Source organism: Photinus pyralis, unplaced genomic scaffold, assembly GCF_008802855.1.
Source record: "Photinus pyralis isolate 1611_PpyrPB1 unplaced genomic scaffold, Ppyr1.3 Ppyr1.4_LG3b, whole genome shotgun sequence".
Classification (NCBI taxonomy): Eukaryota; Metazoa; Arthropoda; class Insecta; order Coleoptera; family Lampyridae; genus Photinus; species Photinus pyralis.
Window position 1 is genome coordinate 22,505,529 of NW_022170510.1, and position 72,089 is coordinate 22,577,617.

Sequence of the window (72,089 nt, forward strand, 5' to 3'; positions counted from 1 at the left end):
TAGAAAAAATCTTGTGTGTAATTCGAGCGCAAATTGATTGTTGATTTCAAGAGATTAGCGCTATTTTTTATGAATTTTTAAGTATTTTGAATAAACAGGTCGAGGTAAACTAAATGCAAAGGTGAAACTTGTTCATCGAATTCGATTTTTAACTAAAAATTGTTGATTATTGAAACATATTTACCTACAAGTAAAAAGTCATAACCATAAGTCATCAAAGGGGAATGCCTCATCGCTCAGATCTCCTGTTGCAGTCGAGATATAAAAAAATATTTAGTTAAGATCATTAAAAATAAAATCTGACAGTCATGTTTATAAAATAAGCATGTACATTTTTGCAGTGTTCTTGACAGTTAGACTGTAGGGTGCACGGAAGGCTGTTTCGCAAGCATGAAGATCTTATTGTCTCACAAGTTCACTAGCAGCCGCATTTCCTTAGGATTGTGAGCTCCTTTCATATTTACACCTATTTGGTATAGTTTGGTTCCCAGCCCACTTTGCCTCGTGTCCATCCCCAAGTTGACGGATGTGGAGGGCATTCAGAAGGATAGAAGCAGTGCCCCCACAACACATGACCTGCTTGATTGGGGACATGAACTGCAGTAATTTATTTTTGGTACAAAATAAATATTTTCCCACATTAGTAGTGGATTTCTCCTGTGCTTCGGGGTCATAGAGAACGGTAGTAAATTCTTCCAAAGTTTTAATTGTTTTTTTTGTTATTCCTCTTTGTGAATTGGAGAGTTCAAGTAAAGCTGGTGTCACGTCCGGGCGTTTCATCCAAGTCATAAACGGCTTCTTGTTTCCAATAGAATTGAAGCAGGGCATTGTGGCACAACCTGTGTACCAATGAAAGTCTCGTAGGGCTTGTGAATTTTATTCTTCAAGTGCTAATACAATCAAATGGGTCGCTATACAGGGTGATTCCTATAGTACCTGCCACCGTTTGGGAGCGTGTAGGTGGTGCGTAGGGGAGTATTTTGATATAGGACACTTGGGGTCGGAAATCTAAAATAAGGGTGCCAGAGCCAAATTTACCTTCTGGAATTTCGCGCCTGTAGGTAGGCAACCCAACCGGCCGGCGGTGCACACGGAGCGATCTCAGGCGGCGATGTGTGGCTGACACTTGATCAGAATTTTGTTTAAACCCACGAAATCCCGTCTGCAACGACGCGTATCAAGTGAATAAGCACTATGGCAATAGTATAATAATAGTTGGCTAGATGTAGGAAGTGCATTGAGAGCAACGGTGGCCACGTTGAACACTTGTAAACGTTATTGCTTTTGACTGTCGTTTTCCCTCCTTCCCTCCCATGTCGCTTCCTCGCGCTAACTCGCTCTGCATCGCTCCGCGCGAAACGTCGGTCGGTTGGGTTGCCTACATACAGGCGTGAAATTCCAGAAGATAATTTGGTTCTGGCGCCCTTATTTTAGATTTCCGACCCCAAGTGTCCTATATCAAAATACTCCCCTAGGCACCCCCTATACGCTCCCAAACGGTGGCAGGTACTATAGGAATCACCCTGTATCAAAAGAGGAGAAGCGAAAAAGAGGCAGAGACGTAAACTGTCTCTGCAACGAAACAATACCTCCCTGTCCCAGACTCAATATAGATGGTTACACGATTTAAGTCACTGTACAGTGATGTAGTAAGGATACTCTCACTGTTCAATCTCGCTACGGTGGAGAGAGATTGAGCCGTAGTGGTTGTAATGTAAGCGATAGACCGTCACTTCTATCTACTATTGTAGATTGGGACAAACAGAACAACCCTTGAGCAATTCGAACGATGTGGTATCATTCAAAATACTAATTTATTCTCTAATATTTACAGTTTATATACAGCCTTAATGTTACGTATGTTAGCCTAGTTTCAATTACTATTATGCTACGGTAACTAAACGATTACTACATCTTACGTTGCGTTTTCGGCGTTAGTAGTAGTACATTCCGACATACATATTGTTTACACTAAGCTTGCAAATTTCTCCTGATTACAATATGTCGCTAACTATAATTACGACAATTCAATATATTTTCGTTGTGAAATTGAGCTCTGTTCAATCCAAGATTGAACACTCACCAAATTACTTTTCTCATAAATCATTATGTCGGTGTAGTGAATGTGCATGTGGCAACATTGCACTAATCGTATGTCTTGATTGTACACACTCTTTCTAATGTATAATGTTTTAATAAAATATATTTCAATGAACAAGTTAAAAGTACAAATTTATGTACAGAAATATTACAGTCGGAGGTAACTTAATAAAACAGTAAATTTAGTAGAAAAAGAATTAGAAAAACAGAAATATGTAGGTACTTATACTAACTGCTTATCGGAGATCAGCGTATACCTTCAGAAAAACTAAAACGCAACACTTATACCAAAGAGTGACCTCTTTGCTTATACTACTTAACCCACATTAATGGCACCTTAATGCACGAAACGGCCGCAAAACCTTAGAACGCAGACAATAGGAGGCCGTCATTGGACCGCAAGACAATAGACCGCAAAGGAAATAAGCCGCAGACATTAGGATGCGGACATTAGGGCGCGGATATTAGGACGCGGATATTAGGACGCAATCATCATGTCATCATCACTTTACAAAGCAGAGATTAGGTTGCAGGTGTCTGCGTCTTAATGTCCGCGTCAAAATGTCTGCGTCCTAATGTCCGCGTCCTAATGTATGCGGCTTATTTCCTTTGCGGTCTATTGTCTTGCGGCCCAATGACGGCATCCTATTGTCTGCGTCCTAATGTGTGGCGGCTTAATGCCCGCTCACCACGAAACGAGCCAAGCGTGTACTACAACCTGCCCCTCTATAGCTTCGGACACGACCCGAAATACACGCGTAAACAAACGAACACTGGATGCGACGACAGACGACGTACTAATCAGGACATTCTTCGTTTAAAGATGTGGGCGTGAAGGTGTGAGAATTGTAGCCATTATATGACACGAACTGTGTTCTATCCAACAAATACGATGCAATGAGATGAACTATTGAATGGCTAAAACCGTACGCAATTAACTTCTGGACAACTATGTGATGGTCTATTAATTTGATCAAAAGCTTTGCGGAAGTCCGTATAGATGATGTCTATTTGTCCACGCTTGTCTATTATTTCCGAACAGTACTGTACAAAATAGGTCAAATTAGTTATTGTTGATCTCTGAGGCACAAAACCATGTTGATGTTCCGTAATGAGTGCTTTACATTGATCAACCATACCTACAGTATAATTTCATATAATTTTGAAAAGTTACACAAAATCGATATTGGACGATAATTATCAATGTTGGACGACGATCCACATTTGAGAACAGGACAAACTCTCGCAACTTTCCATACGTTCGGGAAAACACATTGTTTCATAAAAGTGATAGGGGATACGCAAATATTCGAGCGCAATCTTTAATTAGAAAGGCAGGAATTTGATCCGTTTCGGCAGTTTTTTTTTTGTCTTTAAGTTTTTTGATGGCTTCTATTATGTCCTTTTCGGTAATCTGTCGCAGATGTATAAGCGATGTGTAATTGTACAACATTTGTTGGTGTAAAGTAATAATTAAGCTCTTAATGGTGCCCTTCAAGTTCTCCTTCAACCAAAAGTTGAAGTATTGGAAGATTTTTACAGGTTCCATTACAACTAAAACTTATGGCCAATGTATATCGCATATATTTTCCTAAATTTATCCGAAAGTTGAAGCTCTCCTCGTTGAAGTAATTCCTATATCGTTAGTAAAAATCCAGTAACAGCTAACTTTGGAAAATTGTGGAAACATGTTCTTCTTCTTAAAACATCAAGATAATCTTTCACAAATCAAATAGAACGTATGTTCATCATTGCATCTATCAATGGTTAACGATTGAAGCAAGCGGTCCTCGAACTGGTGCACAACCACACAATTGCCCGCTGACTTCTGTCCTTGTAGCACTTGCTGCGCGTTGGCAACATTCTTACTAATAGACTGGTTCACTTTTCGAAGATTCTCTGTCCTAGGGGCATTTCAAACAACATTTGGCCAAATAGGCTTTTTTTACTAATTGGTACCTGCTGAACACGAATATCGATGTTGGCACCTCGAAACCTGAACAGGAAGTCCAGAATTCAAGATGGCCGCCAATTTCCGAAAATGTTGATATTTTCACTCATGCGACTGATTTTTTCGATCTAAAAACGGATTATAATGTTATTCCTGACGGAGGTACGGCACGATAATAATCGTGACCAAATGTTTAAACAATGATTTCATAGTTTTTTTAACCTGAAAGTGCGTAAAAGTGGAAACCTTTTTTTCATAGTACCTACTGTATGGCTACTGTTTAAATTTCTTCACATCGTGTAAGTATTAAATTATTTCTGTTTTGGCAAGCATTTTAGTTACTGTGCGTCGTGTGATTGCTGGAGGCTTCAATGATTAAAGAAACGTTTTCTGTAACCGTCAGACGACACAGGTTTCCTGCTTAGAAACGACCCATTTTTTCGATCTAAAAACAGATTATAATGATATTCCTGAGGTACTTTACGATAATAATAGTTAACTATTGTTTTAACAATAATGTACCTAATAGGAGGATGCAGGATGCGTAAAATTAAGAATTACGAAATTCCCAGTTCCCCTTGCTAAAAGGAGGACTTGCAAAACGATTGTTTCCAGTAATCCTGACACATATAAGTATTCCCGACATGCGTTTATATTGCATAATTCGCCTTATAAAGTTTTGATAACTACAATCTTTCAAATTTTATGTTACCTAATTTTTCAATGAAAAAAATGAAGGGAGTTCAACTATACTGCGGTGTTTCGGAAGATTCTTATTTTGCTAGGTATTAATTACCGTTCCTCAGGATATATTATTATTATTAAAGGATGAAAGCATATAGAAAAGTGAATACAACTTTATTAGCACCTTCATTATTCTCATGGTGTTAGGTCAATCATCTTCTTGACAATTAGGTAGTACAAATCATTGAAGCCTCTCGCAATCACCAGTACGCCGCGCCGTCAAATGAGGCCTCTTCAAGGTGATGCGACAAGATTTCTTTTGTTTTCCTCTAATAAAAGGAAATTCTTTCATATGCGAGGTAATGGACCATCGCGGATATCTTTCACACGACGCACAGGAACCAAAATGCTTGCCAAAACAGAAATAATTTAATAATTACACGATGTGAAGAAATTTAAACAGTAGCCGTACCTACTATGAAAAAAAGGAATCCACTTTTACGCACTTTGACGTTAAGCCTAATTTACATTTGGCAAGTTTACTGGCGGAAAGTACTGTCGGTCAGTAAACTTGCCACGTGTAAATGCGCGGAAAGTTCCAGTTAAATAGAAATAGGGTAGCAAGTTTACTGGCAGAAAGTACTTTCCGCCAGTAAATTTGCCAAATGTAAATTAGACTTTAGAAAAACTATGAAATCATTGTTTAAACATTTTGTTCACTATTATTATCGTGCCATACCTCCGTCAGGAATAACATTATAATCCGTTTTTAGATCGAAAAAATCGGTCGCATGAGTGAAAATATCAACATTTTCGAAAATTGGCCGCCATCTTGAATTCTGGACTTCCTGTTCAGATTTCGAGGTGCCAACATCGATATTCGTGTTCAGCAGGTACCAATTAGTAAAAAAAGCCTATTTGGCCAAATGTTGTCTGAAATTGGCGTAGGTTGACCCTTAACTTTTCGCCTTAAATAGCTACTCATTTGTGGTTTATTGCAGAGTGTCAGCCCAGGATTCGTCGAAACTAACATTGTTGCAGCTGCGGCTGTTGGTAGTGGATATCCCAAAGGTACTACTGAAATAGAAAACGTCATTAGATGCAATGCTGCTTTGCAAACTTCGGATGTTGCAGATTCAGTGATTTATGTCTTGTCTACTCCGGCGCATGTACAGGTAACCGATTCCGATTAATGCACAAGCGATATGTTTGAGAAGCAAATATGGTTACATCATGGTAAAATATACTTCATATTCTGCTGATTTGTCGAATATGTGGCAGTAGGATACACACAGAAATTCTGAGACACGGGAAGAAAATAGCATTCTCACCATTGATTTACCAATTGGAGTACAATAAAAAAATGGTTGGTAAATCAACCATTATCAAGTCAAAGTAACCTCGCAGATCTGGTCTGATTTCCCATTACATACTGGTAGTACGGTACCTACTGATTTTTCTTAAATTATCAAACAAAAACCTAGATAAACCAATGTTGCAATATTGGTTACTTAAACGTGTAGTTTCATTCCAAATAATTATTTGATCTCTGCAACTGCAAATCACGTTAAACCAATGGTATTTTTAGGTGTGGAAATTTATAGAAACGTTACCAGTGTCTTTCATTATCTCAAGAAAGGGTGTAGCATGCATGGTATATGTTTTTTATACACCATGACAGCATGTTACTAGATTTTTTTGGTTTCAGGTTCATGAATTGATGCTAAAACCCCTACACGAAACACTTTGACGCCTTAGAAGAAGCATATTTACGTCTGGAGGTTTGACATTATTTACTGAAGTGTTCTTCATTGTATGGAAATAAATAAACAAATTAAATCGTAATGATTCATCTTGTACCTATCATTTTTTAGACAAGAGGTTATGATGCACTCAAATATTCAAGATGGCGCCGACGCGAGAGTACACTGAATTTTATAACGATTTAAAAACCGTAAAAAAGGATAATTTAATTCAAATGTTATTCTATAAAAAGTTACCCGAGGGAGTAGTTTTGAGTGAAAGTGTTTGTGATATCATATTTGGTGACAATGGTGGCAAAAACCTGAAAATCGCTAATAACGAAATGGGCAATATCGACCACAAATTAGAAATTGTTGAACTAGAGTTAAAATCGACGAAGCTTTTAATGGCTGAAAAGGAAAGGACAATTCACTACCAATGTGAGTTAATAAATGAATTAAAACTGCATAAAAGTGAGGTTACCGTATCTGGAAAGGAAACTCGTAATCCTGTCAAAATCCTTGAGAAAGGCCGCAAGAAAGCGGACACACAAAATTCCCATACAAATAAAGATAACGATACATGCATGTCTAATGATAAGAAGATCCCCACGTCCATCTACAACAACGGGTCAACCAACCGTGCTGTAAACAAACAAGGGAACGTATCTATTATTGGCAATAGTACAGAGGATAACGGAGTTTCACTTGAGTTTAGTGCCGCTGTAAAACATGCATGGTTACATCTAGGAAGGTTACATAAAGATACAAAACCTGAACAAGTAAAAAATTACCTTCGTCGAAAATTCAGTAGGGATTTCATCGTGGAAGAGCTGCCTGTACGTGATGACGCTAACAGTATATCGTTTAAGGTTGGTGGAGACTTGGAGTTACTACCGCAACTGCTTGACCCAAGCAATTGGCCTAAAAACGTACTAGTACGACGTTTCCGTTTTTTTCGGAAGCCAAATGCAACGTTTAATAACTAGAAAAGATACTGTTAGATTACAAACAGTTCAAATGGTTTCAGAAAACAAAGATTTAAAGATTTTGCATTTAAACATTCAATCACTTCGCAATAAAATAAATGAAATAAATCATTATTTAATGAAGGTTGGACAAATTCATATATTGTGCTTCAGCGAACATTGGCTATTTCCAAATGAAGTAGAAGCAACTAATATTCTGAATTTTGAAGTTGGGTCCCACTTCACCCGACGCGTATACAAAAACGGAGGCGTGATTTTATATGTACAACAAGGGATAGATTTCCGCAAAAGATGTGACATTGACGAATTATCAGTTGAAAAAGACTGCGAAATAGCTTCTGTGTTTTTGCAAGAATACAACTGTGTTGTTATCGCAATATACAGATCGCCAGCTGGTGACTTAAATTCATTTCTAAACATTTTTAGTATGGTCCTCGATAAGTTGAGCAGTAACAATTTTGACGTTATCATAACAGGTGATTTTAATATCAAATTTAATTCAAAAGATGCCAAATATTTAATCTTTTATAACCTGCTAGTGTCGTTTAACCTTATATCTTTAATAACAATACCAACAAGACTTGAAAACTGTTTAGACAATTTCCTAATTTACAAAAACGCATTTAGTGACCATGAAGTCGTTATTGAACATCCTTTTCTTTCGGATCACAAAGCCATAATACTCTCAGTGAAACTTCAATTGAAACATAGCCGCTCCACACGCAACGCTGTCTATGTGCAACCTATTACGCAAAAAGGGCTGTATGATTTTTATCATAAGATTGAGGCAATTGACTTTGCGTTCGTCAAAAATAAAGCATCAGATATCAATGCCAGATTCGAACAATTCACTTCCTTAATATCAAATTATGCGCAGGAAAGCTTCCCAAGAAAACGCTTAGTGACCCGGAATGATGACATAAAATGGTTCAATAATACACTTCAATTACTTCGTAATAATTTAAACTTTCTCGTCGATGTCTGCAACAACCGCCCAACAGTACAAAATTTGGATCTCTTGAAGCACTACCACAAGGTATATAAAACTGAAATACGAAAAGCCAAGTTGGAGGCTCACAATAAATTCATTCAACGGCACAGTAACAATGCTAAAGCAATATGGAAAGTTATAAACAATAATAGGGACACTAAATCTAGCCAGCTACAACACATACATCATAGTCCAAATGAAATCAACAACTACTTTACCAATATTGCCCAGACAACAGTTGAACTACCAAAAACACAGCGACAGTCAACTATGGCACCTGCTGCATTTAAATATAAAACTACGAGTGTCAATAAACTAAAAATGAATGAGGTTACTTTCAACGATGTTCGAAGTATCATTAAAGGGTTAAAGAATACTACGTCTAAAGACATTTACGGTATTAATTCCGTGTTAGTGAAATCCATCAAAAATATCATTATTATACCTTTAACTCTGCTGGTAAACGAATGTTTGCTACTTGGAGTATTTCCTGACCATTTGAAAATATCCAAAGTTACTCCATTATATAAAAATCAAGGCGATCATCAGGATTTAACTAATTATAGACCAATTTCTATTGTTCCGATCTTTGGAAAAATTCTGGAATTGGTTCTGCAACGTCAAATAAACGCCCACATCGAAAATGAAAAAATACTTACCAATTCCCAGTATGGTTTTAGAAGATATCGGTCCACTACAAAAGCCATCTTGAAGCTCCAGGAATTCGTATGCGACGCGTTTGAAGATCATGAACTTGTAGCGGCACAATTTTGCGACCTAACAAAGGCGTTTGACTGTGTAGCCCATGATATACTCATCGAGAAATGTCAAATGTATGGCTTCGATAGTACTGGTGTGGCCATTGTACAGTCATACTTATATAATCGTAAGCAAGTGGTAGTCATTAATGATGTACGTTCTGACTCACTTAAAGTTACACGGGGAGTCCCACAAGGTTCCGTATTAGGGCCGACGTTATTTCTACTCTACATAAACGATTTGGTTTGTAAACTGACTGTCTCTAACACAATCTTGTATGCGGACGACACAACTCTGATATCCAAGGAAATTCATCATGAACGTCTGGTCCAAGTAATGGCTTCAACTTTAAAAGACATGGAAGATTGGCTCAATCTAAATAAAATAAAGCTAAATAATTCAAAAACCAAGACCCTCCATTTTCATGTTCGTAACAAAACATGTTTGTCGGATAAATCAGCAACCAATGCTCCGGTCAAATTCCTCGGAGTGTACATAGATGAAAATTTAAACTGGGATAAACAAATGCAATATGTGTCACATAAAATATCGAAGAACATTTATTTAATAAGAAACTTAAAACAATACGTCTCTAACAAAGTGGTCTGGACCTGCTACCATAGTCTGATTGCAACGCACATGTCATATGCGATTACAGCTTGGGGTTTTTCTAGTAATGCCAAATTACTCTTCAAACTTCAACGAAGGATTATTAGAATTATCACTGGCTTCGGGTATACAGAAAACGTACGGCAGAAGTTTATTGAACATAACTTATTGACACTTCCGTGTATTTACATCTACCATGCACTAATACAAGTTAAAACCGACATCGATGCCTATATAACTCAAGAAGAGACACAACCACAATACCCGTAATAAATATTTATTAAATTTAAAACGTTTACGTCTAAACAAGAGTCGAAACACCATGAACTACTACGGACCTAAAATGTATAATCACCTCCCTCTGTGTCTCAGAATTGCACCTTTGAATGAATTCAAGAAAAAACTCAAACCAGTATTGATTAGCAAAGCGTTTTACTCAATTGAAGAATTCATGTCTTTCAATCATTTTAATATGTAATTGTAAGTGTGTTTTTAAATGTTTTTGTTTTGACAAGTGTAAAATACTACCTGTATTACAAACACGAAATACATATTATTATTATTATTATTATTATAAATCTAATTTGAAATAAAATAGGTGATACACAAATAAGACGTTCAATCTGCAATAGAGTCGAGATGAGGGTATACTCAAATGGCAAAGGAGATGAAAGAATCCAGCACGTCACTAAAGTTTTTGGGCATCAACCTCCCCAAGTAGTACGTGAGAAACAAATATAACGTTATTTTAATAAGCTAGTAGAATATCCGGTAATTCGTTACCAACTGTAATGATTGAAAATATACTGTAGGTAATAAGACATGCAAGCAGACGATACCAGAAGAGGATTCAAGGGCGCTCGCTACAATCCCTCCTAAGAATGTTATATGTAGCAATAACAATAACAGTGGGCAAACGCATCAATAGCTATTTATATAAAAGTTAGGAAAATGACCCATTTCTGGCGAGGAAATATTGAAGTACGAGGCCACCTTGGGGCCGAATACTTTAATTTTCGAGTCAAGTAGTAGTGTCTTATTACTGACGAGTTTTGTATTAAATTTTACCAGAAATCGTATTTTAATATAGCTCTAACTTTGACTACAAGGGTCCTGGGTTCAAATCCCAGGTGAGGCATGGCTGTTTGTGACTGTATAGTGGGTTGAGTGTGAAGAGAAGCAAATTGCTAACACTCCGCCCACTATAAAATAAAGACAATAAAAAAAATATAGGCATATAACGTTTCAATTTTCATACAGGACTTTTGATTAATATCAATCTGCCAGTGATGACAGGAGTCGATTATAAACATGTAGCACAGCCGTCTATAATTGCAAGACATACTGAGAAGTTTGGCAACGTTGTCCGAAAGTCAATCGTAAGGCCGATCAAAGTTTTAATGGCGTCTTGTTGCTCTTGAAAAATGGCATTTTTCCTCTTTTCTGTGTTTCGCCTTGGTGGTTTTAATACCGAAGAAAGATACTTAGGCAGCTTACAATTGTACATACAGGGTGTTTTTTTAAGATGGGCCATACGACAATTTAAAGGCTCCGTTGATGCAGTTTGAAGGATTGAGGTCGAGAACTGTCAGTGCGCAAGGAATTGAGAACAATTTGCGCAATGTAAATTTCCCTGTGGCCCATTTTAAATAACCCAACGCCTTTACATTGCGTTATGTTAGGTGTGTACTTTCTATGCCCCATCTTTAAAAAAACACCCTAGATATTTTCATTTCATTTACAAAAATTAATAATATTTTTATTTTACTTTAAAATGCCGAACGCTGTAAATTGGTAACTGCATCCTAATGTGTTTTCCGAGATCTCAGAAACTGGTGAACTTCTGTCGAAAGAGTTCGAGGTGAAGCACACGCTTGGGCAGTAGTTGTTTGGGGCTATACCTATGCCTTAAATTATAGTAATAATTGTAGGCCGTTACTAACTACACATTACTTGGCTGTGCAACAGAAACATTAACATAAATAAAAACTTATGTAGAGTGTTCCCAATCGCTTAATGAGCTCGAAAGGTATGGATATTCTTTGAACTTGTAAAGAAAGCGTTGGGGTAGGTAGTCAAGTAAACCCTTGAAAATGTGCAACTTACACGAGCAACTTACTTAGTAAAAGAGTGCAATTTGGTGGTTCAACAAGAGTTACTAAACATGTATTCAATGGATGAAATTGAATCGTAGAAGTGAAATGTGAAATGTAATCAGACATCGGTAATTATATTCACTTTGAACCCATTATAGGAATACTGCAAAGGTAATACTTATCTTCTCATGGATAATGAATAATTTTATACGAAAGTTAATATCGCTTTTGTTTATAAATCGCGAAACTTAGTGGTTTAATTGCCTCGAAATGGTAAAAATTGCCGCCAATGGGAGCATGGTTCGACAACTGACTTAATTAAATTTAACGTCGAAATTATGAATTGTACTTAATTATGACCCATATTTCTAACTGTAATGAAGTATGGGCAAAATGAGGCAAACACCAGTATATCGCTTATTTAATACCTGGTGCAATAAAAAGTAGTAATGAATGCAGAAAAAATAAAAACGCTCGTTTGGCTTAAAACGATATGATACTGGATAGGACATGTATTAAGAAGCATCTATTTGGAGAAGGAAGTAGTCGAGGGAACTGTTACTGTTCAGAGAGAAAGGAAGAGGAGACGAAGAAGGGAATTGCTTGACGACCTGAAGAGGAGAGAAGAATGATATGAAGGAGTAAAGAAAAGAGCAGAGGATAGAGAGTCGTGAAGAAGAGTCACTAGGGATCTGCATCAGCAGAGAACTACTGTACCTACACTAATACTTTTCCTTCCTTTCACCATCTGTTATGAGGAAATTCTGTTTTTGCTTAATAAACAGCCCTTTGTTTTGTACTGTTCTCGCGAGCCTAACAATCTACATATTACGCAAATGTACAGTCAAATTGTGCCAAAGCGCCACAACTCTTCGTATGCTTTTTCTGTTTCTTTCAAAAAAAATCCTTTGTATATTTGATGGGCTTGAATTTCATATTTTAAAATTGGTCTTCTTTATCTTTTTCCTAATTTCTATAAAGGTTTCAATACACCACCTTACACTTTGCAGCACGCCGCCCTATTTTGTTTGGAGATCGTTAGTGTTTCATAATGGACTTAAAGCCGCGTAGGTATTTCTACGTTAAATCACACTCAACGATAATGTATGCATTTGTTTATTTTGACCAACATTGCAATATTCACTTTACTCAATTACAATATGGCTTCATTGTTACCAGTAATCTCTTTTTGTTTCTTAATTATTTTCGTTTAACCGTGGATAATCTCACAACCATTCCGTCCGATGCCTTCCAAAGGAAGGGCTGGACAGTACACCCGTTTCGTTGCCCGAAAATGCTTGATTTCGTTCCACGATATATGAATTCTGAGTGAAGATACAGAAGGGGTCGAATATTCCTATGAAAGGTAAATGCTTTAGTTAGACAATAACGCCGGGATTTCTTAAAATGTTTTCAAATAATCTTTTTTTTAGGGGTAACGTCGAGGGCTGTTAGGGTCGAGGTTAGGGTGCCATATTTTGTAAAAGAAAAAAGGAAACAAATTTTCCTGACGTTGTTGCCTAGATATTAACCTTACGAGCTTATAGCAATTTTGGAAATTGTTCTAACTTCATTTATAGATAAGTTATCTTGGAAAAATGACTAAAAGTTTACCTCGAGAGAGCGAAAATATAGATTCCGCCGCGCGACTTGTTTTATACAGATAGGAAATTTGCATCAGGTATAATTGGACTAAGTTTTATGTTTCTACTATCGAACACAAATTAATATTATACCAAATTTGGGGATTGACAATAGGCAGCTTTACATACTCCGTTCTGTATGTACTGTCCAGCCTTAATGGCACCTAATCCAGTTCGTATCGTCCCTCTGCACTAACCAACCCCTTATAAGGACGACGACTGCCGATGTACGAAATCTGTTTCTGTAAATAAACTGTAACCATTGCTAATTGTACGAGTACGTCCGAAATTATAGCTACAATCGCGACCCAAAGGGCAAAGTCCTTTCCTAGGAATACTTATCTTATCACTACAATAAAGATTATTATTTTTTTTTTTTAGGTTTTCTATTAACCGAGCGGAGGCGGCGTCTACAACGCAGGTAATTGGCTCACCACCACTAAGTTTGTAAGTATTATTTTATAATGTTTACTAATATTTAGTACATTTCACACTATATTTCTTTGTATAGGTTTGTATCTCTCAGGAATTTTATAATATTTTATATTATTTAATTTATTATTATGGTCGGTGTTTCTTGTGAGAACTCAGGTCTAGCCTGGTTAACTAATCGCACGGATTAAAATCAAGTAACGATTAGTGTCCGTGTCTGTGTCTGGTGAATTTATGTAGGGTTCTAAAGAAAAATAAAAATAAAAATAAAATAAATATTCACACACTCACATTGGAAATCTAGGGATAGTATGTAATTCATACTTACCAACATAGCTATTAATGGCCACAATAGTCAACGCTATCAGGAAAGAAGAAAAAAAACAAAAATATCATTATAATAATTCCTGTAATTTTATTAAATAGAGTTTATTGTGTAAGTGTTTCTTTGGCTTTGCGTTTGGGTTGTATACGAGTGGGTTGTGATAACGTGGTGTGTTTATGTGAAGAAGGAGTTTTGTGTTTTTTTAACTGTGCTAGGACGTGTAACTTTATTGGGTGGACCTGTCTTTGTAGTGCAAGTTGCGTTACTTGTATTTATGGTGTTTCTTTGTTCTTGAGGTTGTATTTGTGTGGTTGCTTGGGTTTTTGGTGGAGATATTGCAGTATTTTGTGAGCCTGTGGTGCTGTTAAGGTTTTTGCGCTTCGGTTGTATACGAGTGGGTTGTTTCTGAGAAGGAGTATTGCGTTTTTTAACCGTGCTAGGACGTGTAACTTTATTGGGTGGACCTGTCTTTGTAGTGCATGTTGCGTTACTTTATTTATTATTATTATTATTATGCGAGATTTCTTTTATTTTTTTCCGTGTTGGGACAAAGTTCGGGTTTGGGCCCCTCCCTTTACCAAATCCTGGGACCGCCACTGTAGGCGACCCACATAGATTTCATTTATGGAGCGTTGGGAAAGCGTTTACCTATGAACCAAACAAATTTTAAGTTTATTTTTAATTTGTGTAAGTCGAATGGTTGACTGTATGACTGTAATAATAAATTAAATTTTAATTTAAAATGTAGTCTCTGTGGGCTTTTGAAGTCATTTTCCGTGACGAATTATGGGCTGGCTCATTTATTTTGGTAATCAGTAACCCTGAAATTCTACGTGACATTTTAATATTTTGTACTTTTGTGTTGGTCATACTGGCAGCCAGGTGAATTACACAGCAATTATATCTCTATTTCTTATAAATACAACATTTGTTGGTGTAAAGCTACAAGTAAAAAATAAAATGAGAGAACCTTGCATTAAAAGGGGACTTGACGGAAATGAACAAAAAGGAAGTTATAAAATTGCGAGAAGAGTGAGGAGAAACGCGCCATTATTGGCTGACATCGTCCCTTCTGTTTTATGATAAGTCAAGTCGACATAACTGACCAGCGCAAAGGAAGTGATATTTTAACGACTTCCGTCGCGTGTTATGCTATTTCCCACCACCGTTATATTCTCTCCTCTTATTTTTTACTCGTAGGTGTAAAGTAATAATTAAGCTCTTAATGGTGCCCTTCAAGTTCTCCTTCAACCTATAGTTGAAGTATTGAAAGATTTTTACATGTTCCATTACCACTAAAACCTACGAGTCAATGTATATCGCATACATTTTCCTAAATTTATCCGAAAGTTCAAGCTCTCCTCGTTGAAGTAATTCCTATGTCGTTAGTACAAATCGAGTAACAGCTAACTTTGTAAAATTGTGAAAACATGTTCATTTTCGTAAAACATCAAGACAATCTTTCATAAATCAAATAGAACTTATCTTCACCCTTGCATCTATCAAGCGTCAACGATTGAAGCAAGCGATCCTCGAACTTGTGCATAACCACGCACTTTCTGCACGTTGCATAGAAGGGATGTCGATAGCAAATCAGTTCGCATTTAAGCTGAAACTGGTTACTGATGATATGAACTTCATTCCGAAGTGTTTTTCACGTAATTGTGCCGCTAAACCTCTTATCAACTATCACACCACACGACTATACGAGCTGCATTTGTGTGTTCCCCCACCTAACCAACTGGAAACAACGCGCCTCACCTCGTTTGTCAAAATTCTACTAATTCCAGTCCAGTTAGGGAGTGTGTAGTGTGCGGACTCTTATTTATAGGTACATTGCATAATCTAATCAGCTGGCGATTCGTTGTTAGACGTGAACTCACAGATCTATTAATAATCATACAAATAACATTAACCGTGTGTTTTCGTCACATGGACCGTTGGAAAGGAAAGGTAGCCGTTGTAACGGGTGCAAGTTCAGGAATCGGACATGCGATAACTAAGTCTTTAGTAGAAAAAGGTCTATTGGTAACACATCCCAAATTTTTAATTAAGTGCACCTGAAATGCATTTTTAGGTGGTTGGATTGGCGCGCCGCAAAGAAAAGGTGGATGAATTAAGTAATGAGTTACGAAATGCACCTGGGAAACTATATGGTGTGCGTGCCGATGTTACTAACGAAACAGATATAATCGACGCTTTTAACTGGATAAAAGATAATGTTGGCATTGTTCACATATTAATAAATAACGCCGGTATATTGAGAATGACGAATCTGATAGAAGGTCAAACAGCACTATGGCAAAATATGATCGACACCAACGTGCTTGGGTTGTGTATTGCTACCAGGGAAGCTGTGAAGCAGATGCGTGCCCATAATGTAGATGGCCATATAGTTCACATAAACAGTATCTCTGGGCACAAAGTCGTGTATCATCCCCTCATGAATTTATATCCAGCCACAAAACATGCGGTGACGGCTTTAACCGAAACTTTGCGACAAGAATTGAATTCCTTGCGAAGTAGAATAAAGATTAGCGTAGGTTGACCCTCAACTTTTCGCCTTAAATAGCTACTCGTTTGTCGTTTATTGCAGAGTGTCAGCCCAGGATTCGTCGAAACCAACATTGGCGCAGCTGCAGCCGTTGGTAGCGGAAATCCCGAACGAACTACTGAAATGGAAAACGCCATTAGATGCGATGCTGCTTTGCAACCTTCGGATGTTGCAGATGCAGTGATGTATGTCTTGTCTACTCCGGCGCATGTACAGGTAACCGATTCCGATTAATGCACAAGCGTAGGTTTGAGAAGCAAATATGGTTACATCATGGTAAAATATACTTCATATTCCTAACTCGCGATGGAATGTAACCGGCGGTCAAAAATGAGCTGCGCTCGAGTCGCCTTTAGAAGTTCAAATCTAAACAAAAATTCTAAAGGTGACTCGACGGCAACTCATTTTGATCACATAGTATCCCAAAAAAATCACCCTCTTTGGGGAAAACGGTAATAGTAAAAGGGGGCTGATTGGTCGAATATGGTGGCAGTAGGATACACACAGAAATTCTGAGACACGGGAAGTAAATAGCATTCTCACCATTGATTTACCAATTGGAGTTCAATAAAAAATGGTTGGTAAATCAACCATTATCAAGTCAAAGTATCCTCGCAAATCTGGTCTGATTTCTCATACTACTAGTACTGATTTTTCTTAAATTATCAAAGAGAAACCTAGATAAACCAATGTCGAAATATTGGTTACTTAAACATGTAGTTTCATTCAAAATAATTATTTGTTCTCTGCACCTGCAAATTACGTTAAACCAACGACATTTTAAGCTGTGGAAAGGAGTATGTAGGTATGCCATTTTGGCTCATTTATAGAAGCGTTACCAGTGTCTTTCATTATCTCAAGAAAGGGTGTAGCATGTATGGTGTATGTTTTTTATACACCATGGCAACATGTTACTAGATTTTTTTGGTTTCAGGTTCATGAATTGATGCTAAAACCTCTACATGAAACATTTTGACGCCTGAGAAATAGCATATTTACGTCTGGAGGTTTGACATTATTTACTAAAGTGTTCTTCATTGTATGGAAATACGAGTAAATAAACAAAATAAATCGTAATGCTTCATGTTGTACCTATCATTTTTTAGACAAAAGCTTGTAATGTACTCAAATGTAATTTGAAACAAAATAGGTGATACACAAGACGTTCAATCTGCAATAGAGTCGAAATGAGGGTAAGTACATGAAGGTATACTCAAAAGACAAAGGAGATAAAACAATCCAGCATGTCACTAAAGTTTTCGGGCATAAACCTCCCCAAGTACGCCGCGCCGTGAGAAACAAATATAACGTTAGCTATTAGAATATCCGGTAATTCGTTTACAACTGTAATGATTGAAAATATACTGTAGGTAATAAGACATGCAAGCAAAGGATACCAGAAGAGGATCCAAGGGCGCTCGCTACAATCCCTCCTAAGAATGTTATATGTAGCAATAACAATAACAGTGGGCAAACGCATTAATAGATATTTATATAAAAGTTTCCAGTCAAGTAGTAGTGTCTTATTACTGACGAGTTTTGTATTAAATTTTACCAGAAATTGTATTTTAATATAGCTCTAACTTTGACTATACAAGGGTCCTGGGTCCCAGGTAAGGCATGGCTGTTTGTGATTGTATAGTGGGTTGAGTGGGAAGAGTAGCAAATTGCTAACACCCCGCCCACTATAAAATAAAGACGATAAAAAAATAGATACCTATGTAACGTTTCAATTTTCATATAGTAGATTAATATCAATCTGCCAGTGATGACAGGAGTCGATTATAGACATTTAGCACAGCCGTCTATAATTGCAAGCCATACTGAGAAGTTTGGCAACGTTGTCCGAAAGTCAATCGTAAGGCCGATAAAAGTTTTAATGGCGTCTTGTTTCTCTTGAAGAATGGCATTTTTCCCCTTTTCTGTGTTTCGCCTTGGTGGTTTTAATACCGAAGAAAGATACTTAGGCAGCTTACAATTGTACATACAGGGTGTTTTTTTAAGATGGGCCATCCGACAATGTAAAGGCTCCGTTGATGCAGTTTGAAGGATTGAGATCGAGAACTGTCCGTGAAATAACTAAGCGCAAGGCCAAGAATTGAGAACAATTTGCGCAATGTAAATTTCCCTGTCGCCCATTTTAAATAACCCAACACCTTTACATTGCGTTATGCTGGGTGTGTACTTTCTATGCCCCATCTTTAAAAAAACACCCTGTATATTTTCATTTCATTTACAAAAATTGATAATATTTTTATTGTTCTAAAATGCGGAACGCTGTAAATTGGTAACTGCATCCTAATGTGTTTTCCGAGATCTCAGAAACTGGTGAACTTCTGTCGAAAGAGTTCGAGGTGAAGCACACGCTTGGGCAGTGGTTGTTTGGGGCTATACCTATATAGTAATAATTGTAGGGCGTTACTAACTACACATTACTTGGTTGTGCAACAGAAACATTAACAGAAATAAAAACTTACGTAGAGTGTTCCCAATCGCTTAATGAGCTCGAAAGGTATAGATATTCTTTGAACTTGTAAAGAAAGCGTTCGGGTAGGTAAACCCTTGAAAATGTGCAACTTACACGAGCAACTTACTTAGTAAAAGAGTGCAATTTGATGGTTCAGCAAGAGTTACTAAATATGTATTCAATGGATGAAATTGAATCGTAGAAGTGAAATGTAATCAGACATTTGTTAATTATATTCAGTTTAAACCCATTATAGGAATACTGCAAAGGTAATCTTCTCATTTATAATGAAGAATATAATTTTATACGTAATTTAATATCGCTTTTTGTTTATAAATCGCGAAACGTAGTGGTTTAATTGCCTCGAAATGGTGGAAAAATGGGAGCATGGTTCGACGACTAGACTTAATTAAGTTTAACGTCGAAATTATGCATTGTAGTTAATTATGATTAATTACAATTTAGCCCATATTTCTAACTGTAATGAAGTTTGCCACTTCTGGTAAGTAGAAGTTATAAATAAAATTACGACTATGGGCAAAATGAGGCAAACACCAGTATATCGCTTATTTAATACCTGGTGTAATAATAGTATATTAAGTATGGAGAACGGTAAGGGATTTTTACCGTTCGAAGACAATTGTTTGGAGGAGGAGCGAAGCGACGACTCCAATTATTGTCTGAGAACGGTAACCCTTAACGTTCGACGTGCTTATAACATTGTTTGCGCGATCGAAATTAAAATTATGCAACCAATATAAATATGCACTAAGAAATTAACGAACAGAATAAACCGAAATGATCGAAGTGGTATGGTGTACATCACTAGGTAACCAGTTTATTTGTCAAAATTGAAATTAATAATTTCATAAAAATGTGCATGTGTCTGATGTAGTTTACCTACTAGCTTTGCACTTCCTTTATGACTTTATGAGCGTCTTGCTATAGGAAAAACAGCACAAATTGTACGTTTAATGTACCTAACAATAATTAAAGATTAAATGTAATATAAGACTGTTGATTTTTAAAAAGGCGTCGGTAAGTATTTTTGCTGTTCTGTTTTTAGATCGGTAAGTAATTTTGACGTCGTCGTAATCATAGCAACTGGTAAATTCTACGTACTGTCATGGAAACACCCATGGTAAATAGTCAGAAATGATCGATCGCGCAAAATAGTTATTTGTTTCATTAGTACAAAAAATGTCAGTTTTCGGGACGAGGAAGATAGTTGCTGGACGACGCGTTAGCGGAGTCCAGCAACCTTCCGAGTCCCGAAAACGCATTTTTTGTACGAATAAAACATCAAATTTTTTCTCCAACCCCCTTTACTTCAAATTATATTCGAATTTAGATTTAGTCACAGTTTCACTACTAGTATAAGAACTTCTGCTTTCTTGTCCTCACGTGTCATGCCACTCTAGTTTTTAGGTTAACTTATAACCCATTCGTTCTTACTTCTTACTTCTCACCTCTCGCGACTTTGTAGGGAGCAAATCTTGAGGTAACATGTTCTGCCGTTTCTATAATCTCTGGCGGAGTGCAATCCATGTCGCTATCAGTTTCGGTCATTTTACTGTATACACAATTAAGATTGTTATATTTTGTATTGAAATAAAAAACTTACCATACAGTTTTTTAATTAAAATTAATTGCAATTAACTTTTTCAAATTTTGAATTCAAAATGACAGATAATAGTGCAATGGGCCTGAAGCAGATGGCGTTACGCGCGACGGCGGGTTGTATACGTATTAAAATTACGTTCACCGAATATGTAAATTACGTTACACATGGTTTAAATAAAAATAGCGAGCGTAAATCATTTTCAATACATGTACATACGTATAGGTAACATCATTATTTGCATTGAATATGCACAAATATTTGATTTGTATGTATAGAAATATCTTACAACCTGCAATGTAAAACGATGTCAATGTGACATATCTCCGTGATTGTAATTTTTTAATTGGCCAACTTTCAAGGTCAATTTCTTTTTGGTACTAGGACCAAAAGTATCCCCTTTTTGTACAGTTGCCATGGTGAAAGCGATTAATCCGCAAAACGTCAATTTTAGGTACCGAACACTGTCACAAAATAGCGTCTTATTCAGGTGGTTGGAGAAAAAAAGTATTTAGTCATGAATGCAGAGAAAACAAAAACGGTCGTTTGGCTTAAATCGGTATGATACTGGATTGGCCATGGATTAAGAAGGATCTATTTGTGGAAGGAAGTAGTCGAGGGAACTGTTACTGTTCAGAGAGAAAAGAAGAGAGGACGAAGAAGGGAATTGCTTGAAGACCTGAAGGAGAGAAAAGAAAGATATGAAGGAGTAAAGAAAAGAGCAGGGCATAGAGAGTCGTGGAGAAGAGTCACCAGTGATCTGCATTAGCAGAGAACTACCGATGATTCTTTCTGTGCCTACACTAAGACGTTTCCTTCCTTTCATCATCTGTTATGAGGAATCCTGTTTCTGCTTAATAAACAGCCCTTTGTTTTGTACTGTTCTCGTGAGCCTAACAATCTACATATTACGCAAATGTAAAGTCAAATTGTGCCAAAGCGGCCACAACTGTTAAGATATGCTTTTCTTTTTCTTTCAAAGAAAATTTCCTTCGTATTTCGTGGGCTTGAATTTCAGATTTTAAAATTGGTCTTCTTTGTCCTTTTCCTAATTTCTATAAAGGTTTCGATACACCATCTTACACTTTGCAGCACGCTCCCCTATTTTATTTGGAGATCGTTGTGTTGAATAATGGACTTACAGCCGCGTAGGTTAAATCGTTGAGTGAGCTCCACGATAATCCTTCCCTCAACGGTTAAATTGAGGAAGAGTTGTATGCACAGCATTTGTTTATTTTGGTCAACATTGCAATATTCACTTTACTCAATTACAATATCGCTTGTTACCACTAATCTCTTTTTGTTTCTTAATTATTTTTTTGGATATTTTCGTTTAACCGTGGGTAATCTCACAACCATTCCTCCAAAGGAAGCTTTAATCCAGTTTGTATCGTACCCTCTGCACTAACCAACCCCTTAGTAAGGACGACGACTGCCGATGTACGAAATCCGTTTCTGTAAATAAACTGTCACCAGTGCTAATTGTACGCGTACTTTCGAAATTATTGCTACATACCTACATAAAAACCGAACGCGACCCAAAGGGCAAAGCACTTTCCTAGGAATACTTAAGACTTACTGCTGGCTCACTTTGTTGGACAAGTTATGTATGGTAATATATTCTCTGGATTTAGAGAAGGTATTTGAGAAAACTAGGATTTGATTAAATAGTTACAGGGTTTACATCTGAAAGAGCTTCTCAACTGAACAAATTTAAATCTCTTAATGGTAAAGGTAAAATTTGCATAGGTTTGTTGTTAACCCAAAATGGCGGTAAGTAGATACGCCACCCGTCAATTATGCTTGCCATAAAACGCTGTAAACTTCCTTACATGTACTTTCTAACTTTATTATTCCTATTTACAATCAAAAGCTCTATGACTATCAGTCTACATTATTTAAGTAGGTTCCTAAATTAGGAAGGCAGTCATTTGAGCTTTCTATATTAGTAATTAAATCTGTAGGAAATACCTAGCGTCTGTGTACAGTGTTTCTACATAAACGTTCGGCATTTGTGAATAGGTATACATGTTATGACATTGCGCTGAGTTTCTATGACACGAATAGAATATAATCAAGCGAAGCATAACTTGAAAACGTTATAACGAATAATTACATTACCTATAATAGATTTTGTCCCATGTTACACCTTCTATACATAATAATTTTGTCATATTTTCAATTACGTTTTACTATACGACTTTTAATTAAAAGTTGCTTTGAAAACTGCGTTCCAAAAATGCATAATTGCTCTGACGCTCACTCAAGATTAATTGCACAACGTTGTGCATGCAAACTGAACATATTACCTTACATTTTCCGGAATAGATTAGTACAACTACATGCTTTTTAATGTGTAGGAATGTAAGTTATTTCTCGCCCGTGCATGGTGACTTTTGTGTTAGTTCAGTTGCCAAACGCTACAAATGCTATACAATACAGAATAAGTACCTTTTTTAAACTCCAAATGTCTATAGTTGTCTCTATGAACGGAAGCAATATAATATAACGTAAATTTAATTACGTCGTTTATTTATTTACAAATAATTAGCAAAATAGATTTATAACAATCTTAAAATAGGTTAATTTATAACAGTAATTATTATTTATAACATAAGTCAAACGCGTCGACGGGACTGATTGAAATACGCTACGATTTGCTTGTATAGTAAACGACAATTGTTTTAGAACGTTTCGGAATGTTCTACAATAAACACGTCATTTTTCCCGGAAGGACTGCAGGGCGTAGAGAAAATTATAGTGCGGAAGGACTAACGAAAAATAAGAGCAAACAATAAGTAAAAAAATTATCAAAGTACTCGTGTGAGATCGAAGGGACTTCAGCGCATTTTTGTGTGGCAGATCAGTATTCTATTAGCCACTTTTGACTCAACCATCAATAAAAGATCTTGTCGAAGGCTACTACATTCCCTTTGACGGTACCCACTTTCCGCGTGCACCCGCAATTCGCGTTTAAAGTGTTGACTCCACCCTCAATAAAATCTTGTCGGGGGCTACCATATTCCCTTTGTCGGTATCCACTTACGATGTCCCGTTCCCTTCCAATGCGCGTTTGAAGATTTGACTTGACTCCACCATCAGTAAGATCGTGTCGCGGGCTACCACATTCCCTTTTTCGGTGCATACTTATATTACACTCACATTTTGGTGGATTTCGCTAAAAACGTTCCACAAGATAGTACTTATTTTTGGGGCACTTCTCATTGTTCGAGCTTCTATTGGCGACACGAGAAAGGGAGACAGCGATTCGAGATTTACGAAATGTTAAACCGCGTGACAAAATTCGCAACGGAACGTAAAAGGCGCCCGAAGTAGACTACCTCTCGAAGACGCGCGCGCGCGCGCGCCTTGCAAAAGGTCGTTAATTTCGCGCCTAGGACAAAAAACAAAATTCCGCCACACAGGAGTTGTGCGCGTTTACATCTTTCCGACGACACCAAATTGAAAAGAATCGGACCAAAACTGTAGTAGAAGATAGGAAAAAACTGAAAAACCTTCACGTTAGTAAACTACGCTCGAGGATGACGTCCAAAAGTCGCCAACCCCACATCATGTAGCCCCGTCCCTAACGTTGACAAGTTATACGGCCTTGTAGATGCACGTACACCCGTTTAAAAGCTACTTTTTACAAATAAATTTGCAAAAATGTGCTAAAAAAATTTTGTACATTCATTACGATAGCCATCCGTATTTTAAGTAGTAGCTAATAAGGTAAGATAAATTTATTTAAAATCTTAACGAGAGCGAAGATATGAAGTTCATTTTTAGTCGAATGTTCTCATTCTTATCTTACAATAACGCAGAATCCTGAATCGCAGCACTTGAACCTGCGGTAGTTTGCTAGGGAGTTAGGTACATTTTGTCGAACAAGGAGTTAGCAACGTTCTGTCTACTTTCCGATATTTACCATTTTCAGTACAGGGCCAGCTGTAGAGTAGAAGGCATTTCCGATTCACGAAGACAGATATTATGACTCGGAATCACATTTGCCACCCCACCACGTAGTTATTAATCTTTGGTAGTGGCACAGACAACATATACTATGTCTGTGGTAGTGGTTATTAACATCTTCCATTTATAAATAGTTTGTTTTGAAAAACAAGGTAAATTCTTTAAACTACGGAGGATTAGTATAACGGCATTTTGTAATTTGCAAAACCAAAAGATATGCACGGACTCCTTGGACCGAGCCCTTTCAAATGAGCCCCATATCGCCCAAATCGGTTCAGTGGTGTAGAAGGAGTATGTGTCGGACGCACGGACGAACGAACAGACGGACGAACGAACGAACGGACCGACGGACGAACGGACGGACGACAAAGTGCAACCAATAGCGATTTTTCACTTTGAGGAAAATATGTACGCTAAAAACAATAACCGAAGCATTTTAGCGTCCAACTTCCGTTGCAACAGGAAAGTACGGGGCGGGTTTTAAAAAGGAAAAGTAAGAGAAGAAGAAGCGCGAGAGGGGGCGATGGGGGAAAGACGTGGAAGAAGGATGGGACGGAAATGGAGAATAGAGGAAAGGAAAAAATGGACACAACAGAGAAAAAAGACAAAAATTTATATTTCGGAATGTAACGGAGGGTCGCAAGCAACGATATTGCAAAGGTCCTTTTTTTTTGTTAAGGTTGCCCCTTACATGGAGGACACCGTCTTCCTATGCAACTACTCACAAGTTGTAAATATTTTAAATCGGACGAAATTGTTATCAAGATTTCACACAGAAGCAAAAAGTATTCTTGTATATGAAGCCTAAGTTTTTTCCTCTATGGTTTTACGAACAGAAATGTCAGTGTAAGACAATGTGAGGTGAAAAAACTTGTACTTGAACATATTTTAACATAAAATTTATATTCAACGCTCAACAAGTAGGTAACTATAATGAACGTAACGACTGTCGACTCAAAATGTAATTACTTCTTGCCACATTTAGACATTGTCTGTTGGAATGTATCTTCAAAGCAAGAACCATAGACTACTGTTTAAAAAAATGACCACACAAATTGTTATCCATGAATGATTGTCTTAAGACTATAGAAGTGAAAGTGCCGCGTTCATACACCCTTTGGAAACGTAGACTTTCGCGTTTTCCCTTCTTAATCAATACGTAGGGCTTGTTTAATTGAGTTAAATAGATCCTCTAATATCGTGCAACCGAGTGATTTCAAACTAAATGTAAATCGTCCATTCCCAAAATTGTAACTGCCATTTTCAATACCTACTCTTCTTTAATAAATTACCACATGTGGAATGTTACAATAGGAACAGCTCTGAGCGTCACCATTGATTACATGGCTCATTTGCATGGTGACTTATACGATTTATGTTAGCACTAAATTTCCCGTCCAAAATAGCAACCTCTTGCTACATGAAATGAAACCAAATTGCATGTATTCTGTTCTAATGTGCTTACCTTTCGGCTTCCTCTACTTAAAATTTTAAATTTGGCAGCTTATATATAGGTACCTACATTTTTAAATTAGCTAACATTTTGAGTGTTCGATTAGGTAACTATAGTTTTAAAAAAAATCGAAATGGATTAGATCTAAAACGCTTTCAGTAAATGACAATCATTCCAAATGTAAAAGGCGAGGTAAAAGGTGAGCGACCTACTTGCAATTCAAAAGCTAATCGAATTATACTTTATAATTTTTTTATTATTGAAAGATTTCTTTCACCGCCATCTAAAAATCTTTGAACTAAACCCTTCGGCGATTTCTTTGTAAATGGCTTCCAATCAAAACTATCTTATTTAGTTTTACAGTACGAGTGTAAAAGTTTAGAACTATCGCAATAAATCCTTTAGGAGGTAAACGTTTTCGAAAAAATCCTCGAACACGTCCATTTTTCCACATTTTGCTGTAATTGTCACTTAATGATGGTTTTTTGTCATTCGAGATTTGACATAAGTGATAATTTTTTAAATAGAAATCCTATATTTTATTCTGAATTTGGAAAGAGCATGAAATTCTAAGACCAAATACCCAACTGATGTTGAAGGACCTTCGCAATTTCTTGGTTGTACGACCCCGTTATTAAGTCGTCTATGTAGAAGTCCCGTTTCACTATTGCCGATGCTTCTGGAATTGTAGGATGATTCGCCCTCGAAAATTCGCCCCGGTAAATTCGCCCCTGAAAATTCGCCCCCGGACTATTTGCCTCCGTAAGATTCGCCCCGGAAAATTCGCTCTCGACAAGTTCGCCCCCCGATAAATTCGTTTTGGAAGATTCGCCCCCGGTGATTCCGCTCCCGTAGGATTCGCTCCATAAGATTTACTAATTCTCGGAGGTAAAAGGGCCAGCAGTTCATAAAATGAATTTTGTTTAATTTTAATTTTTTTTGTAATGACCGTGTACCTACATACTTAAAGGAGGTAGAATAAAATAGCACTCAAATACCTGTTAACTAAAATATGAATAGGTAATTAGGATAAGGTTGAATAAAGTAGTAAAGGGTGATTTGTAAAGGATTTGACATCCAAAGTGTGATAAATGTAGGTAGGTACCTGTATACGTTATCATTATCATGTACATAGGTGGGTATCCTTGAATATAGAAATATAAAGGCAGTATGCAAATAGAGCGCAATCCGATGAGTTTTATTTCCTCCAAGTTACAACAGTGGCGACGAGGATTAAAGTAAATTAAATATCCTAAATTAAATATTAAGGTAAACGCGTTTGATAAATACCTAAAAGTAAATTAATATTAAATCCAAATAAATATACCTAATAAAATAAAATGGCCGCGCTTCTCGGTAGAATTCAAGAATACAAATTCGAAGATAAAAACTGGTCGTCATATATCGCGCGATTAAAACAGTATTTTAAGGTGAACGAAATTGAGGCTAGCAAGCATACGCCAATATTAATTACCGTCATCAGAGGGGAAGCGTTTGACTTAATGGTGGATTTGTGCAACCCCGCCAATCCAGAAGATAATAAGTTTGAAGATCTAGTCAAGCTGATGCAAAACCATCTCCAGCCGCAACCATCCGAAATAGCGGAAAGATATAAATTTCGCCAACGCAAGCAGGACGTTGGGAAGTCAGTGGCAGTGTACATGGCTAATTTAAAAAAATTAGCTAAAGATTGCAAATTTGGAGAAAAATTGGAGGAAAATCTGCGAGACCAATTAGTCTTCGGGCTCAAGAGTGAAACCACCCGACAGCGATTGTTCGTGGAGAAGTCACTCACGTTCCAAAAAGCACAGGAAATTGCTGTGGGGGTGGAAGCAGCAGAGACCAACTCCCATTTGATCGCCGGAACTTCGTCAGTAGCGGCGGTTCATAAATTGCAGGCGACGAGGAGAAGGGTAGCGTGCAAGGAAAAGTCCAAAGAAAAGGGTCAGCGCAGTGGATACCGAAGGAGCAGGTGCAATCACTGTGGTAAATCTAATCATGTAGACGATAGTTGTTTTTTTCGTAATGCGCAGTGCCATCTGTGCCAAAAAAAGGGACACATCGCTTCATTTTGTAAGGGTAAATCACGAGCGAATAGCAATTATCATAAATATGTTAATGATTCATTAGAGGAGTCGGATTTAGATTTAAATGATTTAAACATTTTCACGATTGCCTCGATAAATAACCAGCCTATAAAAATGTGCATACAGGTAAATAATAAATCAATCACAATGGAAGTTGACACAGGGTCAGGAATTTCGGCGATTTCTGATCAATTTTATTTGCAACATTTTTCGCAATGTAATCTTATAAATTCAGATATCCATTTAAGGCTGGGATTGCCTGAAAAGAGAAGTACCCATAGTAAAGGACAAAGTTTTTTTCGTTAAAATGTGCTGGTACCTAATAATGAATAGCGTAACTACATCAGCAGTTTTCTATACAAATATTTAAATAATTATACTCTCTTTAAGTGGGCCCCAAACAACACAGAGGGTGCTTTAAAAAAAATGCAATTTGATTTGCATAACCACACGACAGTCGACAAGAAGCATTGAATTTAAATTCAATGGTATGATTTTTAAATTTTATTCTATTGTTTTTTGGCCACTTAGCTGCCATCTAGTAACGCTACATTCGATCATATTTGTACTGCACTTTCCTGTATATAATCTAGGATAGTTTCCTATAATATACGTTGAAAGATACCTAACACAGTTGATTGCGTTAGTTTTTTGTATTTGGTCTATGGTTTTTTACAGTGTACTGACAGACTGACTACATTATACAGATCTCTGTGTACAGATCTGGGCAGATCACATACACCAAAGACCATTCTTTGCATACACGAAGGCGAAGTGTTTGCCGTTGTCGCTACTGCATAATATGAAATGAATCAATTGAATTTGAAATGAAAAGGTGTTTTGAAAATCCCACTATACATTATTTGTGAATAATTGTACACTTTTTGTAAGCCGTCGTAATTTACCATTGCTCTATGCGCTGCGCATTTAAATTACGTTACCCATTCTGCTTTTCGCCCGATTTCCATATACCTAGCTACCTACTTTAACTTTTGAGGTCAAGCCACTTATCTCGTAAAAAGTAATGAGTAAAAACATCTTCTTGCACGTAAATATTCTTCCTGAATATGTAATTATTTGAAACCAAATTGACGTAAAATTACGAGTGGTACTACGAGAGATAGCCATTCGCACTCGGTAATTTATTACGTCCATCGCAACACTTTTGGTCAAAGTACGTAAATGTGTCCATTTAGATCGTGTTAACGTAAAAACATGAGTGCATGAAGAATCCATTTCATCGCCTACGTTTTTTTTTAGTTGTTCAATTACAATTTTTGACTAAAATGAAGGTGTACTATAAAGGTTAGTTTTAGGTTATGTGGTGCAGTAGTGCTGGTGTGGTGCTTCTTCGTATCACAAGCACCTTTAAGTGCTCACGTTGCCCGCTCAGGCAGACAAAAGTGCTCTTAATTTCACACATTATAAAAGTCTATAATTTATGCAGCACTATTCTTTGACTTGGTTTATGTTTATAACTTAAGGTCAGGGTCAAAGCAATAGTAAGTAAGCTAAAAATGTTCTCTTATATTCTTGAATTATCGCACTGGTTAAATGTTATCTTAAAGTCATCCTTATGGTAATGTTTTTCATTTCTTTGTAGAAAGATGTGTTTGTAATGGCTCCGAGAACTTTTAAAAATCGTGTCCGAAAACAATCAAAAATGGCTGAATCTGCGATGGGAGAGGTTGTGAATGGTTTTCCGGCCGAAACTGAAAGTGGAACTCGTAAGTTTGTCAATTTTCATTCATTAGTATTGAAATCTACCACGGACATAAATTTGATGTGTGAAAACATGTGAAAGGCAGAAAATCCATAGTAAGTCTCGAGGTATCGTAGAATATATAGACTATTGCTTTCCAAGGTGGGCTCGCAAATTGGAGTGCCTGAAGTTATCAAAATCAAATTGTTTCCACCATATAGTTCTACAGTTCTAGGTGGAAATTAGCAAAAGTTACGTTTATTTACTCGAAATAATCTCAGTTTAAAGTATCAACATCATGACCGAAGGCTAAGACTTTCGGACCTTCCCGTAGATCAATTTCAAAATTTTTCATTTAATCAAGAAATAAAATTTTAAGGCACACAGTGTCAACTTCGAAACGAGCTTCGAAATGCACCTCACTTCCATAATTCGAAAGTTTCCTCGCTATAAACTATTTTTCAGCGAATAAAAAGTAACAAATAAGGTAAGTACATGGTATTCCATTGCGAGACTTTTATAAGGTACCTCCGAGGGTACCTCTGTAATTGTTAGTGCTATAAAAAAAGTGATATACCTAGGCGTCATGTGCCTTTTTTGGGTCAAACTTAAAATACTTAGTAAAGTAAAAATTTGAAAGTAAGTATTCTCTCGCTTAAAAGATATGGTGGGAAATGAAAAAATTGTCAATTTCAGAAGTACCCTATATTTTATTAGTTGAAAAGTACAGAAAAATGCTTCTTACAAATGTTTCTTTACCGTCTACCGTCGTTTTGTTAGCAAATGCCGTGTAATTTTTTTTGCTTGATTCTTGTGAGAATGTAGTTAGGGTTGTTTTGTAAGTATCGCTGGAAAATAAATTTGATTCGGCTCAAAAAAGCACCAGTATATGGATAGTCTCTATTTTAGTCAATCTCATTGTATATGTATAGGTTGATAAAAATGCCCCGCATTTTAAAACTTCACTAGCGTGGATTTATTTCGCACAAATTCCACAGAAAATGGAGTGTCTTCATTTTTTAGGTGTAATCTATTTTAGGTTCAATACGATTATTTGCACTTTTATTGTGTTCGCTTTTATTAGAGAAACCTACCATAAAAATTGCAATCAAATTGGTCCACAAATAAGAAAGTTAACTATTGCGCATGCGTAGTACGATTTTTTACCACATTTATCGATGTTAGATTAGATCGGATCCGTCGTAAGGTTAGGTCGAGACCTTTTCGAAGACATTCATGAACCCTATCTACGACGTACCGTTCTTGAGATATCGCGGTTTAAGTGTTTGCAGTAGGTGTCAAATTTCAAATCGCTATATCTCCGTTGCTTATGGTCCAATCTCGTCCAAATTTGATATTCAGAAGTGTGAGTACGCGGGGCATCCGTTCCCACTTTCTGGGCTTCTATCTCAATTCCGACCCTCCCATTGGTTAGATTAGGTCGAGACCTTTCCATAGACACCCATGAACCCCTCCCTATGACACATCGTTCTCGAGATATCGCGGCATAAGTCTGCGCTGCGGTGAGTATTTGGGCCTGTTACCTTCGTTCCAAAAATCCTATCGTGTCTGCGGTTAGGTTAGGTCGAGACCGATGTTAAGTTAGATCAAGACCGCGTTTAAGTTAGTTCGAAACCGCGGTTAAGTGGAGATGCGCCGTTGGTCGAGATAGGGTTGGGAATATTTCAGTTTTGACCGATTCTGAAATTTTCTTGAAATTTATGAAATTTATAAAAAAAATTTGAAATTTATGAAAAGGAGGGAAGAATGTGAATTTTTCATTGAAATTTATGATTGATGACAATATATGAAATTTTCACTGAAATTTATAAAAATTTGAGAACATTTCAAATGAAATTTCGTAATGAAAATTTCACTTGAAATGTATGAATATGTCACTGAAATTTCAGTTTTGGGTTACAATGAAATATTTCGCATTTGAAAATTTCAAAAGCGAAAATTTTCATTAAAATTTTCAAGAGGAACAACACTAGGTCGAGACCGCGGTTAGGTTGGGTCGTGATGCGCTGTTAGGTTAGATCGAGATGCGCTGTTGGGTTAGATAGCGGTTAGGTTGGGTCGAAATGCGCAGTTAGGTTACGTCAACATGCGCAGTTAGGTTAGATTGCGGTTAGCTTCTTGTGGGAAGAGTTTTAGTTTGAAATATCATTAGTAGGCTTTTCGTTCCAGTGTATTACAATGTTGCATCAAGGTTAATGACATTTCCCAAATTGCCTACCTTTACCTACTTTATTGTACAGGAATGTACTATTTTTGAAACTTCTATATGGTACTTACTATCGTAATTGTTAGTGCCGTCAAAAAAGTAATAAATATATGCTGTATGTGCTCTTTATGTCTTAATTTAAGAATGACCAAAATGTTTATTATGACACTTTTTTTATAACGACTTTTTTACTATTCTGCCATTTTCAAAATAAGATAATATGGAGTCAGGTGAAAAAGTTATTTTTTTAAATAGAACACCCATGTGCATTTTAATCAACAAAGATAACATATTAAATACTCTTTGAAAAATATAACACACCAAGGACATTCTAAAAAGATTCAAGTTAATTTTTTTTAGCTTTTTGAATCTTTTGAACCAAAAAATTTTTAATTTCAAAAAATGAGGTTAGGTCCGATAACTTTTTATATTAAAGTGTCGAAAATGGAACACCCTGTACACAAGTAACCACGAATTCTATTTTTCTTTTTGAACTAATCACTCATTTCTTAATTTGGTTGTTTCCAGTGAAAATGGTTGTTTCTAAAAAAAAATTTTGCAGAAAGATTTCTAGAATTAAGCATGTCATATAAGTCTTGAAATATAATGATAAACTATGCACTAGGTTTTGCATTTAAAAGGTAGGTATATAAAACGGTCTAAAACACTACTTGCTTAATGCAATTTAAACCCTCATCTTTTCTGTGGTCCAAGCTAATAATGTTTTTATTTTTGTTGCTGTACGTAATCCTTATCTGACATCTGAAATAATTTTGTTGGTCATCTGATACAATATACCTTGCAATATACCCTAACTTTGTTTCGAGGTCAAAAAATAAACTTCTGTTAACGACCGATGGTTGCTCAGAGTTTAAACCTGTGAAGTTAAATTTGATAACAAATTATTATCAGTGTGTGATAAACATGAAAGATATATATTTTATATGGGAGTTTTTTAACAACTTATTTCCTAAATATCGGCGAAAGTGCAGGAATTAGCTAAATAATGTTTGTTTCATGCAAATGTCAGAACATTATAGAATGAATGCTATTTCAACCAAAAATTTGTATTCAAAAGGCAGTAATTATGGAAACAAATTTCCAATTTTTCAATGTAAACGCCACCTTAAGCGAATTGTTTATTTTTAGAGCATTCACATTAATACCAGAATTGACATTAGTTTCTGGATGGATTAACTTTAATTTGTTTGTTGTTAACATTGTTACAAACCTTAATTCCTATCTCAGCAGTAGACAGTAACGGTAAGAATTTTTAGACATTGTAACTACCAATTATGTAGTGTTTTACGTTTATAGTAGTTGCTGAAATCTCAGCGTTGCTGGAAATTTGCTAAATGCAACGAACTGTTATGAAACTTACGACAATGCGTACATGTAATATCTTCTTTTAGTACTGAATACTAATGCATTTTACGTTTTACTTATTACTTAGATAAACCACATATACAGGCTGATTCAAATTCGAGGGTCACAATGGGGATCTCTGGAACTGCAAGCATCAAAATACGCAACTTTACCAAATTTAAACTACCCTCGAAACTACCTAAGTGCCTATCTCTTACAGTTCCCGAGATCCCCATGGTGGCCCTTGAATTTGAATCAGTCTGTACAGTACAGTTAAATTGGACATCAAAATGCTAAATGGTTGCAAAAGGTCCGGTAGAAGACTTTATTTTTCCCACTTGTTTGAATGGTGAAGAGAGAGAAAAAATCAAGTTTGCCAATGCGACAAACGTCGGGAGAAACTATGTTTTATTCATAATTGTAGAGTGCAAAAGTACTTTTCATGTGATATTTTATTTGGTCCTCTGGCGTCTATAGTTTAGCTTTAGGAGATACAAAAATTTAAAATTTCGTGTTTTTATAAATTTATGAAAATAATGCCATCTGTAAGATGATGCAAAACCTAGAGAAGATAAGATGTTTATGAGGTGTGTGGAGCCAAACTGTTTGTATAGATACGCTCCAACTCTCAACAAAATAGGTGATAAGAAAGAACGTGGCCTTTGCTACACTCATCACACTGTCTAGGTATCTACGATTAAACACACAGTGTGATCGTTTCGTTTGAATTTGTATTTCAGTATTTGTTTTTCCTTTTAGAAATTTGTGTAGATACGTAATTTTCGTTTTAATTTTTTCGCTTTTATAAATTGTCAATTTAGATAAGGTGCACTAGAAGGTGTTAGAAGTAAGACACATTTGGTCGAAGTGAGTTATAATATAATAGGTTATATCTAGTCGTTTGCGATAAGAACATTCGTTATTACGACGTTTTGTCCGAGCAGGTCAGCAGCGAAATCTCAGCATTGAAAACCTGTAGAAATCGCATTAATCATTAATTGATAGTTGCATCAGAAATGATTTTTGTGAAATGTTCAAATTTGAGTTTTGTCGAAGACGGCGAAAAAATTGCCTTGGCACATTTATATCTCAATTTTGTTCTTCCCCTATCTTACTCTTTTTTTGTTAAGTTACTAGAGCAAACTATGCGGATATTTTTTTAAATTTCGTTGTTTGTTATTAAATTTGAATAACAGTTTCTTAAAACTACTAAGGTTTCTAATCAGAGAGTGTCTTTGTAATCTTCTAGCTAGACATTTTTCTAAAGACCATCGTAAAATTTTCAGTAGAACTTTTAATCTCTGAAAACCTTTCAGGAAGAGTTGTTTGTTTTTCTAGGAGGTTGGCGAAAAGGTGTCTCAATAAACTACACAATTTAATGAACTACTATACTGTTCCTAAATCAAATCGGCAGTTTATTTATTTAGTTAAGGTAGTTAAGTCCTGAGTCTTTCTGTTTTTTTTAAGCTTTTGATGATTTTTTTGAAAACGTTAACTGAGTCTGGAAACAGAAAATCAAGAAAAGGAACAAACATAAACCTTGACATCCGTTTTGACTGCCAATTTTGCTAGAAAACCACACACTTTTTCATTGTAATCTTAGGTAATTGTTCTTAAAATATATGCATTCATTTGAATAAATAACAATGTGTGTAAATTAAGGTTATGCTTATCCTACTATCATGCAAGTTCAATGCAAATATTTTTCTTTTTGAATTTGGTCGTTAATATGACGTCGAGATTTTTTTTATTTATTAATTATTACAAGAAATATTTACTACTTTTGTATTATAATCTGGGCAGAAAACAACCGTGTGCCAATTTTTTTGGGGAACGGCTAAACACATTTTATTTGGAGAGAAATTAAATACGGTATTATGGTTGTGGATAAGTGCGTAAAACCGTGATTTTGATATCAAGTTCGTTACAGGAAAGGTGCAATAAAATCGTTTCGGAAGCAGAACAGACTTCATTTTCTACCAGTGTCTGTAGTTCAACTTTAGGACTTGCATAATTATTTATGAGTATATATGCTTCTAAATGAAAGCTATTTATAGAAGGTATTCCATTGAAACAACTCAACATGTCTATCTTTCCTATTTAAATAACTGTGGGACTTTTGACTTTAATTGTTTATCGTAAAGTCTTGAGAAAATATTAGAACTATACGCTTCAATAACTACCAAACCAATATATCTTTGGATAACGTTTTTTAATGCAACCAAGTGCACTGCTTCGAAATGTGCTCTAGTATTTCAAAAATGTTTTGGAAATGTGCAATTTTGAAAGTTGTTATGAATTGTGCAGAAAATTTCAAAAGCATTATTATGACGAACTCGCCTTCTATTCGCTCAGCATTGAAACTATTTTACTATTTTATTAATCATTATCAAGACTAAAACGGCGGACGAGATGAAATATCTTTTCACATTCGAAAACATCCTTATGGGGATCTATAGGGATTCCTGGAAATTAACGGATATCTTCCCAAATCCAATGAAAGAAAAAAAATTATGTTGCATATAATATTCTCATAAAAGTAAAATAGAGGGTGCCTACTGATACTATCTATATCCTGCATATAACTTTACGCCACCTTAAAGAAATAAAGTTGTTTGGAAATGTAATAATAATAATTATAATAATAATAATAATATATTTTAGTGCATAGACCAACAAAACGTATGTATAGCACAAGTCAATTACAAACTAACAATTAGGTAACAATTAAAGATTAAAAAATTCACTAGTGGTGTAAAAAGGGTTAAGAATCAGGTACTTTAACAGGTTTTGTTTGAACAGTTTTAGTGTAACAGCCTTTTAAGTAGTGAGGTAGCTTGTTATACATTTGTACTCCAAGAACCATGGGAGAGTTCGCGGTTAATTTTCTTTTAAAAGTGGGGATTTAGAAAAGGTCATTATCACGTAAATTATAACTATGTGTGTCCTTGTTCCTAATCAGTTTATGAGAATAAGTGAAGATTAATTTACAATTTTCAAAAATTAATAAACTAGGAACCGTTAAGATTTCCAGACCTTTAAAGAGACCTCTGCACGAATGAAATTTTGACACGTTTGCAATTGTTCTTATAATGCGCTTTTGGGCAATGAAAATAGCATGCGAGTGAGTAGACGAACCCCATAGACATATCCCATATCGTAGGATGGAATCCACAAGCGAGTGGTATATGTTAACGAGTTGATTTAGAGTTAAGACGCGTCTCAGATTTCTGATTAGGTAATTAACCGAGCTCAATCAAGCTGCGAGTTTGGAGCAGTGTACTTTCCAGCTTAAGTGGTTGTCAAAATGTAGACCCAAAAATTTAGTGGTGGAAACATCTTGCAGAGTGTTGTTCTCATTTTGCCGGCTCGTGTGGCGCAGTTCAGTTGAAGCTGGACTGTGGTGCTATGGGTCCCTGATTCGAATCCGGGTTCGGGCATGGATATTTGTAAATGTATAGTGGGTTGGGTTGGTAGAGCAGCCTTGGCTGAAACCCCGCCCACTCAAAAATAAAGGCAAATAAATTTAAAAAAAATAAATAAATTTGTAGAGCGACAGGATTGAAATCTATGAGTAACTGACATGAAACACCAAATTTATTTTGTTTCTCGGAAGTGGTTATCGATATCGTACTTAACCTTCACCTACCTACAATCCTTAGAAAATTTTCAAAAAATACTCTAACTGTTTTTGGTCTAATAATAATAATGTTTATTGACCGACAGATATAAATACATCCAATTACAGGTCAATTACTAATAAAGCTAAACATAAGGCGCATTATAGAAATATAAAAAAAAAGATTATAGTAGAATTTATAGAAAAATTATTAAAAAGAAAATGTTAAGTAGGTATATAAATTAAGAAATTAAAAATCAAGTACTTTATCGTGCCTAAGAGTTAAGGCGCCTATGAACTGAATCTGAAATGACCTATAAAAGGACAAAATAGTTTATAAAGGATACGGTTTTTTACAGTTGCTTTGGAAATTAGGTCGATGTTGGATATTGTAGGAAATATAGTACAGATTAATCCTACGGATTTTTATTTTCGATATTTATCATATTTTTTGAAATAATTAGAGTCGTTGATAAAACGAATTTAAAGGATAACTGGAGTTCTATTTGCACGATGAACATGGTTTTTGGCGATTTATAATCTGCTAATAAAGCACTTTAATCCTACGGATAGCAATTTTTTTCATCTTTTATAGAAAAGCGCCAAATTGGTAAAAAGATTTGTGTGACGTCACGAATTTTTCAGTGATTTAAATCGAAGTTAGGCAGCTTAGATTGCACCCCATACCTCCCGGCGAAATTGACTGTTGCTTTTGTACCTCGCTAATTATAGGGTAATTAGATGATTAAATATGCATTATGACACAAATAGAGGGAATTCCTTTAAATATACACCTTTTTACCATCTTGTCGAGTTCCTTGTGGCTTATACTTTCATTGCGGGTATCTATAACTTTTTATTTTTTCCGCTGTTTTTTAATCCTACTGACCCCTCGTTCGCACGGCGCATATGTACGGCAAAATGACCGAAACGTAATTTTGACCGAATGGAACGCAGTATAATCTGCTAACAAAGTCCACTATTCGTACGGATAGCTATTTTTTCATCTTTTATAGAAAAGGTCCAACTTTGAAAAAAGATTTGGGTGATTTAATCACTTTCGCAGTTCCTTTTATCAATAGCGGTTCCGCTTTAACACTTTTTAGACTTTCTATGAAAATTAAATTCATTTAAGCACGTAAATAACAAATAGGTAATTTGGTCAATAATGATCATAGTAAATACCCAGCAACGAATTTATTGCGATAAATCTTTATTGAATATAAAACATGTAGGGATACGTCTCACAACAACAGTGAAGGGACTCATAAGTATCAGGAAAAGATGATTTTAAAAAATAGACAAAGAAATGTTATACTTTTATATACAATATACAAATACATATTTACAATAAGAAAAAATACTTTATTAAATAATTAATGCATAGTGTTGCACCTCCCCCTCAACTCATGTAAATTGTTCTCAGGTATTGTCCTCTACTTCTTCGTGGATCTACCAATTCCGGGATTAGCGAGTTGTAATAAAAGTCAGATAAGTTCTCCGCCATTTTGGTAGTCCAAAAAACGTCATCTCTACAAAAACAAATTAACATATCTTTCACAGAAAAAATGCGAATTATTACCTTTCGATTTGTTCCACATGTATGCCGCCTCTGGTGTATACTATGAAGTAACAAATATTTCTATTTGTTATGTGCAGTTGCCCTTGTACTTGATAGTAATAGCTATGGGTTTTTTTTCAAACACCATGTGTCACCTGGTTTATGGAAAAAGTCGATTTTTCCGCATTGGAAGGCTTCTATCGGTGACAGGTCCCCGCTCTTTTCGGAGCTCTTCACCTCAACGACACCATCATCCTCCACCAACCCATCCGGTGAACAGGCAAGAAATGGAATATCTTTATCAATGATTAGACCACTTTTTTGAACACGTTTTCCATACTGCTGCTCAAATAATGCGATAGCATTGACCTCATGGATTAGTCCAAATTCTGTGGCATGTGTTCCCATAAATGTGCTGTAAAGAAGTGCCGTAACCGTTTTCGCTGTCATCTTGCATATTTTTCCAAATGTGGAAGCAGTTATACGCTTTCTCCGTTCCAACTTCCACATCTCACATTTGCTTTGCAATATTTTTTTTCATTCTTTATCCTGATTACAATTATGTATCAGCATTATTGACTGGTATAGTTTGCCTTAGTTACCATGGATATAATTAAAAAAACCATAATCTCTATTTAATCTGCTATTTGTATTTCAAACAGTAAAAACTTACGTTTTTATTCATTTTCATGGGTAAAATTGAAAAATTTATATGGGTTGTGATACATCAGTGTAATTAGAACAAAGAAAGCAAACAACTGATTTTATGAAACATACGGTGTTTAAAAAACACCAACTTCGGATCAAATCTCAGAGTGGTCCAACACTTTTTTTACTAGTCCACTAGATTCTACGTAAAAATATCTAAAACTGACAGTTATTACCTTTCTTCTATTTTGCATGGGTAGCAAGATATGATAACATCACAAAACCTAAAACTTTCGCTTTCCTCCTGTATATCAACAAACGTAACTAGATTGATTCGGTTTGTGGTGTCTCAATCTAAATTGGACACCGACCAAATTTTCATATAGGTACTTTATAATAATGAGGTACCTAACCATCGGCCTAATTTACAATCGCCGGTAATAATAGTGCACCATATGCAAAATATTGCTTTAGAGAAAAATATCCATACTTGAAAAACGCAAAATCCTTTGAATAAACACTAAACAGGAAAATACGTAAACTAATAGTATTTTAATTACCATGCAATAAATAAACAAGATGAATTTATTAATATCAATAGAAAAGCTCATTAGGCAAGTGTTATTAGGCTCCTTGCATTTATAATTAAATCCATTGAAAGGTTATAAATAAAGAGACACCAAATAGAATGGGACAAATTCAATCATCTCTTTCTACTTGTAACATGCTCTTTTGAAGAGGTTAGGCAACTTTACACACTCCGTTTAGCACAACAAATTTACTTCAGAGGCGCCTTAATAAGATACTATCTAGAGGTAAGAAGTGGATGTCGCACATATTTGATATTTTATTGAAATTTGCACACATAAAATGAATAGGAGAAGCAGCCAATATGTTTGTGTTCGGTTTAGAGCAATAAAATTTGGTAGACGACCGTGAAGCATAAAATGGTACATATAAATTTATTAATTTTAGTATCTCGCCACAGTCTATCTTCTTATGAAAGAGATTATACAGGAATGTGACGTTAGACTTAATTCTTCTTTCTTCTAGTGAATTTAAGTTGAATCTAGACAGCAGTAAATGTTGGGGATGACCTCTCTCTGGATAAATACCATCAGCTTTGTAAGAAAGAAATTTCAAAAATCTACATTTTAATCTAAGAGCTAACAGGAACGGACATCTGCATTATTTTTCCACTAGGGCGCTATAAAACTTATAGTCGTCATATAAGAAATGAACGCCTGCAACATCAGTTTTGAAAAAGAAAGTTACCTAAGTGAATGATTGCCGGGAAAAAATTTAGATTTGGATTGGTGGTTTACATGTATTTTTTATCTTTTCTGATATTTAATTGATAATATCGGTCATGTAATTAGGTAGATTTGATTAGATATAGTTTCTCGACCACAGACTCTCAGTCATTCTGCATGTGCTTTTTAGTTTTATGTACAACTTGAATGGCTTTCATAACAACTAGCTCGTCAAAAATCATTAGAGGTGAATATGAAAAGTTTTCTTATTTCATATAGATACAATAAATTATGCTGATCGGGCAGGAACTGCTCGTTGGATATCCTTCCTTAAAATAAGCATCCTAATTTTTTTAGCTTGGTTGTTAGTTTCTAAGTTAATCCACAATGCAGTGGTAATCTCGCTTTTCACTTCTATCATTGTTTGGGGTCATCATTATCTAGTGTAGCTGTAGGTCATTGTGAAGATTAATCACAACTTGTCAGACTAAATGATCCCAAAGGCAAATTTTGCATAATTGTTCTGATTCCTTTAAAAAAATGTTTAGGATGTTCTTAGGGCATAACCGCATAAACCCTTTCTTACGACAAAAGCAAAGAGCAAAAACCGAGTTATTTATCCTAAAAAAATTACATTCCTAAATCCAGGGAAAGAAGTATATGTATAATAGGCAGTACATGAACCTAAAGTCTGGTGTGAACGATAAGGCATTTGTGGGAATTTGGAAGTTTGCAAAATTGTTCTATCTCTCAATTTTATTTGTTATCAATAGGGCTAAGATTTTGATGATTTTGTATTTTTTTCCTGAAAGTCTGAGGCATCGCTCTGTTATATGTAAACATGTTTCAGGATAAATTGAATCAAATGACAGCAACTTGTTGGTGCGTTTTTTGGAGTTTTTGTGTCATCTATTATCTGCTTCTGCGACTGGCCTGCAGAGGGTAGCATGAACCAACAATGTTTTCCTCATCTTATCTAATTTCTTAATAAAATAATTTTGGGTTTTATTCAGTTTCATCAATAAAATTTATGTTATGTTTTTAAATGTTTAAGTAATAATTGCATTTTCGCTGTTTTTGAACGTCATTAAAATCTTAGTCCTAGTTATCAAGTTTCTTGTTTTGAATTAAATAAATCTTATAAATTTAAGTGTATATATGTGGTATCTGAGGCTCGTCTGTTGGCTGTTATCCTTGCTAGCCAGTTTTATTGGATGTCAAAAATTAACGGGGAGTTCTGTTTACATACGACAGACGCGAAGAAGAAGACGCCTTTTGCCAGTTTCGAGGTCGAACCGCTGTCCGTTGGCAGCAGTATTTTTTTTTCGTCGCATAAAGTTTTCTACCCCCAGTTTTCGATTCGTATTGATAGAAGTTTGCGAGGAAGTATGTTTTCCAGTGTCTAGTACCGTTCGTTGGAAGGCGAAAAAATTACAAAATAAAGTTTCAGCCTGTTACCTAGTGTGCTCCTTTTACTCCATACTATGCTTCTTACAAATTTTGCTTAAAATTGAGGGGAAAAATTGAAATATCAAATAATGTAGAGTGTTCCTTTTGAAAAAATGCAGTATTGGTGCGCCACGCCTTTATGATCAACGTTGTATAATTAAAGTTATTACGGCCTAGTAGGTATTAAAGAACCCAAAAACTTTTTTTGATATTTTGTATATGTATCCATTTTCCAGACTTATCAGTGACCCTGTATGTCTGATCAATTTAACTGAAAGTTCAATTCTGAATTGAATTTTTATTTGACATGCTTCTGACTCATTTGTTTCTTGGGAACATTCTTAAATTTAATATCTGTTGTAGGATGGGAACAATTAAATGTACTAATCGTTATCATCAAGGTTAGCGCTACTAGTGTAGATTTTACATTTCGACGTAGGTAATTTACGTAAAAGATATTAAGGTAGCAAGGTTATGGCAAGTGTCAGATTTGTCATAGGCTGGCATCTATTTTGGCAATCCATATATTGTATTTTAATTTTTTATTATTGCCCATAATGTATGATAAAACTGAGAGGTTGTACATCATTTCCATAATTATGGTCCATAGATAAATGTAAGCCGGCAATAATCTCCACCGTGTTGTCAGTGTAGAGATTCAGAAAAAAATTCTCATTACCTCTACAAGTAGAGAACTTCGGTTTAGTACTAGATATAATCAACATACTACACTGCTTTTCAAAGTTGCACCGTTTGATAATTGATTGAAATAATCGTTTCTTTATAGCAATGCCGTGGTTTGGAATGGACATTGGAGGAACGTTGTGCAAATTAGTATATTTTGAACCCAAAAATATATCCCCCGATGAATTGGATTCCGAAGTAGAAATACTTAAAAAAATTAGAAAATACCTCATTAAGAATTCATCCTATGGAAAAACGGGCCATCGAGATACTCATTTACAGGTAAGTTTTGTTTAACATTTGTTTACCTGAGACCAAGTGCAGTGCTTATTTAATTTTATATGTGAAATTGAAATACTGATACCTACGGTCTCTCAGGCGAAGTAATTACAGTACGCATGTTCACTGTTAGATTTTAATAAGTTTTATTATCGTAATTAACACGCTTTCTTATGTTATACTTTCAAATTGCTTTTATCTTTACAGCTACTAATTCCTTTGTTTTTCATCTTTCATGTCTCGAAAATTCTAGTGGAAAATATTTTTAGAATGTAAAGTTATTAATAGAGTTGTCAATTCCGTTTGGAAAAGCAAAAATGTGTTAGACAACTATAAAGTCTACCAATGTATAGAGAGCTTCCAATATGGGATATTTCATTTTGCAAATACAACCCTTTCTGTATTCGGAGCTGTTATATTCGTAATCCTAATTTTTTAATGGTTGGGAGTCAGTATCGAACGTTGGATAATCTTAGGGAGAGATTATGTGTTGTTGAGCAGCAATTGAATGATAGAAGCTTAAATAGTTCCACTGAGCATGCTGCCTATTTTTCAAGTCAAAATAAGTCCAATAAACTTGAGCAGGGGAATGGTCACAGTAAGGGCGGTGAGTGTGGCGACAAGTCAAAGAAGTTCGTCCCAAAAATGTTACAAACGTGTTAGGCCATAATAGTAATAATAATCGAGATAATAATAATAATATATTTGGTCACAAGATTGGGATATAAGACCAGTCATATAACATAACACATTTAAAGCAATTTAAAAAGTAACACAGATAGATATCTAAATAATCTAAATATAAGCGGAACTGTAAGAATTGCAAGAAGTCCAAGTCTGAGAAGAATTAGGAAGGGTCTGCGTTTGTTAGCCAATCAGATATCGTCATCTGTGGATTCCCCCAATGTTTGGATTGCAGATTCCGGTGCAACGCAGCGCATGACCATGAATCGTAATTGGTTTTCTACTTTTAAGGAGTTTTTCCCAGGAAAGTGGCAGGGGCATTGTCAGCATTGGAATGATATGTTTGACACTAAAGCTCATCAAGGTTATCTAGTTGGGTACTGTGGGAATAAGGAAGGTTATCGCGTATGGATACCAGAGGAATTTGAAGTCAGTGTGCCAAGGGATGTGATCTTCAAGATAGAAAAGCAGTCTATTGCCATCTTTGAATACTGTAGGAGTATAAGAGTGATGTCATTAACTTCGAAGATCAGAATCCTACACCAACCCCAGAAAGATAGTACCAACAGAACCAGCAGCGAAACCTCTACCAGCACTAGGCCCTGTCGAATCAAGATCAAGCTTGTTGACACCAGGATCACCTTCAGAATTCAAGACACTTAAGGAATGAAGACTCATTTGAGGAAAATGGAGTACCTATAACAAAAAGACCAGTTTGCAGATTAGGTTTCACAATCATTTGCAATGCTAAACTTGCGCGAATCGGTTGTTTCCGATTTCTGCGTACGCGCATCCTAAAGCTCTTAACACTGTAGATAGGGATACCGTTTTTGTAAAAAAAAAACCAATCATGGTATCCTTATACCAGTCACTTTGCAAGAATTTTTGGAACTATGGAAAAAAGAGGTGTTTTGAAACATACCTGTAAAAAAAGTTTGTTGATCTATCATAATTAATACGGTTATTGGAACAATGCCCAAATATTTACATGAATTATTCATAAACCAAATAAAAATTGTGTTATTGATTTTTTTAGTATTAAGTTTAGGTATTTTAATTTCTTCTTTCCACAGATGGACAATGTGCCTCTAAGAGGGCGAAAAGGAACGTTACACTTTATCCGATTCCCTACATCCGAAATGGGTAATTTTCTAATACTGGCAAGGTCCAAGGGTATAGCTACTTTGGTATCGACGGTTTGTGCCACAGGCGGTGGGGCATACAAATTTGAAAACGATTTTAAAAAAGTATTACGCTTAATTTCACTATTATGTATATCTATAAGGAATTTTTAGGAAGTTAATATGAAGTTAGCAAAATTCGATGAATTTGATTCACTCATAAAAGGTATGCAGTACGTGGATGCCCATAACCCCACTGAATGCTACTATTGGGCGGAACCGACTGACGAGAAGAAATGTTGTAAAATGAACTACGATCTGTCGAATCCATACCCATTTCTTATTGTAAATATTGGATCAGGTGTAAGTGTTTTAGCTGTATATGGACCAAATAATTATAAGCGTGTATCTGGAACCAGGTAGGTAAAATATCAGCTCACTTATATAAAACTTGTGTGTAATTTATTTCAGTATAGGAGGAGGTACGTTCTTGGGATTATGCTGTTTGTTAACTGGGTGTAATTCGTTTGAAGAAGCTATTGAGCTTGCAGCCGGTGGTGACAACACACACGTAGATAAGTTGGTTAGAGACATTTATGGTGGTGATTATCAGAGATTTGGTTTACCTGGAGACTTAGTTGCGAGCAGGTATGTTTCATTGTTTACATCTTGATCTAAACGTCTTCTATGATTGGCATGGAATTTAAACACTTTAACATTGTTTTCTTATAGTTCACTTCACTCTTGTCTTATACTATTAATCATAATTAATTTGCATTAGTAAGAGAAAAGCAATATATCATATTTTATGTTCTTAAAGCTCAGAAGAAATATTATATTGTGAATGGCCCTGTATATAAGCTCTTGTGACTGCCTCACATTGATTTTGTCAAAAGGTAAAGTAGTTATATATTTTTGGATTGGGTGAAAACAATTGACTTTTTTGGTGTATTCTTAAATAAATCATTAATTATCAAAAATGAATTTCAATATAAGGCATTTTACTCCTTTTATGCTTAACTTTTTTGATACTATTTTGCATGAATAACTAGCATTTTTAAAATTTAGAATCCCGTAGTATTTTTGAATTTTCAGAAAAATAACAAAAAATGCATTACTAAAAACTATTGTCTAAGTGAATTGTGTTTTAATTAATTCACAAATCTAAATTAAAACTATTTTAGGGTAACATGTAAAAACAGTTGCATTATGAGAAATTCTACATGAAATTTTCAATCGCTTTTCTATTTTACTTACTTTTTGTTGCATGACTTTGTTCTTACTTTCGCTTTATTTTTTGCACTCTATGTTATACCTTAATGTGGTCCAAATGAAGTTTTTCGGCTGTGTGTAGTTTTGGACAAATGAATTCAAGAGATCGTCGTTCCAAGGTTAGTCGTGAAGATCTTGCAAAGGCCACTCTAGTAACCATTACAAACAATATCGGTTCGATAGCTAGGATGTGTGCTCTTCAGGAAAAAATTGATAGGGTAAGTTTACAAATTCGTTATTATCATGTTTTAAAGAAAACCAGAAAATTCCGATTACTTCCGAAAATATATCAGAACAACCGAAATATGCCAATATCGTTTTTAGTTTTTTCTGATTGTTATTTAAACTGATACAAAAAAATAAAAAACACTTCTCATTGCCATTTTTTGAGCTCTACAACACAGCGTTAAGAAATTTTCAATGCGACGTCTCGTTTTGGAGAAATCATCAACTTCATTTTTTTATATGGCCTCAATGCCAAGATACAGCCCTCCAAACATGGAAAAAATGTTGTGGCAAATGTAAGCTGTAATTTAAGTCGGTCTGTAGACCATATAGGGTACTCATAAATATTAAAAATTCAAAAAATGGAAAAACTGCATTTTTCGCAAATTTGCTCTGTTTAGTTCTCGTAATTTTTGAGGGTAGTTTGAAAGAAAAAATCATACAATGCATCCACACGAAATTTATATTTAAATTATTGTATTCTGTAATGGTATTTTTGGTTAACATGTTCATTTTGGACGCTTCATGGGTAGTTCAAAACTTTATAATTCAGTCAAAAAATCGACGTCTTCTTCTCCTTCATCGGCAATTTGAAGCTCAGTGACGTTATGGCAAGCGACACTGGAGCATAATTTGCAGAGCATTTGAGGCCTGCTTTTACGCAGGTACGGCCGCCTGCGTTGCAGCTTTTCTTGCAACCGCATGATAAAAATTTCAGAAGCAGGAGGGGTTCCACTTCGCTCATCATTGTTGTTGGAATGAGCCCCTGTTGGGTTTTCTTCTATCCCATTGAGTTCCACCCCCAACCACTTCTGAACTTGGTGGTAAGTTCTGTAAGCGTGAAATGTTGCACCATCTTCTGTTTGTGGCAAACGGGCGGGGTCAATCTTAGCAAAGGCGGCTGATTTTACAAATCTCTTGTAGCGCAAGCCATTGAGGGTATCTTTAGTATAGTTTCCTCCATACAGAGGTTGAAGGAACACTTCAGCTGTGGTAATAAGTTCAAGGTTTTTCTGACTTGCAGACCACATTTTGTTCTTCCCATGTCAGAAAAAGGCAGAGGTTCGACACCACCCAATGAAGGCGTGGAGAAACAACTCGAATTCTGGGGGGACTTACACAATTTCCACATAGTAAGGGGCCAGAGTTACCTCTGTCACTTTACTGGAAATAAACATCCTTCACAGCCCATCCCAAACCATTGAGAAGCACAAGGAAGTCCACATCCTCTCCAATGGTTAAGCACCAACTGAAGAGAGAGGCGCTCTTGTCAAGTGCCATCTTGACGATGTCGCGGTCAGCTTCCTCGATTACCTGCTTTGTCTTAATTCCCTGGCTTTAGAAGGTGGGGCATATTAGAGCAATCAATCGTCGTTGGCCAATAACTTCTACTGAGCCGTTTTTATTATGGAGGACTCTTCAAACATGATAATAATAATAATATTCCAGTCATCACCATGACTGTGACTTTGGTACACTGCAGAGAACCATAGCGCCTTATGCGTTTGGAAGATTTTGTGTTCTTCTCTACCCCATCCTTAGGATATCCGTCAAAGACCATAGCAACATTCCATCCGAAATGATTGAAGGTATATGTACCCTCTTCAAACATTCCGTTCTTGAAACACTGACTTTACCAACAAATACATCTGATCCAGATCTTGAATTTTTTCTTTATGAGTATCTTCTTTCGGTACTCCTCGAAATAATTTACTGCATTTTTGAGAGACGTTCCGTTTTCCCATCGTGACTATCCCTTCTAACATTCCATTGTGGAAATATGCGCACTAACAATTTTGCTTACGTCAAAAAATATGAAGGAAAGAAAGAAACCTGTAGACGCAAAATAAAAGAAACCTGGGTACATATGGGGAAAATTAAAAATATTTAAATAAAAGAAGTTAAAAATTACTACTATACATATAATGTTTACAAAATAAACACAAATGGGTGATAATGAAGCTAGATTAAAAAAAAAGAAATCAAGAATGAATTAAAGTTAAAACTCTTACCAAAACAGGAGAATTTGCACTTGTTCATCTTTAGCATGATTTCAATTGTAATTTTGTAAAAACCGAAAGTACCTTATCTCGTCAATAAATCTGGCATTTGTTTACAGGTAGTGTTCATTGGAAATTTTTTACGAGTGAATCCCATCTCCATGAAATTGTTAGCATACGCCATGGACTACTGGTCGAATGGAACGATGAAAGCGTTATTCTTGGAGCACGAGGGTTACTTCGGAGCAGTTGGGTGTCTACTTCAGTTTAACGAGCACAGTTGATTTAATACAATAAATGAAGTTTGTGCGCCTTAACAATGAAACAAATAAAAACATTCCAATCAAAATGAGGTGAAGGATTTCGAAATAGGTCCTATGGTACAAGGAACAGTAATAGGTTTAGTTTTGCATATACTCACCGTGAAAATGTCGATGTTACTGATTTCTCCTTTTCTGATACTGTATAGTTAAGCTTAACATATCTCTTAAATTAAGTGCGCAAATGTATTTCAAATCACTAACATACGGTCAAACATAGTATAAAATAATTCTGCTACAAAAATAATTATTGCACAAATGTATACTTTTAACAGTATAATGCAAGAGGAGAAGCAATGGACATTGACAAATTTGCAATGCTTTTATATTAATATTAACTTTTCTGTTGATGTGGTATAATTATACAATATGCCGTAACCTTTGCAATATTTAGACATTATTGAATGGAATGCATTTCTTTTTTGAAAGGGATGAGTAAACTTGCATGTTTATACCTAAGCAAATTTTCTTTTACACTTCCTGTAGTAATTATTTATTTGTGTAAGTTGTTATCTGATTTACAGGGTTAAGAAGTACTTTTATAATAAATGCATTGTTTTTATTAAGTTATTTTATTAAATGTTTATGTGTAAAGAGCCTCCTCCCCCATTAATCATCTACAAAGAAAGTAAGTTTAGATCAGTGATACCACCGTACATGTCGACAGTGCTATTAGATAGCAACTTGGGCGAGAAATTTTGATAGAGTATTCTTGCCCTTAAGTAGCGCTCATGAAGCGCTGCGTCTGGTAAACGTAAGCAGCATTAACACTGTGTATTATCAATTCAGAAACACTATCTAACATAACTTCTTTTTGTTGTAAGCTCTGAAATTCTTATATCAATTAATTATAACGTAGAGTGAAAAATCCCATGATCCTAAACAACGTTTATAAATACTTCTTTTGCCAGTTTCCTAACCCAAATTTTGAATGTAGGTAACGTTAACCAGTGTAATTCCTACTTATGGTACGGTTTTTTGCTGGATACATTTTATCTGCATTAATGACCAACAAAACCAATAAAGGACTAAGTTATACTGCTAAACAGTAGGTACATTACTACATTCCAATAAGTACTCCACTTTAAATTTCCCGCTTTGTAAGAATAGTATACCGTAGCCATCTTAGTGGATACACGTTGAACTACACTGAGCACAGATTTCTTTTCTATAATTGTTTTACGAGTTATTCTTCAAGTGTACGGAGTTCATACCGTTTGTGCTTTAGAAACCACGTATTATCCATTTTTACATCACGTTTTATTCCTTATATGTTCAAGAATCTGGAGAAACAATTTATATTTCAAAAACTTCTTTGACCTTTGAATTATACACAAAAGATTGCCATTGCAATCGAACGTCTACTTTATACACTTTCAGAGAATGTGCTATGAGTTTTAATGCAATATAAACTGTTCACTCATAATTTACATACATTTAAGAACAAGAAACAACAAACATTTCCCAAAAAAAATGTATAGTTTTTAAAAACGGTATGAATTACGTTAGGCATGTTTCCCATAAGAAAGCTATTGTGAGATAGGCAACACACAATACTGATAGCGTGATTGCATTTGCGCTGGAAGTTATTGCCGTTGATATCACTCAGTTAACTTGGTCAGAGCCCTACTGGTTTTGGGAATTTAATAACTTTTTTTGATGTAATCAAAAGAAAATGCTCCTCTAATACATACGAGTAATTCAATTTCCATTTAACAAATTGGGTATTATCAAAAGTTTTAAATCGAAGTAATTTTTGTTCTATTACACTAGTAAACTATCATAGCTCTTTGTGCGTATTAATTATTAACAAATAAGCGAGCAATTAAATGTAATAAATTTGAATAATCCGGAAGGGACGTGAAACGACTGCTGTCAACAAAGTGACGTCACCGCTTTCGGAGCAAGGCAACACTAGTGTACACTTTCCTTTCAAGTGTAATCTTTTTATACAGGGTGTTACATATAAGTATGTAAAAAAAGTGCGGGTGGAAGAGGAGATCAAAACAAGCACTTTTTCCAAATAAACCGAAGGTTCAACGTGTTTCGTTTGGGAGCCACCCCCAAAAAAGTAGTGAAATTTGCATTTCTTCTTTAATTTTTTTCTCAGCAACATGAGAGTTAAAAAGACTGGTGGCACGTCTTTGAATAGGTTTTCGGGTATGTCCTTTTCGATTTTGCAAAAGTGTTTTCAAAATTCCTACCACGAAAGGGCGCACCTCTAAATGAGGGTGCGAAAAAAATTCTGATTTCAACGACATTTGGTATCTGGGGGTTTTTGATCATCAAAATCACAAATATGAAATTAGTTTTTGAAAATTCGAAAAAACTCGGCTCCTGACGTCGCCTCGTCCATAATGTCTAACTCGTACTGTTTCAAGTAACCTACCAGACTTATAACGTAAATAACTATTTAAATTGTTGGGATTGATTCTCCGATTCTCAGCTCATCAATTAATTTATGGTAGGCTCCATACTTTTCGCTTCTAGAGGTACATTCTCTCACCCAACATTTCTTTTGCGTTTCACAAAATTGCATACTACAGCCGCGGCAACACAACGATGTCCTATTTGCGCCAAAACGCCGGATTTGCGGAAGTTAAAAGAACTGCTAGTGTGAGAAATTGCGACAGTAATGGTTCAAGGCTCACCCAACTTGCCCGACAGTTTATCGCGACACTTATTGCTCACAATGTAAATACATGCGAAAGTTTCTCGCGCGAGATTGTCGCAAGTAACTTGATAGTCTATCTCTCGCCTTAAGACTTACACTATGGTTTTATTAGCAATTTATAGCTACAGTTTCATTAGCAGTAAAAGTGAATATATAAGCGCTACTTTTTTTCAAACACGAGTTAAAAATGTGGAGATGTACAATTGGTTTAGAGGGTAACGATTTAAAGGGGTTAAAAAATGTTGTTAACTTTCCAACTGGTAAACGTGTATCAATGGTTTTAGGGGCCTACAATCTGCTAAGCTAGAATTATTAAGCGACAGAGCAAAACGATGCACGCTTTTATAAGAGAGTCGATGGTGTCCGTCTGTCCGTGAACACTTTCAAACTTTGCACAGTTGACCTATATTCCACAAGTAATAGCCCTATTGAAAATGGGTCAAATCCAATGACCCCTAGGGGTCACGCCTCTCTGTCTCTGGCAAACGCTTGAACCTATTCGGTTCAAACTTTGCACAGTAGACTTATATGCCACATGTAACAAGTCTATTGAAAATGGGTCAAATCCAATGACTCCGTGGCGTCATACCGAGGTGCTCTGCCGCTTTTTTAGAATCTCTTTATGTGTTTATTGATATAAGATATCTGCTGCTACGGATGGTTCACAAACGAATACGTACCAATACTGGCCGGTGCTATTTTTTGCGTTTTTTCTGCCGTCCGTCCGTCCGGACCCACTTCCGGCGTGTTGAACTATTTTTAGGGGAATGGTCCTAGAGTCCTGCAAGGGGTAAGATGAGGTTTTATCTTTGATAGTTTTCTAATTAAAGTAACTGCTTTCTACCAACTACCGGCCTTCTTTTTTACTCCTTACCAAAATAGGAGGTGGGGGCGGAACTGGTTATATCCTTCACGGTACTCTAATGTAAGGTCTCAAAGAAAGGGACTAATTTCTACCAACCATAGTCTTCCTCCTCGACTCCTTATCGTAATCGGATTATCTCAAAAGGGGATTGTCGGAGGAGGGTACTTACAAAGGGCGATTGGGACGTATGGAAGAAATATACCCATTGGTGATGCCAAAACATGCAGTGCGAATATCTTGAAAATGGAATATCACAAAGGGCTATTGAAATATCTGGACTAGGCATCTAATGGTAGGGTCAAAACTGTAAACGCGAATATGTCGAGAACGGAGTGTCGGAAGATGTTACCCATAAAGAGCTGTAACGGAAATGCTCCAGACATGACGTCGCCTTTGGCGCTCTGGAATTTTCTACGCGCGCGATAGTAGGAATATTCGAGAATGTACTGGACTTACATTGCTTGCGTGTATAAATGGTTGCGGACCGAACATCGCGGCAGTCTACTACCGAACGAGTACGTAAACATCGAGCGCGGAAATATAAATTGCGAAGTGTGAGTGATATAAATAATCGATATAAATTGTGCGGATTTTATAGTGTTTTAGTTCTGTTTAATAAATATTGATATAAATCGAACCCGAATTTATAAATAACGTTACATTGGTGTCAGAAGTGGAATTAATTAAATTAATTAAAAGTAAGATTAAATTAAGTGCTTGTGCTTGTGTATGCCTGTAACAAGATCTGCTGCCGCTAAAATGGAAGAAACGATGCTCAATTTGCTCCAGCAAATCCAAAATGGCCAACAGGTGTTGCAACAAGAAATGAAAAGCAACCAAGACAAGATGGAAGAAAATTCTAGAAATATTCAAGAGAAGTTCGAGAAGATTGAAGAAAATTCTAGAAATTTTGAAGAGAAGTTCGAGAAGATGGAGGAAAATTCTAGAAAGATTAATGAAGAAAATTCTAGAAATATTCAAGAGAAGTTCGAGAAGTTGGAAGAAAATTCTAGAAAGATTAATGAAGAAAATTCTAGAAATATTCAAGAGAAGTTCGAGAAGATGGAGGAAAATTCTAGAAAGATTATCGAAGAAGTCTCTAAATCAATTGAAGAAAAAGTTGAAGATAGAATTACGGAAGTTTCCAAAACATTTAAAGCAACATTCGTTGAGATTGAGCACAAGTATGAAGAGCTGCGCGAGCAATTCTTGCGACTGACTACGAAAGAGCGTACTAGTAGTGCCCCAGAAACAAATACAAGAGTAGAAGGCGACGTTCAGCAAGCCCGAGTAAAGCCACCTACTTTTGATGGTAAGATTCCTTGGACCACGTACGTTCGACAGTTTGAAGCAGCGGCTGCGGCAAATAAATGGACTCTTCAAGACAAAACTACAGCCCTGATTCTTGCTCTGAGAGGAGATGCTCTGGATGTGTTGCGGACCATCCCCGAGGATCAACAGAACTTCCAACAAATAGTAGCGCGACTCGAAATGCGATATGGCGATAAACACCTTCAGCAAGTTTACTATGCCCAAGTCAAGAACCGAATGCAGAAACCTGGAGAAAGTTTGCAGGAACTTGAAGCGGACATCGCTAGACTGATTCGATTGGCATACCCTACGGCACCGGAGAGCTTTCTTGATCAACTGGCTGTACAAACATTTATCGATGCCGTTCGTGATGGAGATGCCCAGCAGGCTTTGAGACTGGCTAGGCACGACAAAATTGAGAAAGCTTTGGCCCATGCGTTAGAATTCGAAGCCGCCAAGAAAGCTAGTCATGGAAGTGCGCGAGTACGTATGGTGGAACCTCGCAGTGACAGCCGGGTAAGAACAATCGAAGAGGAAGGTGGCTCTGGAAGTTTTGAAGAAAAGGTCAGTAAAGTAGTGGAAGAAAAGGTCAATAAAGCAATACAGTCACTGGCAAAGAAACGTGAACCACGATTGCGGCGAGATTGGACACGTTCGCCGCAACTGCCAAAGACCTGCCAAAGACCATTGCAGCAGTCGGAAAACTAAGAAAGGTCGACAGGAAGGGGCTATCGTCGACCTGCAGAAACAAAGCCCCGATCTTCACTGTAAACATTTCGTCGTCTGGAAAAGTTCACAACAAGTTAAAAAGTAATCGTAAACGATTTACATAAAGCGCATTTCCACTTGCATTCATTGCCCATTCGTAAGATGCAACTTCTGTTAAAATCGTAAAAATCCGGCCACAAATATGAAAGATAGCGTTGCACATGGGCAATCCATTGTTGACGTGCTACTTCAATTTCAGTTTATGAGAAGAATTTCATTTCAATGCTTTTCTAAATAAAAAAGTTGGAACTGCGCATGCGCAAACCTAAATTTTAAAACTAATGTTAGATTTTCCTTTGTTCCAAGCGCCTAAGTATCAAATTTCACGCCATAGATAAAAAAAGTATCAAATTTCACTTAAATGGTGCCATAGATAAAAAAGTTGGCACTGCGCATGCGCAAAAGAAAATTTTGAGACTGGCGCTCGATGATCCTTTATTTCAAGTGCCTATGTATCACATTTCATTTAAATTCTTCCATAAATAAAAAAGTTGGCACTGCGCATGCGCAAAACCAAATTTTGAAATTGGCGTTTGATTTTCCTTTATTCCAAATGCCTATGTATCAAATTTCGTTTAAATTCTTCCATAAATAAAAAAGTTGGCACTGCGCATGCGCAAAACCAAATTTTGAAATTGGCGTTTGATTTTCCTTCATGCCAAGTGCCTATGTATCAAATTTCGTGTAAATTCTTCCGCAAATAAAAAAGTTGGCACTGCGCATGCGCAAAACCAAATTTTGAAATTGGCGTTTGATTTTCCTTTATTACAAGTACCTATGTATCAAATTTCATTCAAATACTTTTATAAGTAAAAAAGTTTGCAATTCGGTTTATAAATGGTCGAGATGCGAAAAGGGCACTGTGAATTTTAAATCGATTCGATTCAACTTTTGGCATTGCGTATTATATGGCTAAAGCTATGCCCATATTGAATTTCATGCAATTCAGTTCATAACTAACCGAGATGTAAAAGCGATCGAACATTTCTAAACAAAGTTATCGTTCACACGGACAGATAGATGGACAGACAGACAAAGGAACAGACGGACAGACCAGCATGCAGACGACAGATAGCAATGCAAAATTATAAACGATCTCTAGGATCGTTAATAAACGGCAAATGTGTAAAATTATAGAACATGTAAAAAAACGGTTTTTTTTACAATAACTTTTTTTGTAAGCGGTACACAAAAAATTCCTTCCTTGGTACAAGACTCGACACCATAACGAACCAAATAGCGAAAAAAGTAGAACAATAGCTCTTAAGATAAAGAACTAGTAGCGTCGCAAAACGAGCGGACGGACGGACGGGCGGACAAAGTGGCCACAATAGCGCGTTTTTTTTTATTTTTGTGGAAATGCGCTAAAAATGAAACAATTATTGTAAAAATTAAGTTTTTGTAAAACTTAAGGGCCTGTGCCAACGTGTTGTTGCCTCTGCGCGACCGAAAGATGTTAACCAATTTTTTTGAAAAAAATTGTGTCTTGTTTTGTCTATATAATTCGCATATTTTCCGCGCTCTTTCGAAATCAAACAGTGAGTTTTTTCGACCCACCCTACCCATCAGATTTTTTAGTCACGTGTAGATATAGTTTACAATTTTATATAAATTTTCTTGATAACGATTTTCCATATTAATAACAAATAAAGATATTTTAAAGAATTTAAGAATTATTGTTAATTAAGAAGTTAAAGAATCAGCTAATTTTGTAGCTTTCTAGTTGTGGAGAGTGTGTACCTGGCCGGGGAGGGTGGGGGGGGGGGTCGATGGTTAATAAAATACAAAATACGATTTCCACGTCTTGAATGGCGACTACTAAACAACCCTAAAAATGCCATAACAAATTATAAAAAAAACAGTATACAAAAAGTGAAGATTTGAATTCAAAACAAAACATAAAAACCAAAAACTCTGAAAATATGTCACGAACGCGAACATCGTCACCAAAGAATCGCGGTATCATTTGCAAGCAATTTATTCCCATAATCTTTTAAGTATTAAAGATTCCTATCATTTTCTGTATAGTAAAGATGCCACTTCCTGCTCCACCCTTATCAATGGAAATGTAAGTAAACAACGATTTTGTATGAAAGACTTTCGAACATGGAGCCCTATCGGTTTAAACATCCTTTTAATAGTCTTAAAAAAGGGGGAAGTTTTCTATGTGATCTTGATGATTCTCGTGAACTCTTCTACGCTCGTCCGTAAACATCGCGCGTAATCCAATCCCCTTTTGTCTATCTGCTTTCCTATCGGCTTGGATTTTGTTTAAAGGCAAGAGTCGAGATTTCCGTCCCTTCAGTTTTTTATAAAGTAACGTCACTCTCGCTTTTGTTTCAGGATATTGTATATTAACATTATTTCACAGATAAAATTAGTAGAATGGCTAATATTTTGAAAGCGTTTTAAGTTCTCCATGCGGGTATTACGCGTTGTTTGCATAATTCACATTTTCCATCAGGCAAATGACATTTTTAATATTAAAATTTTACGAGGATTGCGCTAGGTTATATTTTACAAACCCTAGGGATTCCAATAGCTGACGTAACGGGCAACGGCGACGCTATCTTGAATTTGTATCTGAAATGAAAGTTTACATCTCCATATTTGAAACATGCATGTTGATTTCGGTGTTTTATAAAATCTTTGAATTGTTTACGGGTTGTAATGCGACTCGTGTTGTCGGCATCTTTACATTTTCTCCGTATTCCGTTAGGATGCTCGTTACTGGAGTAAATCCTGTTATGAATATTAAATCTGAGCCGTTTGAAGTTTTTCGTATGGTAAGCTTGCAGATTTTACAAATGCGATAAGATGCAGATAACCACGACGCCTTTGAGGCACATATCCATATTGAGATAATCTCATGAATTAATTAATCGGCTTTACCACCCTCACATTAATAAGGAGGTAGACATTGCAAATTACATTGGGGTAATAAATGACCCCTCTTCCACTTTTTTGACGGAAATATACGTTTTGAAGCACCAGAAATCCGAATCAAACAAAACATCAATGATATCGGTCTGGCTGTCTGTCTGTACTCTCATTTCCGGCTAAACGGGTGCACCGATTGGAACCAAATTTGATACACATATTCATAGAGATAAAAGGAGCGTTTGAGAAAATGGAAGGACTAGTAGATGATAAATATTAGTTAGCTGCATCTATGAAGTGAAGATCCATGAAAAAGCACAGTAGTAAAAATAGCTATCTTTTGTCTAGTTTCCAACGTTCAAGTTTGTTTTTACTGCACATTGGCGGACTAAAAAACAATTTTGAAAAATAAATTTGTCTTTTATGAGCTCTTTTTCAGGATGGCCAGTTTGTCTACATTATCAAAGATCACGTTTAGTGCGCGGTTAATAACAAAGAAAGGGCATTTATTGCTTGAATATTGCTTTGTACGCGCTTTCGCTTGAGTAGGATTAAGTGGACATAAACTGTAATAATAATAATTAAATGATGTAGCTATTCTTTTACATTTGTCTAGTTATAAACTTATAACAAAAGTTAAAGTGCATAACATACATACGAGTATATCTATCGGTATATCTCGAATATCATTTCTTACTGCACATTTTAAACAGTTTGACCTACATAGGTATTCCGGGGTAGGCTTGGTAAAGAATGTGATACAACTAAATACCAAAAATGATCCTCGGAATCTTCACGCATCTATCATTCATTCCATCAGGGGCAGTTCACTGGCATATAACCGTGGAATGATCGACATTATGGCCGGAAAAGAAATCAGAAAAGTGCTTCTGTAGTTGATAGATTATTGTACATAAAATACTAAATTATAAACGTTCTTTGTTCTAAACTCGAAATAATCTGTGTTTCATTTGTTAAAGCTCTTCCTTCAAAAATGTTCTGGATACAGGCCTGGGAAAGGAAATCTCCGCCCCTCCATATCCTAACATTTTGAAGCCCGGGAATGGCTAATGCAAAAAATTGGGCACTTCGTTATACTTAGGGATGATATATGCTGGATTCTAAATACTTATTGGTAAACTTATGCTGAAGCAAAGAACTGAATTTATAATCATTACCCATTTGGAAAATTGTATATCAAGAATAAAATGTTGCATTTACGTACAGGAACATAAGATACATGAAGCTTATTATTTAAAACACGTTCTTGCATGTTAATTTTTTTTTGCAGCAAAAACAAAGGATAGAACAATGCATTTGTGGAATGAAAATATTCTATGGAGATGCTGGCGCGGTTGCGCAGCTAACCGCTGTATTTCTAATTAGAGGTGCATTGCATTTTTAAAGAAATCGATGACCGTAACGAGTAGCGGCGGCTGGGGGTGCTTCATAGGTCACGCGTTTTTCAAACCCTAGCCCAACTAGCCGAATGTCACTCAAAATATTATGTTGGATTTAAAGGTTTTGATCTTACATTATATGGGGAAGCTGTTATTGTAGACAGTTCGATTTTCCATTAATTAACAGAATATATTCCCCACGTTGCATTTGGAAAACTAAAAGGAATTGATTTCGAATTTTAAACTTGACAGCCGCAAGCGTACGATTGCATATCTCTGGGAATTCTGGGCTTTTATTGCCTTCTCTGAAATCTCTTTCCCTTTATGCATAGCATTACGTTCACTACTCATCGGATACAAGGATTTGTTTATTCAAATTCGCGAATCTCGCCCGTAACATTAATGCCGTTATATACGGACGACACGGCAAGACAGTCGAAATATCCGTCTCTTTATTTAGGATTTCGCGCGGCCATTTGTCAAAGATGACAGGTTCGCAACCCTTTTGCCGAAATAAAAATTCACTGCAAAACCTCAACTAATTTACAATGCAAAATATTGCAAACTACATCTCCTCACGTTCGCATACTTGACATTTGCTTATCTTAAAACTTGACAGTTTTCTTCCCTTCGCAAAGTTTCCCCTTTAGATCACGCGCGTTAAAAAAATTGGACGGCCATGCTGTTCGTTAGCAGTTTTGATAGACTAAAGTAACGACGCTTACAATAATTTCTTTTACCTTTATCGCGATGTAAACTTTTTTATTTAACGAGGCAAGTTTTAGAGTTCTGTAGAAATTACCATTTAAACTTCATACACTTGAGAAAAATTACGAATAAATATTACCTAAGCGTACATTGTGTGAAGCTATATGAACTCAGTGTATTTATGTAAATTCGCTTTTTCCAACGTTTACCTAAGAGTTCCCAACTTGCGTCTATTATTTTAATCGTTCTAAACTTTGAAAGAACATTTTCTCCATATAATTTCTCGTTTGGAAAGGAAATGCTACGTCTATATAATGGTAATTAAATTTTAATTCCCTACGTAGTATTAACCACAAATGGAAAGGAGAAGTAAGTAATTCAACAATGTTGTATTATTTTCCACATTTCATACGAAAAATGTGGCGTAATGTAAGTACTGAAACCGGGTAATAACAGCATTTTACACTTTCTGTTGTACGTCTCAAGTGCGCACATATTTCAGAGATTGACGTGTTTCGTGAATACCTTTATAAAAATACCGGAAACAGCACTCTTGACGATGGGCGTGGGGGTGTTAGTTTATTTGATGGTAGGCAACAAACATGAAATTCAATGTTGGCGGTCACTGACGAAATTTCGTTCATTGGTACCATTGGGATGGAAGAAATATCACTTTTTGCTTTTGTCGTTAGAATGACAGGTACTAATTTTGCGAAAGATTTTGCGATCTTATGAAATTCCTGAGGCATCAAATTAAAATTGCCGAAATTATTTATCTAAACGTGCTAACGTGAATGGAGTTGTTGCTAACCTTAAATCTAGGTAAGCATATTTTTTCATATTTCCGCTGTTTACAATATTTTTATTAAGCGTATTCGTTTTTGGTGGTTATATCAGTTAAATCGATTTAAGTGATTGACAGTTATTTTTTCGGCGTTATCAGTTTGTTCCCACCACGATGAAACTGATCACAGCGTGGTGGTTCTCCATCCATCATCCGGAGATCGCAGTATACCGTACTCGCCGAGTTCCATTCGCCTTTTCTACGCAGCATAAAGATAAGTAAGATCATTTTATAAAATGTGCCTTGGTTTTTAATGCCGTATATTATGCGTTGGTCATTCAACATTAATTTAACCTACATTTTTGTGTATCTTTATGCCCTGTATTTGTTGCATGTATTTCTTTCGGGGGTATTCCGCTTGTGGACCTATTGTCCATATTTATTAATTGTTAAAGATTTTCTATGCATTTATCAAAATTATATTCCAAAGCAATTCCGTTACTGTATTGGTTCTCTTGAAACAAGGTCTTATAGGAACAGCTGTGCTGATTGTTGTTTTGTGCTTTAGTGTTATAATATTAAAATTACTAAGATATGGAAATTGGTTATTAAATATTTTGTTTACTGGAATAAATGATAGTACAGGTGGCGACTTGAACACGCACTATGAATTTCAATAGTAATTTATTTTTTTTAACTTTGAAACCAGAAATTGGATAACAAAATTGGAATGTTTTAAGAAAAATCAGTGGTCCATGGCAGTTTGAGACCAAACAAAGCTAGGTAACTAATGGCAAATGCAGGTGCTTTTGTTTGATTTCATAATTCCATGGTATTACGGACTTTATCAACATGGTAGTTTTTAATCTTTAAATTTTTACTGTTTCTGATTTTATAAAATAGAAGAATAGATTTACGGATTTGTACTTTTTTTCTCACCAATCTCCAAACAACCTAAATAGACTTTAATAACATAATTGGGGAAGCCAATAATCGGAAATTAAAAAAATACTATTGAAATTCCTATGGTGCGTTCGTCAAGTCACCACCCCGTATGTTAGCTATCGCTGATTATTCAGACAGGAAGTCCCCCAGTGACGGAGCTGTGCAAACGCGTATGGTCTTTCATTTTTGTTTTATTTTTAGTTTCATTTTGGAAGGATTTTGTGCCTGTCTGGCGCCCTATACGGGTTTACATTCGCTCTGGATTGTTTCACTGGGCTGGGAGATCTACTCTTCCCTGACTAGCCGGTCAATCCCGTTTCCTATTCCTAAAGAATCACTACAACATTTTCGATCTTTAAGAAGGGCAGAAATTTCTTGTCTGACTAGTGAAGCTATTGATTACCTTCAACTTGAATTTAAGTTCATAGTTCATTGAATTTTTATAATGGAGCCAAATCGCTTTAAGGGTGTTCATGTCGGTCACGGCCGTATTGATATATAAATAGGATATTAAATTTGAGGGCGCGGGTTTCCCAGAGGTTGTGTACAATTTCTTGGAACGGGTAGAGGAACTAAGAGAGGCGCGCGGTATGTTTCCCCTGTGGGAATTATTCATTCTGCTGTCGATTTGTTTACCGGAAATATTCTCTTGTGGTTTAGATCAATTAGGAATAATCTTCAGTCTTGGAAGGAATTAGTGAACGAGTTTCTTCTTTCCTTTCTTGACTTTAACTTGTGGAATCAAATCAAATACAATCACGAAAGCAAGCCGTTCATATGAAAAATGCAGGAATGGAATAAGTAGATATTTTCGCATTGAATATTTTGATTATCGTTAAAGCAATTGACATTGCATTATGGACAGATTATTAGATGCAAATGATAAAGGTAATATTATACTTTTGTGAGTCCTACATGTTGAAACGTATTCTCTCATATTTGTAGTGTAGGGAAGGGATTCGGTAGTTGCGGTTAAAACCTTACATATAACGATCCTCGTTTCCAGGATGGCTAATAAGTATTTGCAGTTGTGGTATACCAACAAGAAAGCATTAAGCCGAAATTTCAGACAAATATATGTGAGGTATAAACTATATAATTAATTAAACAATATATGTATGTATAACCGCGATATGGGACAAAAATTAGGGTTTACTTGGGTTAATTTTAACAGGGGAATGTCGAAGGCTTTGCAGCTAAGAATCAATTAATAGCGGGATGAAACTTTTATCGTGTTGAGAGTGTGTTAATCGATAATCTGCTACAGATAGCAACGCTTTTTCTTTCCATTGCAACCATTAGTTTATCATTTAAAGGGGCAGTATACCTAAATTTCATGTTTTCGTCTAAAGATAGCTTAAAAATATCTAAGAGTAACGGTGAAAACCGCAAGTCGCTACGCCGTTTCGTTATTAAATGGCAAGGTGTCGAATGTAAGAAAGGGTCGTTGTGACGTCATCCCGACAAATGGGTCGGTAGCGCGCTATAGCAATATATGGATTCGATGACGTTTGACGTGTTAATTTGAGACTGGTAGTCAGTGATCTGCATTATTTTCAAAAATGCTTAACTTTGTGTTTTCCGCTGCAACAATAATTTGAAAAATGCCAATGTTACATTGCAAATTTTCCCAGAGAAAAGAAGGAGCCGTGTCGAAATAAAGTCTGGAAAAGTAGAAAAAACCGCTGAATCATAGTCACGTCGTGCCCACTTTAAAGATGATAGTTTTTGTGGAAGATACAAGAAGGAAAGGACCTTGTGCCTCAGCATAAAGTTTTGAGAAGGCTAACAATACTGCAATCCCTTCTTTACATCTCACAAGAAACAAAGGTCCTAATAAAGCTACAAAACGTCAGTCAACTTATCTACGAAAGTAAAATTGTGTCTGATTGCTTATTGTGGGTAAACGATCAACTTCGTAGTGGAGAAACCAGTTCAACATCAAACATATGCCACCATCAAACAGAAGAACTGAATCAAATGGAACCAATACCGCTAACTGAAAGCATAGGTATCCAATCTCAGCTGGGTACAGAAATTTAGTACAAATATTCAAATTTATATGAGTATATATGTTCGGATAATCCTTCAGTAAGGTTTTCTTGTTTTTTTCAAAGGAAAGCGAACTAGAATATGAAAGAACTGACGCGTTTGGACTGCTTGGATCCGTGCCGCCGCAGCTACGATGTCGGGATGACGTCACATGTTCTGTTTTTCAAACTTTCATCGTTAATAATTTGAAAACTACTCATCGTAGAAAACTCCGGTTTGAAATTTTGTTCTTAGATTTTCTTCTACAATTTTTTTGATTTTGGGTATACTACCCCTTTAAGTTTTATTATTCAGTTAAAAAAAACAAAATAATATAATACCATTTTTTTTTTGGGATTTTTCGGAATTTGCCGGAAAGATTTTACTTCGTCGACGGATCTTTTAGCGGCGGGATTCGCCATGTTGGATAACTTCTCTGATTTTCAGAGTCATTACTATAACTGCTAGAAGAGGGTGTGTTTTGGTATCGCATTCAGATTTTCCACTCAACACAATGATATTGATATATTATAATATTATATTATATTGATATCTTGCAATGGAGGAAATTCAAATTGATGAGTGTATCTTAAGGTTAATATATTTGATTTTTATTGAACTTTCAAATTGACCTCAAAATTTACACATACAATGCGGAGGATTTTTCCTGAGGTTGTTAAACACATGTTATCTCAAAATGAACTAAAAGACTACAACTAGCCATTTGATAATAACAGTGAGATAGAAAAATGGAAATGACTAGTGTCTAGACCTATGTCTTTGGGGTCAGGGAATTCATTTATGGTAACAAATATAACCTACTGTCATCGGAACTGCATGAGAGGCTTCCCTACTGCACTTTTTGAAGACGTCGCACGCGGTGAAACCCAAGATATTCCAAAGTTTTAATCTCCCATACATTTTTGGCATGTAGGGGAACATGGTAATCCGTGTCGCCGCAGCAAGAGGTGGAGGAGCACATAAGGAGGGCGGCGTATGTCGCTGGCCATATCTGGGGATGTGCAAATCAGGTGATGAGAAGCTCTACAAGTCCAGAAAGATGGGGATGGACTCTTGAAGCCAAAGGCTGGAAGGTTCTGTAGTCCAAGCTGCCACAAGTATGGAAGGCAGTCCGTGCTCTGGACAGGTATGGCTGCGCGACAGGCTGCGAGACCCTTCGGTGCAACTGCCGGAGACACGGATTGCCATGCTCCCCTGCATGCCAAAAATGTATGGGAGATTGCTCAAGCAAAGGGTAAGAATATTGTATACTTTCGGATATACCTAATTTACTACCGAACCTTTAATATTTATACCGGGTGAATATTCCCAAAACGAACATAGGGAATTAACATGAGAAAGGGGTTTTTGTAGATAGTTGCTCCCCATGTTAACTTAGAGGGTTGATCATGACACCAATCGAAAGAAGATTTTTTTCCTCGTCTAATGATATACGAATTAGTTCATTTTCAGGTGTATTTCTCACTATATTATCAAAAACTCGAGAAATCCACTTACCAAAATCATGTTTAGCCATGACTAAGACAAAAAGCAGATTCAAACGTCGACATCAATATCAGTTTATGACACCTCTGGGATTAATTTTTTTGTAAAATGCGGTTCACTGAGGAAAAAGTATTTATAATAAACAAAAACAACGGAAACAGCGGAAATTCATTTTCTAAAAATGGCGGCTTTTCGCGGACTTCCTGTATCCGGATTACATTTCTGGCGCTACCATTGGATTCCTCGGGTTAAAATCATACGAAATCGACACCCAGATCTCGTCTCTAGGCCATATTTAGTTTTTAAAAAAATGTTACAATAAATCACCCCCACCCCCTCTAAAATCTACCCACACGGAAAATGTGTTCTTCGGGCCAAATCGTCTCTAAGGAACAGCTATACCAAGTGGTACCTTGGTATAAGAAAATGCAGTATCTTTTGGTATACCGCTAGTACTAAATGTGTGTGCATAATGTGAAGGAGGAAAGTTTCTGTTTCACGCAAAAAAGTAAATACCTACTGTAAACAAATACCTATAACCGTTTTCGTTATGTTGGTATATAAGCAAGTTAGCCATATATTCATAGCAATTAAATCATAATTTCATAAACTAACAATATGGTTTGTTTCAGTTAAATATATGATAATTATTCAATATTAAGTGTTACTTGAATTTTAAGTATCGTTAGAAGTTCTAATATAAAGAAACCAATATTATGTTTCATTTGAAGGAATTGTTACATTTTGTTTCAATATGCACGTTATTTATAAGAAACAAATTGTTTGCTCATATAAAATATATTACATTATTCAATGATATTACTCATTACATGAAACACTTGAGTCAAGGGGTTTCTTTCTTTCATTGTACTAGTTTTTGTGTTTGTGAAAACCTCATTTTAAATTTGATATCGGAAGGAATATAGTACGAAAAATTCTTAAGTTCAAATATGAAATGTATTAGGTAAAAAGACAAATATTGTATAAAACATTCAAAACTTCAATTAAATTTTGCTAGAAAAAATTGACACTAACACTATATACCTAGTATAGAACTAATAATAATATGACAGAAATTATACTTCATTCGTTAAGCAGTGAAGAAAGAACGAAAATAATGGATGATCTCCAAAAGCGACTTGAAGAAGATATCAGTTCCTGCATAAAGACCGTCCCGGTTCGTTTGCTGAATGCAGACTTTTATCCCGTAACTTGTAAAAGGGAGCGTTCTCGGGAAATTTTGAACTATATGTCGTGTCACGTGTGTTTCCCGCGAAGTTAGTGCGGTGAATACGAGCAATTCGGTTAATGACACGTGCAAAGAATTGACAGACCAGCTCGCAATAGATACTCATGAGAAGACAACAAAAGATGAAGTTTCATTCAAGACTATAAAGATTTTGAGACGACGGAGAAAGGATCACATATAATGGAAGAACTATAATCTGGTGCATTCGACAGCACCTATAGACGTCTTCTTCTAGCAAAGCGGGAGGAATCGGAAAAGATTAGAGGAGACATAGAATCTGGAGGTGTTATCGAGCCATCCAATTCAACATTCATTTTGGATACCGACGCCAGTAATGTCCCAAAAACAAGATGTGGAGGAGAAAGTTGTTGGATACTTCAGTAATGCTTTCTAAACCGGGACGAAATTATCGCGTTACGTACCCAACAAGAGTTACTGGCCGCTGTAAAAAGAATCAACGACTTGGCGAACCAGGTTAAGAAGATTCCCAATTGTAAGCTGAAAGTGGTGCATTTTAACAGACTGGCACCGTTTCCTCGAGACAACAACCAACCAGACACCAAGATAATGCGTTTGAAAGCTTTTACAACTCCAAATTCAAGTGTAATCGATAATTTTGGGAACATTTGACTCTAAAACTTTTGACCTACACCACAGAGAAGAATTATATTGAATTGTTACACAGTCCGAACTCGATACATAACCTAGGGTATGAAATATGTTGATCTCTATTAGATTGAGCCTGCAGTTTTTCCTGTTCCCGATTCACTCGAAGTCCTATAACTTTTGTTTGCTGTTGAACCAGCTTCCCGAAAATCAATAGCGCCCGTCCTTAATGTCCAAAGTACCCGTTCAAATTTCAAAACAGTTGGTCATTTTTAAAAAGAGTTATAGCGCATACGGACGGACTGACGGACGCCAATACAAAAGGATCTGCGGATCGTTAATATTCCTGTCACATGTCACATTATACCTAGATGTAGAAATGTAAAATTGATTTAGAATGTGATGGATTTATTATCGGGATATCTCCTTCCTTTTTATTTAAATTGATACTGGTCGTGGTGCGAATCACGATAGTGGTGACGTTCTCGTTGTGCATTTTACTTTTATAATAATCATTGCATTGAACTACATCCAATAAATTTAATTATAATTAAAATACAACCTTTGCAAATTGAGGGCAACAATCTTCTGCGCTCTTTTCGCTAATTTTCTATAATTAATACAAATAGACTTTTCTTTTCTTCAATTAAAGTTTAATCAAGCATAGGTACCTGTATTAGATTCAAGTATTTGGAGAATGTGATAACTTCAAAGGCATGTAACACTTCCTTGATAATATAATTTTAAGTAAGAATGTATCGGTTTGCCTGTATCGAATGATCTCTTCGTTTACGCAACAAATTTTCCTGACTGTGGTATTTTCTAAATCAGAGAATTGAATCTAGTCCAGGATTGATTAAGATTAGTGTATCAACAATTCATGAGCTTATTGTGGTTTTTAAGCTCTCGGGTATTTCGAGAAGAAGAAAGTCTGAAATAAATCCGTAAATGCTATCTGCTCCCTAATCCAACACCGCCACGTTTCCTTTTAAAAACTTTAAATAGACTTTTAGCAGTAATATTCCGTTATACATAGAAAACATGTAGTATTCGCACCGCTAGAGTGTATTTCTCTTCCCAATTTCCCATTCGTTGTGTACCTACACAGCTGCATTTAAAAACGAGCAAAACATTCGGTTTTAACGCAATTCATTGCTATTATAACATGAGTAAAATAACAGTTCAAAAGCGCGTCGCGCCATTTGTTATTGCTAGGAAGCAATTGTGACAAAAATTTATCTCGGGTGTTTTACCATACAAATACTACGAGCGATTAAATTTAGTTAATGTTAAATCGATAGGTGCCTGGCGAGTTTTCAAACTCCATTGATATGCGAGTGAATTTTTACGGCTGTAAAAACACCATTATAGCTTCAAGAGACTCGTATGCTTTTACTTAATTTGCATAGACAAAAGTTACTGTTTGTAATTAAAGTGTCTTGTGTAAATAGCACTTTGCATTTGCCAACACAGCGAAAATGGGTAGCCATGCAAACCTACAAACGCAATTTCTATTTTTCAACTAAATTGTATTATTTTCGAGTACCATTATTCTTTGTGTTCAGCTAGTTAGTATTTGTCCGAATAATTTCGAAAATGATGCAAAAGTGAACTTCACAAGGGAGGATGGGTGATATGTGATTGAGAAATACTTACGCCATGAGGGGACAATTTACTATTAACTGTATTTTTATCAGAAAGATCGTTAATTTCATAAAATGAATCAGGAAAATACTTATGTATTGTTGTGCAAACTGCAAGGGGGTCTCGTGTCTCTAGCTTGAAATAATGCAGACGTGGAGAGCGAGCCACCCTGCAGTTGAAAGTTTACGTGCTGCAAACGTAATTTAGATTTAGCATTAGACATTTCAGGCGGGACATCCTGCACAATGTTTTAATTTATTTATTTAGGACCTTTGTCAAATGGGCACAGAATTTCAGAATTTTAATTGTAATGATTAGTTTTTTTTGTATTTTAAATTGCGAATTTGTAAAAGTAATTTAAGAGTTGTTGTATTTAATGAGTGTATGAAGTTTAAGGAACTCATAAACAAGGAAACATTTAATTTAAAACGACGTATAAGAAAGAAGTCTTATCTGGACAAATGTGTTGTGTAAACGCTGTTATCGGACAAATTAATTGGCCAGGTTTGATAAAAGGACACCTGCACCGATAAGCGCGACGCAGATGGACATTAATTTGGCGACATAGTTAGTTGTTAGTTCTTCGTGGTCAATAACGAGGCGGAAAAAGAGAGTGGAGAGGGGATTGCTTAAATACGCTTTTAATTTAGCGACTGTTCGGGTGATTTATGAATGCTTGCGTAATTCATCTCACCAGAAATTTCTGTACGCACGTTGTCTCAAGTTAAGTTGATAGACGTAGTTTGCGTCCCAAATTAAGAATGTGCCACTTTGGAATAGGAATTTTAGGAAAACGAAAAGGCATCCCAAAAACCAAGGCAAAGTCGTTCATTTTACGTGTTATGATTGTTTTGAAATAATCTTTTATATCAACAGCGAAAAGAAAAGCAGCCTTGGTCGTTTTTCAATTGGGCAAGTTCAATTCGGCAATCCAATAAGATAAAGTAAACATTTATTTAGAGAGATAAACCGAAATAACTCACATTAATATAAATTGTCCTTTGTGGTGTACAAATACCGTACAAGCCGTCTAAATTTACGCCACTGGTCTAGATAGAGAAATTGTTAGAATTGTTTTTCAAAGTTCAACGTCAATATCGCCTAGAATGTAAGCGAGTGTGAACAAATCTGATTTTCAGCGTACCGCATGCGATAACACGGAGGGTAGAATATTGAATAAATTGTATGGCACACATGTAGGATGCTAAAGCTAGATGGTTACATTTGAATATGAACTGTTCTACATCTGTACCATACCGCAAGATGCTTTCTTTCTTTGTATATTACATCGAACGCAGCTACCAAGTGTGCACTAAATTATAAATTTACTATGTACTTAACCGTAAACTGTATATAAACCGTAAATTATTTATATTTCACCCTTATACACAGAAAGTTTGTACGAAGTGAGGGGGAAAATCGTGTTTTTTATCCTCTTCGTGTTGCATTAAATTAGGGATTTGTTTAGTTAACAAGAAACATTTGCCAAAATTCATTAAATATCGTCCATGTAATTTAATAAAGGGTAACTACACCCATACCCATGCGGGATTACCCTTTTCGTTTCCTTATTCATTGTCAGCACGTTCAAGTATAGGTACATTTAGCGCTAATAAATTCAATGTGGGTTTAATTGCAAAATCTTTAGGTATTCTGGCGATTAACTGTATGTTGTGTAATTGTCGAATTAGCTTTGGATCGATCCTAAACACTTTTTATCCCATTGCGGAAGATGTAATTGAATTTTGGTGAAAACGTAAGTAGCGATCATTTTCTGTTAATAGCGTGTTTCAACATCCGTTTACTATCGGATTTGATCCAATTTAATTCTAAACCGTTGCCGTACCATTATTTTCTAAATAACCATATATTGATCGGAGGTAGGTTGAATTTTGTGTGAATTTCGAAGGGATGGCATGTAAGTTTCAAGTTATAATTTCAAATCCACGTGTAATTACATGTTAGATTATCCTTGGTTCCTGTCCATTGCACTTTCATCTGTTCGGCATATATGTGGATTTAGGGAATGCGAGTTCAAAGACAACATTGGAGCTGAGATAATTTGCAGTAAACAACGCTTGGGACAGAAATTGGATCAATGGGTTAATTATGGTAACTTATCTATTCTTCAATCAATCAAGTTTGTAATTAGTGAATCCTCTTCAAGGGATTTTATACCAATGTTAAACTGAACAGATCTCTCTTCGTGTGTTAGAAATTTTTTCGTTAAAGATAAGATTGATTGTTGCATTTATTACCTGTACCTTCATTATCGTTTCGATTTTTTGTGTCTTAACTACATTGTTGGGGATTTATTGTCATTTTTATTATTTATTTATTTATTTATTATCATTTCGTAGTTGATCACGTTTGAAATAGGGATGTCAAATTTAATTGCGATACACGATTAAATGTTTTGGGAAAAAGCAGTGCCATCTGAGCTCATGTCACATGCTTTAAAAATCCGCATAAAATGGTATAAATCGAGCTATGTGACTGGATAACTAGATAATTAATGTTCGAAGAGCTTAGCACACCAGCTTGTACCGAGGTTCATAATCAAATGCGCTAACAAAGCACAGCTGTCTCTGAAGATCTGCGTACGCAAACAAAATAATAGCGTGTTTCAATCTGATCATGCATCGATGGGCGATTATAATGAATTACTAACAAATGACGTTTAACTTTAGAAAAAAACTTACATTGGTTTAACCATTGAAGAGGAATTATCCAATACTTTTGAACTTGCTTAATTACAAAATTAACAATTTATTCTAATTTATCCACAAATTTCGTGTCTTCCTTCAATGCAAAAGGTCAGATCAGGTGAAATAACAGTACGGCAACTACTTCCAGTAATACACCAAAAATCCGGCGAATGGCCAGAAACAATACTATTGCAATTACACCTTCATTGAAATTTTTGGTAATTCACGCAACTGGTCTTCAAACGCACCGCAAGAAAAGAATCAAGCGGAAACAAAATTCAACATTCGCCGTCCAACGCCTTTAAGAACCCACCAATCAACTCGCCACGAGGAAATATTACGCAATTTAGAAAAATACAGTGGTCTTCGAACAAAAATTACAGTGATACTCAATTGATATTATGTACGTACTTGCAAAAATAAAACTATTACAACCTATTCCTTCCTGCAGATCCGCTATTACGTTTGCAGTGTATGTACTCGTATAACTACTACTGCCTAAAATAGGTATACTGCATAATAAGATTTAAAAAAATAATCAAAAGCAACGGTGGGATTTCACTCTACCACCAATATGTTATCTCTATAAACTTACAAGTGATAATTAAACAAACAACATTTTCCTTATGGTATCTCTCCAGACTTCAAACTAATAAGCAAAAATTTTGTCTTAATTTTTACCACCCGTACAATAGTATTGCATTGGGATAAAAATTACCCCTTACTTTTTTTAAGGAAATCCACGTTTTGAAGCATTCGAATCTAGCAAAATCTCGATGATGTCGGTCTGTCGATCTGTGCTGCCATTTCCGGGTAAACGGCCGAAACGATTGGAACCAAATTTGGTACACATATTCTTGGACATAAAAGGAAGAGCTCCGAACGCGCATGCGCAGGCGTGTGGGTGGTATCTGTGCTAGTCACAGCAACTTTATTTAAATGATGTAAACGTATAAAACCTCCTAATCACAGCTTCAATACTGTTTCAAATTCCTCATAATTAAAAATATATCAGTACATTGCACAGTATTTCTAAATTATTCTACCTCATGATGATATGATTTATAACGATGAGTACACCAAGAGAGGTATAGCCTAACCTTGCCTTATTGTACGGCAATTGAGC

General features: G+C 35.9%; 2 protein-coding genes across 5 annotated transcripts; both read left to right on the forward strand.

Annotated features, from left to right (window-relative positions):
• The first annotated feature begins 16,126 nt into the window (after positions 1–16,126).
• LOC116167193 (farnesol dehydrogenase-like) lies at positions 16,127–17,959 on the forward strand. The gene is made up of 5 exons (XM_031482458.1): positions 16,127–16,152; positions 16,207–16,349; positions 16,399–16,860; positions 16,918–17,091; positions 17,810–17,959. Exons 2-5 carry the CDS (start codon positions 16,254–16,256, stop codon positions 17,849–17,851), a joined length of 774 nt encoding a protein of 257 aa, XP_031338318.1. The 5' UTR covers positions 16,127–16,152; positions 16,207–16,253; the 3' UTR covers positions 17,852–17,959.
• Positions 17,960–29,457: 11,498 nt separating this feature from the next.
• Positions 29,458–49,223, forward strand: LOC116167190 (pantothenate kinase 3). 4 transcript variants are annotated; one of them, XM_031482453.1, is made up of 8 exons: positions 29,458–29,649; positions 30,079–30,202; positions 43,087–43,265; positions 45,020–45,193; positions 45,242–45,486; positions 45,539–45,715; positions 46,404–46,557; positions 48,684–49,223. In XM_031482453.1, the coding sequence occupies exons 2-8, from the start codon at positions 30,094–30,096 to the stop codon at positions 48,846–48,848; spliced, it is 1,203 nt and encodes a 400-aa protein (XP_031338313.1). In that variant the 5' UTR covers positions 29,458–29,649; positions 30,079–30,093; the 3' UTR covers positions 48,849–49,223. The 4 variants fall into 4 exon arrangements, with proteins under 4 accessions (XP_031338313.1, XP_031338311.1, XP_031338314.1 ...); XM_031482451.1 differs by having other exon boundaries at positions 29,459–29,780; XM_031482454.1 differs by having other exon boundaries at positions 29,461–29,780; positions 46,422–46,557.
• Positions 49,224–72,089: the final 22,866 nt, after the last annotated feature.

What these genes read in the sequence shown, in the direction of transcription:
- LOC116167193 (XM_031482458.1), top strand. Translation starts at nt 16,254, where the DNA reads ATGGACCGTTGGAAAGGAAAGGTAGCCGTTGTAACGGGTGCAAGTTCA. An exon ending in TAGTAGAAAAAGGTCTATTG is followed by an intron (nt 16,350 to 16,398) that starts GTAACACATCCC and finishes ATGCATTTTTAG; the next exon opens with GTGGTTGGATTGGCGCGCCG. An exon ending in CTACTCCGGCGCATGTACAG is followed by an intron (nt 17,092 to 17,809) that starts GTAACCGATTCC and finishes TTTTGGTTTCAG; the next exon opens with GTTCATGAATTGATGCTAAA.
- LOC116167190 (XM_031482453.1), top strand. Translation starts at nt 30,094, where the DNA reads ATGGCTCCGAGAACTTTTAAAAATCGTGTCCGAAAACAATCAAAAATG. An exon ending in ATCGAGATACTCATTTACAG is followed by an intron (nt 43,266 to 45,019) that starts GTAAGTTTTGTT and finishes TTCTTTCCACAG; the next exon opens with ATGGACAATGTGCCTCTAAG. An exon ending in GGAGACTTAGTTGCGAGCAG is followed by an intron (nt 45,716 to 46,403) that starts GTATGTTTCATT and finishes GTCCAAATGAAG; the next exon opens with TTTTTCGGCTGTGTGTAGTT.